At 38.2% G+C, this 71,449-nt stretch overlaps 5 protein-coding genes across 8 annotated transcripts in view; 4 read left to right on the forward strand and 1 right to left on the reverse strand.

The window, feature by feature from the left end:
• Window positions 1-4,000: 4,000 nt before the first annotated feature.
• Window positions 4,001-8,963, reverse strand: LOC144638502 (uncharacterized). Of its 2 annotated transcripts, none has more exons than XM_078497694.1 (3): window positions 8,891-8,963; window positions 6,077-6,445; window positions 4,001-5,413 (listed from the first exon to the last, which is right to left on the reverse strand). In XM_078497694.1, exons 2-3 carry the CDS (start codon window positions 6,437-6,439, stop codon window positions 4,415-4,417), a joined length of 1,362 nt encoding a protein of 453 aa, XP_078353820.1. In that variant the 5' UTR covers window positions 6,440-6,445; window positions 8,891-8,963; the 3' UTR covers window positions 4,001-4,414. The 2 variants fall into 2 exon arrangements, with proteins under 2 accessions (XP_078353820.1, XP_078353819.1); XM_078497693.1 differs by having other exon boundaries at window positions 8,903-8,947.
• Window positions 8,964-11,228: 2,265 nt separating this feature from the next.
• LOC144638783 (neuronal acetylcholine receptor subunit alpha-7-like) lies at window positions 11,229-24,771 on the forward strand. The gene is made up of 6 exons (XM_078498037.1): window positions 11,229-11,367; window positions 18,186-18,334; window positions 19,192-19,236; window positions 21,983-22,092; window positions 22,544-22,782; window positions 22,956-24,771. The coding sequence occupies exons 1-6, from the start codon at window positions 11,310-11,312 to the stop codon at window positions 23,657-23,659; spliced, it is 1,305 nt and encodes a 434-aa protein (XP_078354163.1). The 5' UTR covers window positions 11,229-11,309; the 3' UTR covers window positions 23,660-24,771.
• A 630-nt stretch (window positions 24,772-25,401) lies between these two features.
• LOC144638698 (neuronal acetylcholine receptor subunit alpha-5-like) lies at window positions 25,402-36,114 on the forward strand. Its single transcript, XM_078497917.1, has 6 exons — window positions 25,402-25,593; window positions 31,859-32,004; window positions 32,477-32,521; window positions 32,780-32,889; window positions 33,197-33,435; window positions 34,766-36,114. Exons 1-6 carry the CDS (start codon window positions 25,545-25,547, stop codon window positions 35,467-35,469), a joined length of 1,293 nt encoding a protein of 430 aa, XP_078354043.1. The 5' UTR covers window positions 25,402-25,544; the 3' UTR covers window positions 35,470-36,114.
• Window positions 36,115-41,641: 5,527 nt separating this feature from the next.
• Window positions 41,642-56,456, forward strand: LOC144638010 (neuronal acetylcholine receptor subunit alpha-5-like). Of its 2 annotated transcripts, none has more exons than XM_078497109.1 (6): window positions 41,642-41,768; window positions 45,797-45,942; window positions 46,744-46,788; window positions 47,356-47,465; window positions 50,309-50,547; window positions 53,888-56,456. In XM_078497109.1, exons 1-6 carry the CDS (start codon window positions 41,720-41,722, stop codon window positions 54,586-54,588), a joined length of 1,290 nt encoding a protein of 429 aa, XP_078353235.1. In that variant the 5' UTR covers window positions 41,642-41,719; the 3' UTR covers window positions 54,589-56,456. The 2 variants fall into 2 exon arrangements, with proteins under 2 accessions (XP_078353235.1, XP_078353236.1); XM_078497110.1 differs by lacking the exon at window positions 41,642-41,768 and adding an exon at window positions 42,736-42,835.
• Window positions 56,457-65,810: 9,354 nt separating this feature from the next.
• Window positions 65,811-71,449, forward strand: part of LOC144638461 (neuronal acetylcholine receptor subunit alpha-5-like) — a 9,535-nt gene continuing 3,896 nt past the window's right edge. For both annotated transcript variants that reach the window (XR_013567953.1, XM_078497661.1), the window contains exons 1-4: window positions 65,811-66,105; window positions 66,680-66,724; window positions 68,349-68,458; window positions 71,295-71,449. The exon at window positions 71,295-71,449 is cut by the window's right edge and continues 78 nt beyond it. Coding sequence is in view for 1 of the 2 variants with exons in the window: in XM_078497661.1 (XP_078353787.1) it covers window positions 66,079-66,105; window positions 66,680-66,724; window positions 68,349-68,458; window positions 71,295-71,449 (337 nt within the window). In the remaining variant the exon portion in view is untranslated. The remainder of the gene's footprint in view (window positions 66,106-66,679; window positions 66,725-68,348; window positions 68,459-71,294) is intronic.

Consider the following 71,449-nt stretch of genomic DNA (forward strand, 5'->3'; position numbering starts at 1 on the left):
ACCATTATTTTTGGAAACCAAAACTCCTACGGATAAAACTTTTGCATAACTTTGTTCTATTGAAGAAGAAGTTATGGCGTAATAAACACCCATATTTTCGGTCTTTCTTCAGTTACATTCCATTCGTACCGCCATTTAATTCGTAGGAATATAAAAAAGACTATGCTATCTCTAATTATTTTCTTAATATTCAGAACTCTACCTTTTTACCCCAAGTTTTAGGGATTTTAACATGTAATGGGCGGTTTACAACTGGCACTAGTTACGCGCGCGTAATATCAAGTTTTTCAATGCAAGTGTTCTCCCTCCAGAAATTCACCGTTAAACGTTTTCAAATGCTTTCCACCAAAAACCTTATTTAGCAATTCCTTAGCAACTGCTCTAGATCGGTTGTTAAAAAGGACCCCCCTTTACCTTCGCTATCTCGAGCTGTGATTACTACACAACGTAAATTGCACAACCATTTCTTTTCTACTTACAACTACGCTTGCGCATGCCTGACATAGGAAGTGTAGCCTCGTGTGATCCTGGAATCGAGTAAACATCGGCGAGCAAACATTAGTCATGGTAGTGAAATGTTTCTGATAAAAATTCAGATAGAAGTGCTCCCCAGAAGCAATGATTCCTCCGTATAGAAAACGTATACAAACGACACTTTCGTAGATAAAGACTCTATTCACAGACAAAATTCCAAAATACATTCAAGACAAACAACTTCGTATCAGTTCGCATTCGCTCTTTTAGTTCAGTGTTCGAGGGGGGTCAAATCATGTAAGTCACGTGACAAGCTTGGTCTCAGTTTTCAACACTTCGCTACAAATGTTGCGTGCGCGGGAAAACAGGCAGACATTTTGGGGAAACATTGCAATTCGTAAAGATTGCTTCCGCGAGAGTGTTTTTATCATTTACCATTACTCATTTATATCTGCGGTTTTTTCAGTGAACACAGTTTTGTATACATTTTTAGAACGGCTACAACGCAGGCTAAGGATATAGCCGCTGTATACGCGCGATAGAATTTGAGTGAGCATTATTTTTTATAGAACTTGGAAAACGGTCTTTTATTTGGTAAATAATACTACAGTATAGGTAAAATTCTACCCCGCTATCTTAGCAAAGTCGGTATTCATCACATTTGTGCCATGCAATATATTTCGAATATATAAATAATTTATATTGCTATTTGCAGGTGATCGGAGTTCAAGAAAATAATTACTGTTCGTTTCAGGTTGTATGCATACATAATATAATCTAAATAAAACAAATGTTACCTCATTTCCTCTTTGGTAGTTTTTACTTCTAAAGTAGACGGGCTTTCGACCAGTTATTCCTGTTTACCTTAGTATTCTAGACTTTTGTATTTCTTGATTAAAAAACCAACTAATTGCAAACTTTTCAAAAATGTACGATACGGGTACAAGGATTAATTTGTCAACAAGATTAAAGTAATAAAGGCGAAAGTTATCAGTTTTAAGTTTGCAGCTTTTAAATTGTTCGATTTAATGTTTCAGATACTAACTTGACGGCGGAAATCAAAGATACTAATAACTAAAAGTGGCTATAAGCCACTAAACTCGGAAAAGTTATTATGAAACAAGAATCGAAAACAACAAACTGACAAATAAAGGTTGGCTAATACAAATGATGTTAAACTTTCCAAACTTCTGTTTACTTCACTTTGATTGTCATGAAATACTGATCGAGAGCAGACCGAAAGGCCAAGAGATAGAGTTCCCGATCTGTTGCAAATTGATTTTTTTCTTTTTATTTTTCCTTTTTGTTATTTGAAGGTAACGAAAAATAATAATAATAATAATATCATTGGCTATAAGTCGAGCGATTTTTTTTCACCAAATCGTACTGAAATAAATTCATCTTTAGCTGAGTTTTGGGTTAGTTTTTTTTCTCACTGGTTCTAAAAAACCAAAGGTTTACGGTCTCGGCTTATAGCTAAATAAATATCATAATGTTATTTCATTATTATTGGTTGGTGACTAAGCATGGTAATTTTATGTAATTTAACAAGAAATGTAGGTATCAGAGAAAAGGTCTAATTCTCTAGAGGCCTTAAAACACTTGCACGCATTGCGTGCATATGTCTAACAGGAAACGAGTGAAGGAGTGATGGAGTGAATTCACTTCGCCCACTACAACTCTTTTCCGAGTTAAAAAAGGCGCCCCGGAAAACATCAGTGAAACAACAGAGTTAAACTTTGTGAGAATTTATACAGTGTTCAGTTGATATCTATTCTTTTTTCTTTCAAAACAAACAGCAGTTTGCCAAAATCTATCGTGTTTTACCTGGCTATTTCTATAGACACGCTTTGATTTAGATATCTCGTCTGCAGCATTTTTAATTAGCATTTTAACTTCTCGCAGCTTCTTGTTCATTCATGCCGCAATTGGCTTCTTTCGCAGTTTAATTCTTATCTTTAATGATGCAAATGTACAGAACTGGCAATAAAACCGGTCGGAAATTAAATTAAGATTGTAAACATTTTAGTCTAACCATACATTAACCACCGGTATCACCCTGATATTTACATATATGTACGAAATCTGAAACTTGGTGAAACACGCATAGAGAGCAGCGCTTGCTTATACAATCGCATTTGAAAACAGTCGGAAAATGGTTAAATAGGTTCCTTGTAAACACTTCGCAACCGTGTCGTTTTCGGTGCGGTTTCAAGGTCATGGAACCGTGTTGATTGATAACCGTGTCCGTATAAACGAGTATTTTGTACCAATCACAGGGCATTGAACGGAAAGCCAAAATAATTTCCGATTACTTTCCTCACTCAAAGGGAAACGTTTGACAGTAATATAACAGGATTTAAAAAATAATAATAATTACAAATTGTATTGTATGACATGAACTGACAGAAAAATAAATTATTCCGTTTTCTCAGTGCTTGATAATGTCAGTTCGCATTTTGTACTTGGCTAAGAATCTCTAATTAATTTTCAAATAATGATCATTGATTTTTTTATAATTTATGGCAAACAGTGTTCAAAACTTTATAATGAAAATACTGACAAAAGACACGAAAAGGCGCATTAAGAAATTTTAAAATGTAAAAAATCTGACAAATTTGAGCTAAGTTGTGGGGGTCAATTATTGTCAGTGCCATTGTGTCTTATCCAATACTACACACAACTAGTAAACGGTGAACAATAAAAGGGACTGAAAACGGAATTCAAAATAAGGGTTGCGATCCCTATCTACCGACTTGTCAAAATGTCTTTTCTTTTGCCGATTGAACAAAATTATTCTATAAAAAACGACTTTTTTCAAGTAGTGTACGTTTGACCTCTTTTGAAGGCTACCATGGCAGCGAGTGTTGACATCACATTTATATTGGTTTAACTGTTACTGACTGCCAGACACGATAAAAACGTGAGGTCTTACTTACTTACGCGCTGCCTTTAGATTCATTGATATGAGAAAAAATACCATCACGTGACAGTAGTGATGAAGAATGAAATTCACCCTTACGTGCACCCCATTATATACAGCCGGTACTCTGTATGTTCATCTCCAAATCGAGTCCCTTACCTTAACTCGTTCCCTTTTATACCTAAGCATTATGAGTTAATTAAGTGCAAAGTATTCGCAATATAACCGCCTCTTATTCTTACAACTTGCACCTAGATATTTTAAAATGGAACCGTCCTACACATTAGCAGTATCCGTTTCGTTACAATATGTAAAAACTTGCCAAATGAACCGATAGATTCCTTTTTTGACAAATCTTGATGACCGATGAAACAATGTGTACAAGAATAACTCTACCGTGTGTAAAAGTAAATGCATTTGAGAGTAAGAAATTAATAGTTCAGTCTGCGCTCATAAGCCAGGTAAAACTTCGAAAAGCGCAAGAAAAAATAAGGGTTTCGTAAGCTTTTAATTTTTTCAGTTCTTTTCTTCGGTTTTATGAGTCGTTTTCTTCATCCAATTCTCGGCCCCTGTTGATTCCCGTAAATGTAAAGAAAATTCGACGACAGTGTAAAAGATGTATTTATTCATTATTCACCTTCTTCATGACTAAATTCACAGCGTAAATGATTATTGTAACAACTACAGAACTATAACCAATGAAGAAAAAAGAGCCTCCACGCTAAATGCTTCAAATGGCTACGTTAAATGGCGAAATGCTAAAAAAGCCTTAGCACTAAATGCTGCTCTTCGCACGTTCGAAATAAACTCAAAAGTTAGTAAAACGATTCCAAAACCAAATAATTTACTTGAGGAAAGCAAACGGCAATAATGTAAGACTAAAATATTTAAATATATTGTCTACAGTGTTACTTTGTTATATCGGAGTAGCACTGTCTTAACTTTTTCGATGCAAGACCAATGTCTAAAGTAATCAATAAATCAGTTGATCAAGGCTAACAAAGGTGATTATCAAAGCTAACACACCCCTTGCCACTTGTGGTCTAACTCCCAGGGCCCTGAAACAGACAGTCTTTTGTCCCCTTTGTCCTCAAGCTTGTAATACTTCCATTCTTTGAAGAAATACGTGCAGTCATCCTTCTTATAACGAAACACGGTATCAATAGGCCCAGTCATACCACCCCACTTAGAGATTGGAAAAGGCCCTTTAAAAGTCCCTGATTCCAGACGGTAGTAGAATTTGTCCACAAAGGCATATGTGGCACCATTGCGCCATATGAAAACCCCATCTACAGGCCCATTTAGCCCTCCCCAGTTCTCTATAGGCTGGGGGCTGGACAACTTACTATGGTCTTTTTGGTACTGATAATAACTGCTTCCTTTGAAAAAGTATGTGCCGTATGAATTTTTAACTCTCCCCAGGAAAACTGTATCGATAGGTCCCTGCATTCCTCCCCAGCTTTCCTTAATTGGTTTCGGATACCCGCTATCGCATTTCCCCTGTGCATCGTTGTACCGCCAATAATTGGTCCCCTTAAAGAAGTACGTTCGACCGTCTTGCCATGTTAACGCCCCGTCGATGTAAAACGGCAAAACCCCGTGAGATTCTAAGAATTCTGACTGTTCTTCAAGCCTGTCCTCAAGCAGCTTTAGCGCCTGCTTGGCTTTGGTTTTGTCGTGCTCAAGAACTAAATGCGCAATTGCTTTTGCTGCGTGGCCACTGGTCTGCAAACAAAGTAAGTAAGCTAAGTATCTCTTAAGCGCTTCACACATAGCACCCGATTTGCCACGCAGTTTGTCACGCAACAGAAGCACGGAGGACTTCGCGTCAAACACGTGACTTTCACCTAAGATCATGTGATGAAAGTCAAGAAGTACCTGGCGCATTCCGTCGTCGCCATAAGATAAAACAGCTTTGGCCCATTTTGTGGCTGCCTTCTTGTTTATCAACACTCCACTGCTGTTGTACCTGATGTCTATTTGCTGTTGGTGCAGCAAAAACTTCAAGCGTCTAATCTGTAGAGGAAAGGAATAAAAAATAAATAAAACTTGACATACGATATTGTTCATAAATAAATATGGACGACAGCTAGTACAGAAACAATTTTAGAGTGTTTTGTCGATTTGATAGAGAGTTACGCCACAAAACGTTACAAACAAAACTCTTTCCGGAATGCTCCGTTTTGCTGCAGCCTTTGGTGACGGTCAATTCTATTTCTTTAAATTGGAATTTTAATGCGTGTTCAGCTGTTTCATCAGCTTGGATTGAAAATTGCGATGCTTGAGATGATCGATTACATGAGGAAACTTTTGGAATATCTGATTGCATGCTGAGTATCTAAAGGGACAGTGGGCACAAAGCGAGGAGACTTAATATAAAGGATATTTGCTTAAAAGTAATTCTATCATTATCAAATTTTCTGTTGTAGTACTAAGCACCCTTGATTTGGTCTGTTAAACTGTCACTCGAAACCATTGCATAACTAGTATGTATATCACTGGAAAGTTGAAGAAGTTGTTATTTGGAACCAAAAACATAAACTCGATTTTATTGGTAATGTTTCTTATGCTAGCTTGCTTTCAAACCCAAAATCAAAAGTCCTAGGGTAGTGTGTTTTCGCAAGTGACAGTAAAAAACGTAATTAAACGGAAGGATGTATGCTAGTTTACTATACTTACTGAGCGTCCATAAACTGCAATTAGCTTCACTTCGTTAAGCTCTTGTGATATCTCGTTGTATCGACGGTTAATTAGATCCTCTACTTCATCCAACTTCCTCCTTATTTCCTTTAACTCCTTCATCTGCTTCTGTCCCTGCACCACACTGTACACAAAGTTAGCCACACTAAACACAGCAGCTATAGTGGAAGTCACTGCGATAAAAGCCAGAGGGATGGCTATTAGTCCTGCCCCACGTTTATCTCGGGCTACCACGGCAGAGGAGGTCTTGTCATCAGGTACCTTTGCTTTGAAGACAGCATCACTCGCGACGCTCATAACAACTGCGAGGATTGGAAACGACCATAGCAGTAGGGCCCGCATGGTTCACTGAAACAATGACGATCATGTTTAATAATCAGGTCACTAGTATATGTTTTTTCGTTTGTATACAGCTTATTCGAGAAAGGTTGTCGGAAAAGAGCACAAAAGTGCACGCAACAAGACCGAAAGGTAGTATGAGTAGAAGTAGAGAGCTAATGCACGTGCTGAATACTAATAAGATGGCGACAAACGGGAATCAGAGACAATGCAACATTTCTTTTTTGACTGCCCCTACTCAATTTCCTTTTGGAAGGATTTTGAATCATATTACTTAACTTTGACAAAGCAACAAATACATCTTAATTTGAAAGATGTTGTAGTCGGTGTTCTAACTCCGGAACGTCCCTTACTAAATTTCTATTACTTGTAGGAAAAATTTACTTATGGGGTTGCAGAAGAAATAACGAACTTCCGAATATAAGAGGTTATAAATCAAAAGTAGCATTAAAGTATGAAACAGAGAAATACATTTGTACTAAAAATAATACATAAGATATATTAAAGAAGATATGGGAAATGCAAATGCTAAGTTGTTAACTTAAATATAGATTCTATGAGGCTCAAACAGGTGTAACTTTGCCATGTAATACTTGTATGTAATTGTGTGATTGTGTGATGAGTAAGCGAGCGAGTGGGCAAGTAGGTTTATGTTAAACCGAAGTACTGGAAGAAATGTAAAAACTCGTAATGTTGTTAAGTATTGTTAGTGGTATAAGTAGTAGCTTGTATTGTAAATAGTGTATGTAACTATGTATGTAACTATGCAAATAACAATTATTAAAAAAAAAAAGACATGACAAACGCGAATTTGCACGTTTTCTTACTCTTCAGACATGTGGAAACAAGGTAGTTTTAGCCCCCTTAATGTTAGAGGAATTTTTAAAACTTAACGACAGTAAAAGTAGAGCTACAGAAGAAGGCCTCTTGAGAGGAAAAACAAAACCTTGACGCGCAAAATACAAACTTGTACATTTCCTCCTGGCCAATATAAATAAATAAATAAATAAATCAACTTTGTTTTACGAGGGTTGCACGTAACAGTCTTCGACTGACAAACCTGTGGCCCTCGGATTCCCGATCGAATTGGAATTTAGAAGTGTTGGTTTTTGTGAAGGGGAGGAAAACCGGAGAACCCGGAGAAAAACCCTCGGAGCAAGGACGAGAACCAACAACAAACTCAACCCACATATGGTACCGGGCCGGAATCGAACCCGGGCCACATTGGTGGGAGGCGAGCGCTCTCACCACTGCGCCATTCCTGCTCCCCAAATATGCAAAATTCAAGTGAATACCCAGACCACCTTTCGGTCCTGTCGCGTATACTTAAGTGCTTTTCCCGACAACCTTTGTCGAATTAGTTGTATAAACATCGACAGTCTTCGTCAGGTACAAAAATTGAAAAAAAAAAAAAACTTTGTACAACCAGCCATTCCAAAACTGCCCAAAGGTGGAAACATCATGTATAGGCGAATCTTTGTTTTACAATATTTGGTACGGGTTCATTTGCGCTTTGCCACCTGGCAACTGGGAGGGTTTCAAAACTGCAAAATTAATAAAATTTTGCAGGTTTTGAAAGCCAATCAGTCTCCTTCAGTATTACACGCAAAAATGTTTTCCTAATATTAAGTTTTACAAGCTCTTTAAAAATGTGAGGTCAGTTCAGCAAAAATTTAGCCCTCTCTTCGCAAAGACGTATGCTAGTGTGGCAATATGTACACACAGACGTCAGCAAAAATTTCTCTATATGACAAGACAAAGGCCTATTTAAATAAAATAATTCTTGTTTGCTAAGCTCATTAATTTATTAATTTATTCGGAGAGAGAAATTTTACAAACGGACTTGGAATTCACCCAATTAGACAGAATTGATCTATGTGCACTTCAGTCTGACTGAACATCTAACATTCACTGTAATAGATCGATGCTGCTTTAAAGCGATTGCAAAACTTGTAAGGTAAGGAAAAAAGTTCAACACAGAGCACGAAACAACTGAATGCAGGGTAACAGAAATGTGTGAGTGACTGTAGTAAATATTTACACATTCCTTCTTCTCTAAAGTAAAACACCTCTTGCTCCTTTAAAAACAGAGATCCGAGATTGTGGTTTTAACATGGTTTCCGTACATAATGCGGTTATTGATCGTTATGAGAATTCAAATGTTCGAACAATCTTCAACTCAGCATCTTGCAACCAAATTAAACTTCTCTTGAAAGCTGTACTTGACTTAATCTAGGATTAGATCTTTTTTTGAAGGTCTGCCCCATCAATATGTATCAAGACTTTCAGCTGGTCGAAGGTTTACCCTGATAAACCTCAACATGAAATTTTTAAAATGGAAACTTTAGCAAAATAGTTAGGCTGCTGATATAAGAAATCTGCCTTGGTCACAGGGAAGACGATTAGTAATCCTATAAACCGGGCCCTTACAAAAATAAATACATAAATACATACATGTGTCCTCACAGAATTTTCCTTCTTTTTGCAAAATGTTCCCAGTTTAAAGTTCTCGACAACCTATGAGCAGTGTGAATTTTAACACTTCACTCGTCAAACAAAGTAAACCTTTCCTATGCAATGTAAGCAGATTGCAGAAATGTGTCAATCATAGTTACGCCTGTCCGATCACGTGATTTTTTGGCTTTGCAGGCTTTACATAACCAAAACCTCGCCTCAATGATGAAACAAGGATTTGTCAGCATGATCAAACCTCAAAAATTAAATCTGCTAAAAAACATCAAAAGAAAGTAAAGAATTGTGCTCCACCAAGGCTATAAACAACAAAACTAATAAGATCTGTATTTACTTTGCGATTTTAAACTACTTCGAAACAACTACAATATAAATTCGCATTTCGTACTTGCTTGGGTAAAGACAAATAATTCATCATGTGGTGTGGTGGTCTGGTTGTTTGATAAGGGTGTGGACAATATGCAAGCCAGCGGGCCATGCGAGCCATGCAAGCCAGCAGAAACCCCAAATCCCAATAAAAAGGCTAACCGCAAGCTACCTAAGTTAACTGTTGGCTAACCGGAGTGTTATTTAGGCTAACCAGGAGGGCTCGCATAACTCGCAAGCAACGTGAACCTTGCGAGCCAGAAATCTCTCATCGCAATGAAAAGGCCAACCGCAAGCTACATAGGCTAAGAGATTGAAAAAAAATAAAAATTTGTATAATAGATTTGCTAGATATTTCGGTTTGCAAAACAAACCTTCTACGGGGACTAAAAGATAATGAATACAAACAATGGGAAAAAAAGACCGTTACATGAAAAGCTTTAAAATACTTATTATATCATGTGTACATTACTCGAGCCTGCACTAAATTCAAATAAGTAAGTTTTCAGGTTTCTGACGACGCCGAGGATAACGTCGATCAAAAAACTGCTTACTTTCATTTCTAGAACTTTGCGATAATCCAAATCAGTCATTCAGCTTGTCTATAAATTTCAGAGTTATCCTGAGTTGAATATTTAAACTAAAATACAGCAATCAATTCCAAATATAAAGTTGAACGGTGGAAAAAATCTACCAAGATTTATAACGCGCGTACAGAGCTATTGACAGAGATCACATGACTATTTGACATCAGCGTTTTCGAAAAGCTCCGTTTTTGTCCATCCGCACTACACCACCTTGCAGTTGCGATTGACCATTTTTGACCTCCGTTTTCGGTGATCGAGAACACAGTTTGAATGTGGACGGCTGGCCAAACAGGAGAATTTTCGAATTTTCGAATTTTCCGGATTAGTGTGGACGTGGCCTGAAGCTAATTTGTAATTTAGGCTGATCGGAATGGCTTGCACGACTCACTGTCACACAAAAAATCTCAGTTAGAAAGTTTAACATTTTTTTTTTTTGCTTTTTCCGCTCACTTGCCCACAATTTCTTATTGACTATTTTAAATTTAATAAAGATGTTTTAAGTAGAACTACCAGGCAAAGTAATTATCTTAGACTGCCTATTGTAAAATTAGAATCTACGAAGAAAGCATTTTATTACCATGGTTGTAAAGTTTTTAATGAAAACCTGTAGTTGTAAATTTTTAAATGAACTTGTAATTTTTAATTAAGGTTTTTTTCAATTAGTTTTAATGTCGTTTTAAATATTATCCTTATTGTAATGTAATAATGTAGTTTTTATTCTTATAGGGCCTCTATTGATAGCAGTAATTTTGTAATTTATAATAACTGAAAGAGCAACCCTGTTTAAATAAAGGCACTCTTCTTCTTGCGATCGAGCTTCTCATATATGCGACTATGCCAGACTTGCGAATATTATTCAAAGAAGTGTATTCTACCTAATGTATGACAACGTTTGCAAATATTTACTCATTGGGCTGATTTGCGTGGAGTTAAACACGACATCCTTGTCTATAACTGTTCAGTAATTTCCTTTTCTTTTTTCGAAAACCGTTATCAATATATCTTAGTTTCTAGAAACACTTTGGTCATTCGTATAGTTTTATTTCTAAGACAAGGGCATGACTCCTGGTTTTTATCTTATCCGAAATGTGTCAGCCATTATCTTAAACTACAGGAAAAATTTATATAAAAAAATAAGGTTGGGAAGGTTTTTGTCGCGAACGTTCTTAAGTAAACGTAATTGTCGCGCGAATGGCGTAGGTGTCCGATTTGAAAAAAAAATAATCAAATAAACTGCGTAATCAAACCTTTATTTTAAATATGACACGATACGAAAACAATCCCAACTGCACAAATAAGCATTGATTAACATACATATTTATTTGATGTTTCGTCGCTTAGTAAGATAGAAGGCTCAAGCCAGCTTTGAACTCGTGTCTGTGAGAAGCCAGGAAATTTAGGCTAGCCAAGAGGGAAAAGGTTTGAAAAGTTCCTACACAAGTTTCGCGATGAATTCTATCACAACAGTGCTATTAATATGTCTTAAAATACTCTCTTTGCTGGAAGGTAAGTATGTTAAGAGGCAGTCGCCATAATTCCGTTCTGCTAATTTTCGGATCAGTCACACAATTGCCTTCAAACTTTGCCCACGAGTCTATCTTAATTCAAAAGCAAATTAAATCACCTTAGTTTTTGCAAATATCGAAAAATAATTTTTTTATGAATTTTTTTTCGATTGGACCGCGACTGGCCTATTTTTAGCAATGGCGACAAGTGAAAAATAGGAAAATTGTCGAGTTCACCGCTTCAAAATTATAAGATATTAGGAATTGTTTTACTTTTCCTGGATTAAATTGAACCTTTATTTATGCAAAGCACACAATTTCGGTTCGTTTAAAAGAAACTTACAATACGAAATAATTTTTTGTTTGCAGCCTACTTCGCCATAAACGCCAACAGCTCAAAAATGCACATTTTCAACTGGCCATTGCGCAAAAGTCCAACTACTTCCGCGTAATATTTGTATCCATACCAACTAAAAAGAAGTCAAAGAGCATAGAAATGTAAAAATATGTTGTGGTTTAAGCGAATTTTTAGCGCAGCCAGGCAGCAACTTTGCTGTTGTTGCGAGCATGTTTATTTACATTGACACAAGAAAGTCGCTCACGCGAAACGAATTTAGCATGAATAACACAATATTTCGCAAACGTCCTAGCTTAACAAAACTTTGAAATAACAGCTGACACAACAAAACATCATTTAAGACCCGAAAACCTCACCAGCTAGTCAAAAATATATATACTGTCGCCTACCTGCAAGACAACCGCACAAGGTCAAGTCCGCCATGCAATTAGATTTCGCATTCCTTTCTAGTTTTCGTCGAGCATAGTATTCGCAGAAAGTTTCGAATTAAAACCATTGCCCATAAAACACTTTGCACAAACCATATGATTCCGATAATATGAACAAATGAAGGAAAGTAGCGGGCAGCACAACCGAAGAAATTAACCGAACACAAAACATCGGCTTGAACGCGAACGTTGATTGAAAGTTGTGTCACGCAATCTAATCTAACCACGTTATGTGCCAACTGAAGAAATCAATAATTGACTGTACAAAATTTTAAATATTGTTTCACACTGTCCGGAGCCTGATGTTGTGCTGTCTTTTTGTGTACCATTTTGGTGAGTTTAATTGAAGCCAAGCGTGCATTATTTACCTAGGTTGTTTTGATTTTCTGATTTCGACCACTTCCGGTATATCTTCCTATCTTGATGTTTTCATCTGTAAAATTTTTCGTTCACTTTTTAAATACAAAAAACTCACTTTAGTAAAATGATATATAGTTTCTGTTTAGTTGTAAACAAATATGTAAATGAAAAAGATATGCGGATGATCAGGAATGAAAAAAGCAAAAACAAAAAGAGGCCTATAAAAACCCGCCGCCATCCAGCACATGTCAATCATACTTTGTCTTGTTCTCGTGAAGTTTTCACATTTTCCAACAAAATGGAGGAGTTGTGCTTTCTGGCATACACTTCGAAGTACAAAGGTAGTTGTGGTAATTCAAGAGGAATAACCGAGCTCGTTCGCTTTGGAGATTGTAATGATTCCGTAGTCAGGCCCGTAGCCTGGTTTTTGCCCGGGTAGGTTCGTTTTCTCTTAAAGCGGACCAAACAGTTGGACTGAACATTTGCTTAGTATTTTTTCTCTTTATTCACTTTAGCAGTGCACACAAAATGCCATCAGGGGCGATACAAAGCCAGCTTTAAAGAGCTGTAGACTAAAGGACGCGCGGAAGGGAGAGTTCAGGGACTGGACTATAAATCTGGTTAACTGGACCGCAAGGGCCGCCGTTTTCGAGGATCCAACAGTGGGTACGCTTCCATGGGGATTTTTTTTTTACTTTATGGCGATTTTTCTTGTATTTTGGAAGCACATAAAGTCAAAGATTTCACAACAGAGAATTGCACTTTCACTTATTCCTATATAAACGAGCTTTTCTTTAACGCCACATAACATTGTACGTGTTTGCATTGGTCCGGAGCCAGTTTTCACTTGCGCGATGAGCCTTGATCTCATCGCGAAAGGGTAGAGTTATGTGATCCGTTGCCAGTAAATATTGCCTTTCATTTTAACTTGAAAAAAGCTCCAGCCTGAACTGAAAAAATACGATGCTGAAAAATTTGTATGCCCTAGAGTACTAGCCTATATATATGCTGGCCAAGCCATTACCACCGTTACGTATCAGAGCTTATTGTCTACGGGGTGTAAGTGAGCTCAACAGCCTACTTTCGTTCGCGTCAAGGTGCACAGGGGTATCATAGTAGATGCATAGAAGAGCAAGGTTAGACAAGCGACCTTCCCCATCGATGCTCGCATTCAGTTGCTACAGCATGCAGATGTCGATGGCTTTAAAAATGAGACTTTTGCATAAGAGAAATAAATTTTAAGCGTTTTGCTTAAGCCTACCCTTCCGAATTCTCAGAACTTGTTGAAATTTGTTAAACGGGCTGCAATATATATTCAAATCAGTGGAATCAATATGAGATGCAGTTGTGATACGATCTGCCTTTGGTTCTAGTCTGAAAACTGGAAAAGAGGGGAATACAGGTGAAAGGTTTACCAGTTTATTATGTTATTTTTGTTGAAAATAAATTCACTCCTGAATACAAATAACGTCAGTGAAAATTCTTTTAAGCGGACAATATGCTGTATCATTCCGCAGACCGGACCTTTTCAATGGGGGGGGGGGGGAGGGGGTCGTCCGAACCCCCCCCGCCTACGGGCCTGGTAGTTAACCACTTAACTTCGTGCCATTCTTATAGATTCTATTTTAGTTTTCTTTTTATTTCTTATTTCAGTGGAACATCTGTAAACTAGCTATTCTAAGCTAAGCATGTTTCCCACTTTAAATAAAGTAATGTATTGTCAGTATGGTATTGTGTTTGTCGCGGGAAATTTGACGGAACACGAACTTATTTTGGCCAGAGCCGGTGTTTTTGAATTGCCTCCATCAATGTCCTAAGCATCGTCATTCACTTGGGGAATACTGGAAACAGCGCAGGCCATTCCAGTATCCAACCCACCGCGGTTGTAAGAAAGCCATCAAAAGCAGAGATGTTATAAATGGATCAGCAAAATTTTTAAATATTTTTCTTGTTTACTTATTTATTACTATTATAATTTCACTTTCTTTTTTGTATTTTTATCTTAGTATCTTAGGTGATCTGCTTTAATATGGGGTCCTTGACTCTTTTGTAGTTCATCCTTTGGCCGTGTTTTTCTTAGCCTTAGCCTTAGCCATAAAATTGTAATAAATAAATGCTCGGATGGCAAAGGAGATTATGAAACTCCATGGAGTGGTTGTCCCGATTGGATCAGGTTGGTAAACCTAGTTCACATTACATTCATATAAACGTGACAGAGATTTTGTTTTATTGGCCTCTGTACGCGTAAAAAAGAGACATTATACAGAACACTCAGAGTCAATATTTTCTTGTTAAGGAACAATTTGCGCCACACCGTAAACACAACACATATCAAATAAACATTTTTAACCATTTCTGATGTAAATGGAGCTTAAACAACTACAAGCTACAGTGAAGTTTCCCTTCATGCGCGAGCGACCTAATCCCCCCCCCCCCCTTCCCCCCCAACACACACACGTGCACACACACATACCGGAAGTGGTCGAAAACAGAAAATCAAAACAACCTACATAGAAACTCTACGTAAATCATTCACGCTTAGCTTCAATATAAACTCACCAAAATGATTACAAATTTTTTTACAACTTAACAGAAACTATATATCATTTTACTAAAGTGAGTTTTTTGTATTTGAAAAGCGAACGAAAAATTTTACAGATGGAAACATCAAGAAAGGAAGATATACCGGAAGTGGTCGAAATCAGAAAATCAAAACAACCTAGGTAAATAATGCACGCTTGGCTTCAATTAAACTCACCAAAATGGTACACACGAAGACAGCACAACATCAGGCTCCGGACAGTGTGAAACAATATTTAAAATTTTGTACAGTCAATTATTGATTTCTTCAGTTGGCACATAACGTGGTTAGATTAGATTGCGTGACACAACTTTCAATCAACGTTCGCGTTCAAGCCGATGTTTTATTTTGTGTTCGGTTAATTTCTTCGGTTGTGCTGCCCGCTACTTTCCTTCATTTGTTCATATTATCGGAATCATATGGTTTGTGCAAAGTGTTTTATGGGCAATGGTTTTAATTCGAAACTTTCTGCGAATACTATGCTCGACGAAAACTAGAAAGGAATGCGAAATCTAATTGCATGGCGGACTTGACCTTGTGCGGTTGTCTTGCAGGTAGGCGACAGTATATATATTTTTGACTAGCTGGTGAGGTTTTCGGGTCTTAAATGATGTTTTGTTGTGTCAGCTGTTATTTCAAAGTTTTGTTAAGCTAGGACGTTTGCGAAATATTGTGTTATTCATGCTAAATTCGTTTCGCGTGAGCGACTTTCTTGTGTCAATGTAAATAAACATGCTCGCAACAACAGCAAAGTTGCTGCCTGGCTGCGCTAAAAATTCGCTTAAACCACAACATATTTTTACATTTCTATGCTCTTTGACTTCTTTTTAGTTGGTATGGATACAAATATTACGCGGAAGTAGTTGGACTTTTGCGCAATGGCCAGTTGAAAATGTGCATTTTTGAGCTGTTGGCGTTTATGGCGAAGTAGGCTGCAAACAAAAAATTATTTCGTATTGTAAGTTTCTTTTAAACGAACCGAAATTGTGTGCTTTGCATAAATAAAGGTTCAATTTAATCCAGGAAAAGTAAAACAATTCCTAATATCTTATAATTTTGAAGCGGTGAACTCGACAATTTTCCTATTTTTCACTTGTCGCCATTGCTAAAAATAGGCCAGTCGCGGTCCAATCGAAAAAAATTCATAAAAAAATTATTTTACGATATTTGCAAAAACTAAGGTGATTTAATTTGCTTTTGAATTAAGATAGACTCGTAGGCAAAGTTTGAAGGCAATTGTGTTACTGATCCGAAAATTAGCAGAACGGAATTATGGCGACTGCCTCTTAAACTTTTTTACATCGCGTCCCTATCGCAAAACATTTGTGCTTAAAATTATGCTTAATTTAAGGATATTGGTTATAGGAGAGGCCGACCCGTGCTATTTTTTAGCCAGCTCCATCAACCGCCATTATTTTCGTTCAAATCCGAATCCACATTACATAAAAACTCTGTGGGTACAGTTTCACTGTAACGGATATTAGATGTTGTTTTTTTATGCCAATTTTTTACGAAGTTACGTTTCATTGTTTGCTTTTGTGACAATTTTGCCAAAACACCGTCAAAGATGGACAAAAGTGATCCGATCTTCGTTTAGTATCCACGATCCAAACTTCCAGACATTAAGAGTTCAGAATCCGGACCAAAATTCTTAGCTATTCTGTGATCTGCTGTATTTTCAAACTCCGTAAATCCGCTCAATGTATCCACAATCCGTGCGATTTTAAAGGCGAAATACCTTTATCCGCGAACCTATTTGCCCCGCTTCTATAGATTATTTTGCCTACACGTAGCTTTTTTAAGTTCCATTTGTAAAAGAATATGAACATAGTTCCTAGTACAGTTAGAATCGTTTTTGATCGATTTTGTTTATTCAGTTGGAAACTGAAAAACGTTATCGCTTTGTTACTGCTAAAACTGCGTGTGACCATTTAACACTTTCCAGAAAATGTCTTATAAAACCACATTTGATCTAAATCGCCCTTCATTTTCATTTATTTTTAATCAGTTTTTAATTGCCTGATCGAGTCTAGAGGGTTGAAATATTTATATTAACGAAGCAGAACCGAAATTAATAGTTACTGTGACCATGAATATTCAGTTCAGATCAAAAAGCGAAGCGCGCGAGGTCTAAAAATAGAATGCAAATGAATATAACCGCCACGAGGCTCAAAAACATCAGCGTGTTCTGAGAGAAATAGAAGGATTTTAGGCGAAGTTCTCGTTTTATGAAAGTGCTTTTAGGAATACCGCGGGCTGCTTTACAAAGTGTTTTAGGAAAATCGTCCACAATTTCGGTTTGTTTGTCTGAGTCTTGTCTGAGTCGTGACGTCACTCGCGCGCTTCGCTATTTGCAAATAATAAACATCATGTCGCTGTATCATAAGTCATAATAAATTATAGCATGCCTTTATTGCGCGTTACTCTCCAAAAGGAGATAAAAAAATAACTAATTAATTGATTGATTACATTTGTATTTATGATTCTTTTTTCTTTTTGAAGCATAAAACGAACACACTTGGCTACGATTTTGCAAGTATTTTAAAATCTTATTATTGCAAAAGTGAAACGTTAAAAAATTTAATATAAGGAATGATCCGCATGAATTAAAATTAAAAAAAGTCAAGTAGGATCTTGGTAAGCGTGATAATGTAAATGATTGAATAAAGAATGCTATAGCGTTTCTAAAGAGGGCATGAATTATTGTCAGCCTACAGTTTAGGTATGAACTCAGTGCATTGTCCAGCACTGCACTATAGATAACTTTATTCCACACTGCAATAGACCGTGTACTTTACTGCACTACACTCTATCCTATACAGGACGTCAGAGGGCTCCCTCCTTACGTCGGGATCCTATACTGGCAGTGCACTGCACTGCGCTGCACTTTACTGCACCATAATGCCTTGTACTGCATTATACACCACTTTATTTTACACTGCACTGCACAGCACTATATTTTACACTGTACTGTACTGCACTACACTACGCTCCACACAGTCTACACTACACCGCACTGCACCGCGCCGCACCGCACTGCACGGCACGGCACTGCACTGCCTCTCTAACTGTCTGCCCACCTGTTCTTTTAGGTTCTTCAAGTTCAACAGAATCTTCATGGGAGCATCATATCCGAGCAGACCTCCTTGATAATTACGACAGAAAAGTCCGGCCAGTTTTTAGAGGCAAAAAAGAAGTGCAGGTGTCGTTCGCGTTGAGAGTCAGTAGGCTCGTCAAAGTGGTACGAGAATCCCAAAGATTTGTTCTTTTTTTCTTCCGTTCTCAATACAGGCTTTAATTTGCAGTCAATCATAAAAGGTGATGTGCCAGAATTGCAAAGTGCATGATGAAAGAAGTAAAGTTAGTTGCTAATTGTGAAGATTTGCGTGCTTAATGACATTCCAAAAAACCTCTTCCCATAGAAAATTGGCAACCTTACAAATATTATCACGCTTCTACTATTTTGGACACCGAAAAGACAGGAACGTGTCCGTATTATGGAGTGGTCCGGATTGAACAGGTAGAGTTTATGTGAATTTTGGTCTCTTTCGCACCAAGTGAATTGTCCGTAAGAGGTCTCCGGCGCGTCCGGAGAGGTTCGACTGCCCTTACAACTATCTATTTTATGATTGACAATGTAAAGTGCCAAGGTTTAGCAAAGAACCCACGGTATTGCGATTACTTCTCTTTGCCGTTATTTGTTAATAATATTACCAAGGTACAGTCAATAAAGTACGTCATAAATCATGATACGGGATACCCCGTGAATTACGAGTTAGTACGTGTGATTTCATCGATTCCTTTTAAATATTCCACATAACTATCTCTTTGCAGAACAGTGTTAAAGAAATTAAAACGACGAGCTTAAAATAAATCAAGAGGAATTATTTGCTCTTATTAATATATATTTTTTAAAATTCTCATCTCATGATGCGTTATTGTCTAATTAATCTTTTGGAACTGTAAATACAAATCATATTATGCAGGTTTTAACTGAAGTTTGCTTAACTGGATTGTTCTTTCGAACAATTTAGTTACGGTAGATTTTATCTTTGTATCAGGCTTTAGTATTTCATATGTGCTTTTGATGTCTAACAGGATAACAAAGAACAACTAATAGTATTGGACACTTGGGTTATACAGGTCAGCATACATCTGATTTTATGAAACCCCTTTTAAATCCTTTTTAACTCTTTTCATAGGAATTTTTTCTTTTTGCATAGGCGGCGGAGCAGGGAGAAAGAGGCTTGAGCTCCCCCCAAACAACAAATTTGAGGGCTCAGCTCCCCCCCCCCCCCCACATTTCAGTGCCAAAAGTATCGCTAGTGCAGCATAAAATTGGTTTGTCAAGATTCAAATTGTTTTAACAGGATCGTGCTTGGCGGGATAATAGGGAGCATTAGCAAACCACGACGGCAACGTGAACGAGAACGTCACCAAACAGAAGGTTTAATTAGCAAAATAATAACTCTGCACGTGCGTTTTCAATCCTGGTACATTTTTTTGGCCGTTCTCTGCGAAACAACAACGTGAAATGACCAAGTATTGCGTATAATGGAGAACGTGAACAATGACAGCTAAATTTCCGTATTTCTATTTGGGGATGGACGCTTTCTTTACACATTCAGCTTGGGCTTGTTCCTAAACCAATAGATACACTGAATACCTCTGGATAATCGCGAGATTCTCGAGTAAAATATAAATTCATTTTGCACCAGGCGTTGTCTTCGGCGTCGCCGTCATCATTGCTAAAGCTCCTCAATATGGTGTAGAACTCCTTTCCCCAAAACCGCTACTAGGAGAGGGCCACAGTCTGTTAAGATTGTATTTGACAGGCATCGGTGACTCAAGAGCGTACATTTTCTAACCTCCGACGTCTAAAGAGCAACCCAAAAAGCACCATGAAGCAGGATCGTCTGAACTGCCCAGTTATGCACTATCACAAATCGATTACGGACACACCGGACACTGTTAATTTGGACAATTTAATGGGCATTCGCTCTCCCCTCCGGGCGGGGGGTATGTGCTTGGCTAGGAGTACGATGGCGCCCCCTCCCCACGTTTTTTGGTTAGGATTCGAGTCTTAGTTGTCTCTGCAACTAATAGTCAATTATTTTTAGATTACTTTTTATAGTTGGTAAAAAGTGGACTATTGAATAATGTATTTCCAGAGTTGTAAGGTTAACGTAGTGGCCATTGTTTTCCAGCCATTTATAGATAAATAATTAACGCCATTAGTTGCGGTCGTCATCTGTTTTGAGAGAAGAACAGTTATCAGCTCGGGAAAAGCTGTGATATCCAAAAACAAATATCAATGTGTATTTTCCTTTCGGCGTTCAAAATTTAGTTGTAGTTAACGACTTACTAAAGTTTTATCCCGTAAAAACTTCTTCTTGCAAACGAAACTCCTGACGTTCAAAAACCGGGGAATAACGCTTCGGGATGTCATCTGATATTCCCAGTTGTAGCTACATCGAATGAAGTGTTTAGAACTATCACGCGCCCGAAAAATATTTGATGGATTATTCCACAAATTGCCATGATGCCCATATTTGGTCAGAAAGTCTATGTTATCCGTCATCCACACACAAGAGTTATGCTCCCGGGGTATCCAATCGAACAAAATCGAACCAAAAATCAATCGAACCCAATCGAACACGAATCGTTCGATTGGGTTCGGTAATCGAACAAAATCGAACATCTATTTTGCTGTGAGTTCGATTTTCGAACCAATCGAGCCAATCGAACATTATCGAACTCAATCGGGTTCGATTTTGTTCGGAATCTTTCTCTTGATAAGTAAATCACGCAGGACTAATCAAAATCAACTTTTATTGAATTGAATAAATATAAAAACTTCCAAATATCGAACTGAATGTCAATGTTTAGTAAAATATATTTGGTAGAAGAGAACAGAACGACGGTAAAATAACTGAAATGCACTACATTTCTACATTTCTCTATTAGAAGGAAGGATATGGTTTCTGCCCTGCTTTTCACCGTTACACTCAAACAGAAGTTGCCCCATTTCATTCGCTGCAACACAGCCAGTTGTGTTCAATATATAAATAATCATTATAAGTAGCCAAAACGCTGCCGCCATCAGTCTGTCCAAGCCCTCGAGGGAGGCCAAAAGCGACGTTGACAGGAGAAGAGCAATTTCCAGCATGACAACAATTACATTGGAGGAAGTGCTTACTATTAACATGGATGACAAAAATAACAAGTGAACAAGTAAAACAATTTTTTTCTTAAGATCGAAATCATTGTAATAAGCAAAAAACTTGCATGCAAAATTGACTTTAGTTTCGGACGAGTACGTTGTTCGACTGCCCGAGCAGTGGCTCTTGAAATCAATCGATATGTACGCAGTATAAATCAATATATACGCAGTATAGACAGTAATCCAACGTTCGATTGAGTTCGATTGTTGGTTGTTCGGTAATCGAACGTTCGATTGAGTTCGATTGTTCACTTATCGGTAATCGAACGTTCGATTGAGTTCGATTGACCAAATTTTATTGTGAGTTCGATTATGTTCGATTACCGAACCCAATCGAACGATTGGTGTTCGATTGATTTCGATTACCGAACGTTCGATTGGATACCCCGGGTATGCTGCAACATACGTGGGTTACCTAGATTCGTCTGAAGCCTTGCAAAGCGCTGCACAACCACAGTTTTTTTAGTTCTTGTAGAATCCACGAGTCCAGACTTGCGTAATACCGTCTGAGTTTAGCCATCTCGGCCTACAGCCTCGACGGCTAAATTATCAGGCGATGTTCTGCGTGATTTGACAAGATAAACGTTAAATAATACGACTGTCGCATTGTTATTGGTAAGAGCTTCTCAATGACAAATGTCGTGCTATTTTTTACCTTCTTTTCAGGACTGGAAGAACGCATTTCTAACGTGGAACGCCAGTGAATATGGTGGTGTGGAACGTGTCCATTTTTCTCCTCGTGAAATTTGGGTCCCGGATATAGCTCTCTTTAACAAGTAAGAAATGACGATTTTACGTGAAATTACTAATAAGTTTATTCGCATGTTCATATTCATCGCCCCCCAGTTAACGATTTACACCAGGCCTAATTTTTAAACTGATGCAAACTTAAAATGTACACTGTTTTTCATTGTTAAAGCAGTAAAATACGTATTGGTTCAATCTACAGCAGTTTTACTCAGAAAAATAGCTACAGTTTGACAAGCGGCTGACTTCAACATGTTCAAACTTTGCTCACGTTGGTTCATATGTAAAAGGTGGGATAGGAGACTTCGGGAATAACACATGGCAGTCTTAAATTTCGGATACGGAATAGTCGGTAATCATGCACCGATATTTACGAGTTGTTTCAAGTTGTCTGTAAATAGTAATGCAATGTTTTTTCGTGCCGGGCTCTCATCAACATCTCGTTTGGACTCAACGCGTTCATTTTTCTTTCATCTTTAGTGGTGACGATGGAATCAACTTAGCAGGAGGACCAAGCAAGTTTGTGACTGACATCGCTGTTAATAGTAAAGGGAAGTGTGTTTGGAGCGGACCTGCAACGTTTAAAGTCAATTGCAGAATGCAGATTCACGACTGGCCGTTTGACGAACAGAAATGTGAACTCGCATTTGGCTCGTTCACCTATGGAAAAAACTTATTGAGAATCAAGTTGTTCAGAGACAAAAAGGGCAACTTTGCAAGTAAGGATTGTTTGGTTGTACATTTACTAGTATCTCCAAAACCTACCTATCATTATCGTTTTTTATTACTTATTAATATCACGTGACAAAAGTATTCTTATCTATAACCTTGCACTGTTGGTGTGGCTTGATACAGACAAACTAAAACCGTGCTTTGCATCTTTTCCTCTCAGCTCGTTTTGTGAAAAGTGGAGACTGGGACATTGAAAGCATCGAAGCTAAAATATCAGAAACTGACCATGGCGACTGCTGCCCTTTTAACTTTAGCGAAGTTGTATACACTCTGCAGATGAAACGCAAGTCTCTGTACTATATGTTCTATCTCGCCATCCCCTCCGTTACACTTACGATCGTCGCACTCAGTAGCTTTCTGATCCACGTTGAAAGTGGAGAACGCATTGGCTTTGTGACAACTATCCTTCTGGCCATGATAGTGTTTCTGCTTGTCATCCCATCCTATCTTCCAGTCACATCGGACGGCCTACCAATCCTTGGTGTAAACTTACAAATTACCATGGTCATCATAGCGCTGGTCCTCTTCGCCAACATTTTCGTCCTGAGGGTTTACTTCATGGAAGAAACGCCCCCAAAGTGGATTGAAAATCTCTGCAACCTCTGCAGCGTAAGGAAAAGTAAAAGAGTCAAACGGATTCACGTATCACAGCCTGATGGTGGTTATCCAGTGATTGTAAACTCCACTGCAACAATGGCTGCCATTGAGATGACTGAGCGCAATAAAGTGAGCCCAGCACCGATTGAAAGAGAAGAGGAGCGAGAATTCAATTGGCGAATGGTGTCAACAAAAATGGATCAAGCGTTCCTTGTAATCTTCGTTATTGCTTCGTCTGTCGCGTATGCAGTGACATTCGTAACATGAGTAAACAATATGTTGTTTTTTTGTAAACAGTTACTTGCTGTAAACACTATCCACTTGCCTTAGCTTTGTATTGTCGTACCATGAAAGCTCGTTTAGGACTACAGTGGATTCTGATTCATTTTACAATAATTCAAGACCAGAGATATCACATGGTCAATCCAAAAAATAGCTTCTAGAACTACGATTCAGTTAAGCGCCCAGAATTCGGTAGCTCTCTGTGTCAAAAGCGCCCAATTTTGTTGATTTTGACAGTTGATTCCGTTAAGTTAGACTTGTTTGTCCAGTTTGGACTTGTTTGGCCGTGATGCAATTTTTTTCGTCTTATTCCGTCATAACCTCATAGCCTATTCGTGGTTACTTAGCCTGTACAATGCAAGCACATACTAGACTTGTAAACCCGAGCAGCCGAAAAGGATTTATTTAACTACCTTCGAACGTATCCAAAGATGATATGGAGATGTTTGCCTGCTCAGCTGGTTGCTGAATAATACCATACAATTTCAACGCTTTAATATTTTTTTGTTCTAAACTTCTCCGGCGACCTCGTGTTCGACGATTTTTCATGTTGTCACATGACTATGACTATGACGATGGACTCACTATAACTGTGTGGAGTGGGGTAAGAATTTACCCTTACATTAACAAGAATCGGTGGTTTGAGGCAGATGATCAACGGTCGTGAAACGTTAAACGTTTATTAAATTTTTCTTTACGCGATTTGAAAGAGCTATGTTAACTTATTTCGAGTAAAACATCATGCAGAAAAATTTCTTCAATTTCGATTTTAAAAATGTTTTCAGAGGCGGAGGTAAATAGATCTGAATAGGAGCTGTAAAATATTGAACTATACCTTGCTTTCACGAATTTCTCCATAAAGAAAACAATCGGGAATAAAAACTTTGATTACACATTACACTTCATATTAAATTCATCAAACAACACGTCTCACTTCAGCTCTTGTATATATGTAAGTCTTTGCACAGGTAACCAAAGCGTACTATATAAGAGTTTGTATGGATTTAAAATTGAGCGGACCATGAGCGTTTGTATGGATTTGAAAATTAATTGAAAATATTTCCTTTTTCCTCTGAAAAGCTTCAATAAAGTTTGAAACCCAACCTGGTGTCCTTATTCGTCTTTCTAGTACTTCGGAAAGTCATACGCGCGATTTTCGTTTCAACGGTCCCGTTATTATAATGTTCACGTCACGTTTATTTTGTTACGTCAAAGATGATAAATAGCGGTGTTTCCATTAAGTTGTGTAGGAACACGCAAAGCGTGGTGTTGCTTTTAAAATTAAATTAAATATATTTCATCATTATTTTAATGTCGTAACGCAAGTTTGCATTTTGTGTGTGTGTTTGTTGTGGTTACACGCCAAATAACCTCGTTCTATTGTGCTCGATGATGTAAGTTTGGCTCTTATCCTGAGTGATTCTTGATTTCCACGTCAATGCACTCATTCTGATGCATCGAAATACGCCTTAACGGATATTAAAAACCCCTATCTGTCAAACTAAATAAGCATATCGTCTATGTTGTTTTGATATTTTGAATAAAAAACTACTCTTTTTTATTTTCACAACAGGAGCTCGTTTTCCGACCCTCACTTTGAGGTTTTACTAAAGGAACGTGTTAAGCACGTAATATTCCCTCTGCGTGTGACAACACAACCGAATCAAAACACTATTCATTGCCTTTGACGTAACAGCGTGAAGGTCGTAAACATCACAATAGAAGTCAATTTGCACAACAATCTAAACATTAGTAAAATCATTGCGTCGATGAGAAAGCGTAGTTATTAATTCAAGCGTGACTTTATGTAACGTGAATACATTGCACAAGGCTCTCAAAACCTGAAACTTTCGAAACATTCCGTGTCAAAATGGTCTTCCTTCTAGTTTTACTGTGTTTGCAGGGATTATATATGAACGGTAAGTGTATTAATGTTTATTGATTTATTTCTTAAAGCCGTACATGTATTTACTGAATGTTAAATTCGTGTCCTGATAACGCACTGTCATTGACTAGATCACGTACTCTCACTGACTGGACTCAAAGGCTTTACTTTTCGAAGGAGTTTGGGCCTATTGTAAGGGTTACATTCCATTTGTTTAAAACGCTAGTCTTAACATTGAGATAATGTCCGCTAAAAAGGTAAAGTGATATATTATAAAGCGAAAATACAACTATAAACTAAAGTATTACTGATAAATAACCAAACTTTTCAGTTCGACTTATTGATGATGACAGTGAGTCGCCGGACAACGTTAGGATGTTTATATATATTTTTTATTAACTTCTTTTAGCCTCGTGCATACATCACTCCTTTTAAATTGTTTTGACTTAACTCACCGGTACATAATGCGAAGACGCACGTTTATGAACCGGACATATCGCGAATGAATAATTGATAAGTTGATATTATTCTTCTGTTTAACTTGTTTTGTAACTTTCTTCGGTAACTTGCAGCCATATTTTCTCACTCGATACCGATTTAGAAATGACCCTTGGTATCATTAAGTAGCCCTGATGTGAAAGAACGTCTGCGACTTTCGGAGTATCTCTCCTCTTTTACTAATTACAACATCTAGCCTTTTTTAAGACAAAATTATTTAGTTTCTAAAGAATCTGTAGTTAATTATCAACTGGAAATTGATCAAGGTAAATAAACCGTCGAAGTGAATTTGGAAAAGCTGACGTACGTATCGGGGCGTTAGCACTGTGTAAGCCCTTCGACGGAGCATAGTGAGATTGGGATTTTTTGGTCTGTGCTTCAAAAATTATATAAAGTGTCGCATTTTAAAGTTACGCTGGAATCAAGGTTTGATTTAGGGAGCTGAGCTGCAGTCTAGCACCAATATAAACCTCCATCTTTAAAAATCTATATTCATAAAATAATTGTTATGTTTTTTATAGACAGTTTTTTTTTAAAAAAGGTATTGGTTTTCTGCCATTCTGACTGCGATGATCGTCGGAAAATTATTACAGTTTTTTAAAAGAATTTTAATATTGATCAGAACTTAAACCTTACTAAAACTTTCTCTACCTCGAGAAAAGCACAAAAGGACAGTTCGTCTTTTAATTTTTTTATTTCGACCAATATTTATCCCAACCGTTTACTTCACAACCCGTATCCGTGTTTTTGTTAGAACTAAACCGAGCAGTAAAAATTTAGCTCACAATATTGACTTCATCATTTCCAAACAAAACAAACCGAATTATTCAATAGCTTTTTGAGGTTAAAACCATACATTTGACACGTTTTCAATAGATTGAAGTCAATTTGCACAACAATATAAACTATTTTGTAAGCCGATATCCGAGTTGAGTCGTAGGCGTGAAGTCAAATAAAACTGATTCAGCTCAGAACCGTTCGTTGTCATGGCCTTCGCTCTCGTTATTCTTTGCTTGCAAGGACTATTAATGAACAGTAAGTATAAATCAGAGTTTATTTATTTGATTTAATTGTTGCTGCTAAGATATTGCTTGGTAGTTTATTTCAAAGTTGGGGCGATTTGCTCGCAACCTTAAAGCAAGCCGGATACGAACCATTTTGTCGTTGGTCAAGGGCAAGGCACAATATAGGAGAAACTAAACGACGCTTAGAAGACTGACATATGTAATGAACACAATGCCGCACCATATATAATTCCAGCACCAAATCTAAACGTACCACAGTCGCCAAACATTTTCTCTTAACGACATGGCACTAACCCACATCGAAAAAATATTTCCAGACGAGACTCGATACGTAAGGTGATGATCAGCGAAACCTTTTCAATCTCTGAGGGCAGAACATTGGATCTCTTTGGCCTTAATATTGGAGAAAGAAACCTTCTAGTTTTAGTTCCGTTTATTTAAGTTTGCCTCATTTTATATTTTTTGTAACATTTTCAATTCAAACCTTGTCTTTCTACTCTTAATCATCATGTTTACTTTAGTCTACATCTACATTTAATTAGGTCGGTAAAAATCTAGAGATATCACACCAACCGTATTTATGTTGCGCGATAATTCTAACTTAACATGTGCATGAGCCATTGTGAGCCATTGTAAGTTTTTTTTTAAGTGAAGAAGGCTGGTTTGGCCAGCCGAAATATAGCACTCTTCAAAAATCACAAATCTGCTTTATGTCGGTCTCTGCCTTTAAAACAGTTCTGCAACCTAAAATAAAATAACGGTTTGAAGATGATCGCAAACCTAACTGTGAAGACTGAAAGATAGCTATTATATTTTTCCAACATAGCAAAATAGCACGAAGATGCGCTATAAAAGGGGTGCTTTGAACTTTTGAAAGTGAAACTGTAAAATATCATTGATCACATTGATTATTCACCTGCTTGAAATAAATGACATGGGTCAAACGTTTTGCAGGTTTTGACACTCTACATTTGCTTTGTAAAGTAAATACGAAATATTTTGTGATAATGACAACACATGTGACAATTGGATCTTCTTGTGCTTGTCATAAACGGAGAAATAATTAGTAGATATTTTCGTCCCGTTATATTTGGCTTGCATTTTAAGAGCAACAGCTGCCGTTTTTGTATGATCGCTAAATAATACCTAATGGAAGGCGTTAATGGCGAGTCTCCTGCTATAATTCCTCGTTAGCGTTTTTGTTGTTTTTAATAAGTCTTATTCATTTCCGGAGTCAAAATATCTAACAAATGAAACCAACATAGTAACATCGCTCTTCTACATAAGACCCCAAACGTCAATGAAAATTCCTCTTGGTTGAATTCAGTGCGTTCTAGACAAGAAACCTGTTTTAGGTACAGTCAATAAAAACTCTTTTATTTAACAAATAAAGAAGCCTAAGCCATGTTTTATACTGTTATACACGACGGGCATTTGAGAACACGAGGGAAATGTAGAAAACATGAGCCGCAGGTGAATGTTTTCAACATTTCACGAGTGTTCTCAAATGCCCGGAGTGTTTTATGACAGTATAAAACATGGCTTAGGCTTCTTTCTTTGCTTTATGATATAGATTTTAGACACCGCGAGTGAAAAGTTTAATTAAAAATAAGGTCTTGTAAATGTACAACGAGAGTGACCGAGCAAAGATTAAAATCAGCAATTAGTTTACGGGAAAACCAGAAAACTGACCCAATTTCATTCAGCGTTCGACGTAAAATAAGGCTAAGCATTTCAGGTAAGTTTTTACCTTTCAATCTTGATCTTGTCTTTTTTAACTTTAATAAACTTCACCGAGTCTGAGTGCAATTTCGTCTCAGCATGATATAGTAGTCTCGATGACAGCTGTCCCTTGCTTCGTTCGACTTGAACAAGACGTATAATTTCCAAAAAAGCGATTGCTTCGGATCTTCCCGTAAATCTTAATTCATTTTAACAATTTTCCAGCATGAATAGACGATTTAAGAGGAGATCTTCGAGGAAAATCTTCGAAAGAAAACTGTCTCGCTCGCTTTCCTTGCGAGTTTCATTCAACTCAAGAAGTGAACACCGCGTCGCAATTTTTCCCGCCTCCTCATAATTTCACTTCGTTTACATCAAAATGAAATGTCCAGTGGATTTAAACTTAAAAAGGAATTTAATAAAACAATTATTCCATTCGGCCTTGTTGGATACGAGTGGTTATAGCCAACGAACAGTTAACGACGCGCCAAGCACCCGAGGAAAGCTGACGAAAAACAATAAAACATGATTTTTCTATGTTTTATGCTCTGGTCAAACATAGGTTTTTATCCAATCAGAGCGCGCGTAGACTCCTATCTATATTATAATGAATATTAGAAAATAGCACAAAGTAAATACGTGCGCTGATTGGTTAAATATTGTGTTTCTATAACTCGATGGAGACACAGACAGTTGTCGTAGACACGGCAATCAATATTCACAGCGCTAAAAAAAGCAATGCAAAAATAACAACTAAGAATTGTGCCAAATTTTAATGTCACAGCTGACAAAAACCAGGTTAAGACTAAACAAATATTTGCACACCTGAAAACAAGCGAGTAAGATGTTTACAGAGCCCGCCACACATTTAAATATTGTCTGTGAAAGAAATTATCGAAGCGGCTGACCTTTCAAAGAAGTTTATGAATTGGCGTAACTTCACTCCATTCTAGGCTTTGTAGCACTTCAGAACTATTCGCAGCTCTTCAACAGGACAAGTTATTCGTCCAGAATGCCGAGTCAAACTTCTTTTAACAGAAAAATAATGCACTTTCACCTCCAAGGTTCGAGTCGCTCGATCGGCAGTGTCGGTCGTCAAACCATTCGGTTAGTTCGATGAAGCGAAATAAAACCACAATTCTTGACTCCTTCCAGTGCTGGACTTCAGTTAAACCATCGGCTTAGTTATTTCTCATAATTACGTTAACTTTGGGGCCTGTTTTCTTTGTTTGTTTGGCAAAAAACGGTGAATTTTAGCCTTGAAGCAAATGTTGAACAGTTGATTTATTTCTGTTCATCGACTCCCTTACTATGATTGGTCGATTATGTTCATGACGTAAAACCGCGAGGTGAAGAGAATCTACGTTTTGATGTTAAATAAAGCGCTAAATATTACTTTAATGTGCGTTATTTTCTTTGTGCTGTTTTCTAAAAGAAATAGAAAACATGTTTTCCGTGTTTCTATCGAGTTATAGAAACACTCGTGAAAGTTTGGGAGAACTCGAAAAAGCTGTGGAAACACTCGTCTATCGACTCGTGTTCCCACAGCATTTCTCGTTCTCCCAAACTTCCACTCGTGTTTCTATAACTTGATAGAAACACGGAACATGTTTTCTATTTCTTAAATAATAATCTTACTTCTATACGTTGATGGTTGACTCAACCATTATCTGATATAATTTTTCGTTAGCATTTTTGTTGTTTTTAATTAGTCTTATTCATTTTCGGAGTCAAAATATCTACCAACTGAATGAAACCAACATAGTAACATTTCTCTTAGACATAAAACCCCAAACGTCAATGAAAATTCCTCTGGGATGAATTCGGTGCGTCTCAAACAAGAAACCTGTTTTGGGTTCAGTTAAAAACAACTCTTTATTGGTGAATTACAATAAACTTACTTATATACCGTTGATGGTTGTGGTCACTGATTTTGTTGACATCAGTCACCATTGTAACAGCATATCCTGTCAGAAACTACCATAATTTTAGCTCTAAGTGACCCAATTTTTATCACTGAGTAGTGATAAAAAAGTGTTAAAGCTCATACACAACGTTTTGTAACGTTTTAAAAAAATTCTGCAGAGCAGTTTTAAATTTTCGAACATTTTAGCATGGAAACGTAGTTTATTTTGACAACATTGATTAGTGGTTGACCCAGTGGTCAGCATTACACACCCTTTGAACAACCCAGCCCTGGTTTATAAATTTTCTTTCTGTCACTTGTTTGTATAGGTAATCACAATGATTAGCTTGTTTATTAATCATTCTGGCACTAAATAAAAAAGTTCGTAATTAAGTGTACTAAATAATGCACAAGCGAGGTTGCCTGATTAGTCCTCCTGTGGCAATTATTACAATTGAATTCGAAGATAAAGATCAAAGGAAAAAGGCTGAACACATATGCATGGTATTAATAAATTTGGCGTCATGATGTCGATTTTCAGCCATACTAAGAAACTGTAACACAATGATGGTTTTAAACGCCAAAAAGTTCAATACAATTTCAAAGCATTGCCAAGCAGACATGTTATGAGAAAATCATCGAATCGCACGGAATATCTCTCGTAAGCGAATGACAGATAACAAGGGATTCATGACTTTATATGGACACCGTGCCGATTTGTTGTATAATTAATATAGGATAGCGCCATCATTTGATGCACGAGAGATTTTATATTTCGAGCTTAGGACTAGGGGCCAAATTGTCCCCGTGGGGACTTCCATATGGAAAGCTCGCCGATGGCCGTTAGCCTGTTCCAGGCGTTCGGTTAGTTGGGAAGCGCGAAAAACGGCGAGCGAAAAAATATAATTAGGGGAGGGGCGGGGAGGAGAACGAGCGAGTTGGTTCTCTCGCCCCCTCGCCTTAGTCTCCTCGCCATTTTTTCACTCGCCGTTCCTCGCGCCGCTTCCCAACTAACCGAACGCCTGGAACAGGCTAATGGCCTTGGCCTATTGAGGTGTTTTAGTATAGGATATCCCAAAATGTGGGGATCAGCCTGAAACCTCCTGTGTTTTTATCAGTTATCAACTAACACCAGTTATTTTCTAAAGGCGTTTTAGGGGGATCTAACCGTTCATTTGAACATCAAATCCGGCAACAACTACTGACCGACTACGACAAGAACGTCCGACCAGTGTTAGGAAATAAAACAGTGGAGGTGGCGTTTGGTATGAAGATCAGCAGACTTGTTAAAGTGGTAAGTAATATTTAACGAATCCGCTGAGCTTGAAACTAAATAATGGTAATCTTAGCCTGTGGTACTTGGCATATTTGTTAAAAGTAATTCCCATTTACTTTGGTCTCCTACTATTGTACGCTACATTCTCGACCAACCAGAAGTAAAACCAAAGCCAATCGTGACTCTCTTACACACGTTTTCCTAACCTCGTCCCCACGGTCTTTCCAAGATGGCGGACATGGCGATGTTGAAACGTTTTCTTTGGACCAGCCGCCATCTTGAAAACTGAGCACTACCGGGAAAATCCTGGGAACGAGGTTGACGTTTTCCCGCACTTGGCACCGTTTAAATATATATCTGACTTCAAGTTTTGATAAGTTCACTGAATTGTTTGTGACACTGTAATAGACTTTGACGCCTTATTTTCCTCCCTGTTCCTCTGGGATTTCATCATGATTTCACTCTGTTTTGTTTTGTCCTTATATCACAGGACACTAAAGAACAAACAGTTATTTTGGACACCTGGGTAATACAGGTATGTTATTTATTAACTTTGCTACTTCACTATTACTTTTAAAACCTACAAATATAACAAATAGAGAATTTGAGCACATCAGTCAGGTTAGATGTAATTAAGTCATTAATTATTGGTCACGCCAATAAACCAACAAGTACAAATTAGTGAAAGAAAACATACTTGCGATCCTGAAAGTGGCCATATTTTAGAAATTTTGTTTAATTTTTTTTGAACAAAAATAAGACTTTTTTAATCAAAATTTGTTTGTTCCCACAGCATTGGAAAAATGAATTCCTTGTTTGGGAACCGAACGACTTTGGAGGCGTGAGTCGTGTACAGTTTGTCCCGGATGAGATCTGGGTGCCAGATATTTCTCTTTTTAACAAGTGAGTGCTTTGCAGATGAAACAATGTATCGGGGTATTGTCATTGTGTGTGAAACATTTTGCCAGAGATTGCAACGTTTTTTGGAAACGAATCTGATTAAATATTTACCTAAACATCAGAAAGCCAAGATTGCCAGTAACATAATTATTTTACCTACTGCAATAATGCCATTATCGGTATGTTCGCAATGAGCGATCGCGTCCAGCGTTGATGGCGATGTTTTGTTATAAGCTCCCATGTTTCAATAACCTGATAAGCGCGGTTTTTAATTGAGTGTCGAAAAACTAAGGTAACTTCTTGATTTCAGTGGTGATGACAGCGTTACTTTAGCTGGAGGACGAACAAAGTTTGTCACCGAGGTGTCTGTGGACAATAACGGGAATAGTGTGTGGAGTGGACCAGCTACTTTTAAAGCCAACTGCCAATTAGAGATCGGTAACTGGCCGTTTGACAACCAGACCTGTGAATTAGGCTTTGGTTCTTATACATATGGAGTTGACAGGATGGATATCAAATTGTTTGAAGACAAAAGTGGTGAATTTACCAGTGAGTATATCTCAAACGTTATGATCTTTTTCCGTCAATCAGTCTGTTAGCCAGCAAGCCAGAGGACAGTCAGTCCGTACGTCCGTCCGTCCTTCCATCCGTCAGTCAGTCAGTCAGCCTGTCCGACCAGCAGTCAGTTATCCAGCCAGACGGCAAGACAGCCAGTCAGTCAGTCTGTCAGTCAGTAAGTCAATCAGTCAGCCTGTCCGTCCAGCAGTCAGTTATCCAGCCAGACAGCAAGACAGCCAGTCGTTCAGTCAGTCAGTCTGTCAGTCAGTCAGTCAGTCAGTCTTTCCGTCCAGCAGTCAGTTATCCAGCCAGACAGCCAGCCAGCAGTCAGTCAGTCAGTCAGTCGGTCGGTCGGTCGGTCGGTCGGTCGGTCCGTCCGGCAGTCCGTCCGTCCTTACGTACGTCCGTCAGTCAGTCAGTCAGTCAGTCAGTCAGTCAGTCAGTCAGTCGGTCAGTCAGTCAGTCAGTCTGTCCGTCCGGCAGTCCGTCCGGCAGTCCGTCCGTCCGTCCGTCCGTCAGTCAGCCAGTCCAGCAGTCAGTTATCAAGCCAGACAGCCAGACAGTCAGTCAATCAGTCAGTCAGTCATTCAGTCAGTCTGCCCGTCTAGCAGTCAGTTTCTAAGCCAGACAGTCAGTCAGTCAGTCATTCAGTCAGTCTGCCCGTCTAGCAGTCAGTTTCTAAGCCAGACAGCCAGACAGTCAGCCAGTCAGCCAGTCAGTTAGTCAGTCATTCAGTCATACAGTCGTTCAGTCATTCTGTCCGTCCAGCAGTCAGTTATCAAGTGAAACAGCAAGACAGCCAGTCAGTCAGTCAGTCAGCCTGTCCGTCCAGCAGTCAGTTATCCAGCCACACAGCCAGCCAGCCAGTCGTTCAGTCAGTCAGTCAGTCAGTCTTTCCGTCCAGCAGTCAGTTATCCAGCCAGACAGCCAGCCAGCAGTCAGTCAGTCAGTTAGTCAGTCGGTGGGTCGGTCGGTCGGTCCGTCCGATCACTGTGATCACTGGCGCAGATTATCAAATTCGGACAAATGAGTTATTTAACAAACTTCGCTGGTCTAACCTTAAAGAAAAGAGAAACAAACAAGTTTCAGTCGGTCGGTCAGTCGGTTCGTCTTTCGGTCGGTCAGTCAGTCTGTCCGTCCGGCAGTCAGTCAGTCAGTCAGTCAGCCCTGTCGGTCGATCAATCGGTCGAGCCAGTCAGTTAAATAAGCAGTAGTTCATACATTCTATATGTGGTGTTTCTGTTTTTTTTTTGTTCCTTTACCCTACTCTAAGCCCTTACGTCTATTCAGTTCGTTTGGTAACGTAATGTTTTGTTCGCAGATCGGTTTGTTACAAGTGGTGACTGGAACATAGACGAAATCTTGCCGACAATCGAATTAACAGATCACGGTGACTGTTGTCCATTTGACTTCCGCGAAGTGGTTTACACGCTGAAAATGTCACGGAAACCTTTATACCACTTGTTTTATCTGACCATTCCGAGCATTATGCTTATGTTCCTCGCCCTGACAAGCTTTTTAATTCCCGTGGAGAGTGGAGAGAGAATTGGATTTGTCACCACCATGCTTCTTGCCATGACCGTCTTCTTGCTTCTCATTCCTTCTTTTCTCCCTGAAACTTCTGATGGCGTTCCAATCCTTGGAGTAAGTTTACAAGCCACCATGGTCATTATATCCTTGGTCCTGTTTGCCAACATTTTTGTCCTAAAGGTCTTTTTCATGGAAGGCACTCCCCCGGAGTGGGTGCAAAACGTTTTCAACTTGTGCAACAGAAAGAAAAGAAAAAGTGTTCAACGAATTCACGTGTCTAGCTCAGAGGTACAGCCACCAGTCAAATCTCGTACATCCGTGAATGCGATTGAACTGTCCACATCGCCCACAGCAAACTCGCCCAGGGGCTGGGACGAGAAAGAGGAGGAAGTAACATGGCAAAAAGTGTCCATCAGGCTGGATCATGTGTTTTTTCTGTTGTTCTTTCTTTCTGCCTTGATTTCCTATTGCGTTATCTACTTTGCACATCTGTAATGAACTTTTTTCAAACATAATAGAGACAGCAATCTCCTGGGGTGGGTACTGGGGTGATCCTGTTTGGGGCATGTCCCGACGTCGTTTTCACGCAAGAAGAATTGCAAGGCCCGCCATAAAAGCGGTTTATTTTAGCCATTTTAATGGATGTTATTTTGCCAGGAGTTGTTCAAAAAGTGGCGTTAAAATTATATGTAGTGCTACTTAAAGTACACTACTTTAACATCGTCAACGATCTAAGATATAGTGCAAATTGTCATATTCAATAATGTGGACCAAAGTGTGTTTTTTTCAAGTTGTGTTAATGTATCGCATATAAAAACGCTTTGTGATAGCACCTTGTGACCTGGATCATAAATTCATTTCGCTCTGCATCTTGTTCACTCACTGCTATGTAGCGTTACGTAATGCAGTGGGGCCTAGAGTCATCATCGTCATCATCTCGAACAACCCGGCGTCATGGCAACAATAGTGAGCCAAGAGTGCATGTTCATATAATATTTTTATATCTCTTTATTTATTAGCAAGATTTAAACTGAATTTAACTAAGTTACCACGACATAATCATGTTTACATTTACAAAAATGTAACACGCTGCATTTTAAATAGTAAAACATGACGCAAAATAAAGAAAGAAATGTTGGTGGTGTTGTGTTCTAGCCTTGTATATTGATATTATTATTTTTAAAGTGAGAAGCGACTGGAGTTTGCCTAATGTTGCCAAAACGCTAGTGCGACGGACTTCAGAGCGATCAGTCTGGGTTCAAGCCCTAGCCGCGGCACTGCGTTCTGTTCTTGGGCATGATCATGACATTTACACTCATAGTGCCTTCTCCGGTGAATTTACTGCTGGGGATAACCCTGAGATGGACAATCATCCCACCCAGGGGAAAGTAGAAATACTACTAGCCGATTTATGCTTAAGAACCAGGATAAGCTTCGGCCTGACGAACCACTTGGCTTGACAACAAGCCTTACCATTAATATTAAAGTGACAGGCATCAACGAGGGTTTTTCTTTACCAACATTTATTAGTAGAAACTCAGCTGTGTTCTATTGGAAATCCGCGAATCTGATTGGTTCTCCCACTGTTTTGTATTCGCAGATAGAAAACAGTCGCGCGCGCGAGTAGCTCTTTAAGCTGTAAATTTTCTTGATTTTTGTCTTCGAAGTGCACAATATTGTAGGTTTTGGACTGCAATCCTTTAGCGTTTCTACTAAAACAATTAGACTACTCGCCCTCGTTTTCTATGAGCTGCGCCTCGTTGACTATTTGCTCATAGAAAACTCGGGCTCGTAGTCTAATTGTAAATTAGAATAAAATGATGTTATCTCTTTAAAAGATTGGTTAGAATAGAAATCTAAGGAGCAAGAGTGTGGTGAAGAGTTCAAAATCGGATAAGACGTCTTGCTGAGGGATGCAATGGAAGATTTCAAAGTGTTGCATCGGGGTGTTGTCCTTGCTCGTTCCCCTCATGATCACGTAAACAGATGCGTACACGCGTACGGAGGTTTGAATTAAGCCATCGAAATTACACAGCTTGCTTGGTGCAACATGGTGGCAGTGTGTGAGTGTGACCTGTGTTACTCAAGCAAATCGAATAGGCGCTCCAACGAGCCATCAACAAGCAGATATTGACGAACAAAGTGAGTTCCGAACATCATTGATCAACATCAAATGCAGCCGTCTGAGAGGTTATAACCATTCGCGAAGACTCGGTGTACGCGGCTGGATGGATTATGTCTTGGCTGCCCGCACGATGTTGAAACAGTTGAGTCGGGAACTCAATTCTAACGAACATTTTCGCAGGAACGACACGTTATGTTTTAATACCTCGCACATCCGCGATCCTGGCGAACGAAGTACAAGAGTTAAACAAGGCACGCGGTACGTCGATAAAGTGAAAGTTGACAAGAATTCGGTGTTGAAAATCAAAAAAGGTGACAAACTGTGTTATGCCAAGTCAGCTAGTCACCGTCAAAGCATTTTTGGTTCAGAGGAAAGGACCTACATAAAACTGTATATTGATTTGACACCAATGTCCACCATATGCACAGATCCATCACATCCGCGTGGTCACCGGTGACATGATCAAAGTCGTGTACGACGACGTGGATGACTGGAAACCCGTGTAGGTTAGCATCCATTTCTTCGTGGTATGTTTCACCACCAGTAGGCGCGCGTCAATTTGTACCGCAAAGGGCTCTCGCAAGTTCAACCCGAGCAATCCCTCTCCTTCGACACGAATTCCGTCATCTACGGGTATCACACGGCTCGCGGTTTCTCGCTGAAAACTCGCGGAAGTCAACAATTAAACTTTGACATTGTCAAACAAAATTTTATCGACGAGTACACTCCACTTGAAGAGGGATGCCAAATTCCACGACGCATGGTTTTACAGAGTCCAAAATCAAATAGTACCAAGTCGTGTTTGTCAATCGAGTCAGCGATCCTGCCACGTTCCTTTCATATCCCTACTGATACCACGTCTAGTCCCAGTAAGACAAAGACACACTTTGCTCTCTCGTGATCCCTCGCGCTCTCGTTTTGCAAGAAAAAAAGGTGTTCTAAAAGTGTTTCTAAGATGGAAGTAAATAGATCTAATCAACAGCTAAAAAATATTGATGGATTCGAGCGTAAAACCTGAATCCTACTAACACTAGTAACATTTCTTTTGTATAACGTTACAAGAGCCGAAAAAAATCGTGTCGATGCGTGCTCGAAAAGATATTTTATATAGCCATGTTCCGTGCCGTTTATTCTTCGTTTTTCAGTTCGTCTCGGACCAGCTCGTGTTTCACTTCTTGCTTTTCACGAAAGTCCCCATCCGGAAAGCAGACGGGGAAAAATGATCTCACTTCATATTAAACTCATCAAACACCACCGTCTCACAACTGCTCTTGTATGTAAGACTTACAAAGCAAAAATAAAAACACCGTGAACTAAATAATACAAATCAAAGAGTCTCCCGTTTTCCTTTTTTTTTTCTTTATTAATTTTCTTTCAAAAAAAACACAAAAAAAAACAATTGCCGATAATAAGCAGTTTTATAGAAGACACGATGTCTAAAACATTGATATAGAATGTATTCGTCGCGCGTGACCGGGTCTGTCGGATTAGCTCATTAAAGTGGTTTTCAGGATGTGGCGGGAGAGGTTGAGAGTTTAAATCCTCGATCGCGAGGGGTCAGGTTTTATATTCTCTTTTTTAACCCCGTGGCACTAAAATGGTCTGTTTATTATATCGCTCTGTAGGTATGCTTCAGAGAATAAAAGCATTTACAAGTAAACCGTAAAATAATTACGCTGTAAATAAATGTATATCAAGACATATAGGAGCTCTCGTAATTTACTTTGTCTTTTTTTTTTCTCTTTTTTTTTTTTTGGGGGCCCCTTCTGGGCCGCGGAGCCCAATTGATTCAGGTAAAAATGTACTTTTTCTTTACTTTTGCTGTTACATCTGAATAGCTTTTTTATTTTCTTGCGAAAGGGCAGCTTATTACACTCGATTTTAGCCAACGCTCTGGTTTCTGGATAGATCATTCGTCAATGAAGCTTATGTGAAACCCGATTTAATATTCTAATGCTCGTTTGCTAGCTCTACAGATAGATACAAAAGGCGTTGATCGATTTATGGCTCTTAATGTCCACTTTGTTGGCGGTCGATTACTTTCTAGACGTTATTGCCAGCCACATTTTGTTTCTTTGCTTTTTGTGTTTCTATATTAAACTCCTTTGAGTTTAAAAAGGCAGCCTTTATATGGCCGCCATGCTGCACTCTTTTTACTATTATATCAGCTGGTCAGTGGAGTTGCAAAAATGTTGTACAGCTGATCGACCAACCAACCAACCATTCAACCGTGTGAGCGCAACTGGACTAGCTACTTAACTTCCTGAAATAAAAATTCAGTCTTATAAAAGGCCGTGCAAATTGACTTCTATTATTAATGTTCACGACGTTCATGTTGTTACGTCAAAGAAAATAAATAAAGGTGTTCTGATTGAGTTGTGAAGGAACCCGCAAAATGTGGTGTTTCTTTAAAAATTAAATTAAATTTCTTTTATCGTCATTTATACGTCCATCGTTATGCAAGTTTACATTTTGTTTTGTTTGTTGTGGTTACACAAATTATCTCGTTCTTTTGTGTTCGATGATGTAAGCTTGGCTGTTATGAAGCTGAGTACAACTTAATTTCCACGACAATGCACTCCTCCTTCGGAAACATCGAAATACACCTAAGCAGATATAAAACACCTAACTGTGAAACGAAAACAAGTGTATCATCAGTATTGCTTTGATGTTTCAATGATTTATACAACATGAACTCGTTTCCTGAGGGATATTAAAAAACCTAACAGTCAAACAAAACAGGTGTACCGTCAGAAATGATTTGATATTTCAAATGAAAAAAAAAGGAATCTTTTCTGATTTGCGCAACAACAAGTTTTATCTTGAACCTCATTTAAAATTTGAGGTTTAACCAACGGAATGTTTTCAGCTCAGTTAGATTCCCTTTGCCTGTCTCTACACAACCAAATGAAAACACTATTTGGTGTTTTTATTTCAATTTACAATACCACAGTAATTTACCCTTCTTACAATGCTACAGCTACTTACAATATAATATGGACACTATATTTACAATATACATCTACTTATAACACAGTTGCTGGGGTCTCATCTACGACGTAACTAAAGTTAAACTTCAGTTAGTCTCAAGTTACGTGACGTCAAACCTATCTGTAGTTAGTGCTTCCGGTCGACTTTGCGTTCACACCAATACAATCTACAGTTAGCTCTGATTAGCCTTTGGATAATTTCGAATTAAAATAAGTAGCCTAGATGTGACCCGCAGCCAATATCTGCACAACTTACAAAAATACGGTTACAAACAGAAAAACTTAACATTACTTATATAACGTAAAAAAACGTTGTATAACTTAAAAACAGTATCACGCAGTGCCGTAGCAAGGGGAGGGGCCGGGGGGGGGGGGGGGGGGGGGGGGGGGGCATGCCCCTCCAGTTTTTTCCCAAAAAGTAAAAACATACCTGTATGAAATGTTGAAAATAAAAATTTATCTCCCGAGACGTTTGAAACAATAATATGTATTGGTACTCAAATGGTGACGAGTGAAATTAGGAAATAATTTCACGCGCGTTTTGTCAAAATGCAAGTGGAATTATTTCCTTATTTCACGAGTATACCATTTGATACATTTTAATATACATATATATTACATATATATGTGATATATATGTATATCACATATAATTACGCTTGCAATCGTAGGTTTTTGACTGGTATATTGCATCGCGAACTCCGAGCTTTGAAAAGTTGAAAGCATAAATTCTGCTCAAGTTCGCAAGTTTTTCAGTCTTTGAAGAAAACCTTTTAGAGATTGTTTTTGCTGTTGACAAAAAGGTTTCAGAGATGAATGAACTGTCAATTATTTCTCACATTATAACCGTACTTGGCCTTAAATGAACTGAAAACGGTGCTCGTGTAAAACGCTCAAAAATCCGCTCGATGCCATTTATGTAATTGGCTTAAGTCTAGAAGTCGTTTTGACGTTTTGAAATATAAAATATCATCAAAAGTTTTATTACATGGCCTAGGCTAGCTGGCTAAGATGAAATTCAAGCGAAAATGTACAAAGTTTAAGCTTTAAAACATCTTTTATTACGGACGCCATCTTGCCGCTAACTACGTTGCCATGGCAATTTTATAATTTCAAATGTGAAATAATAAATTAGCGTTTAAATTTCGCGCCAAAATTAAAGAGTAATTTGTCACCTATGATATTATTGTACTTAACGTACGTAGGGTGATGCACAACAATATTAAACGGTGAAGTCTACATGTGCCTCTAAGGCAACTCAGACAGTTTAATAACAATGATTAATCTGAAAAGTGAAACATTTGCTGGTTTCAAGATTCAAGACAATGATTATGTTAAAAAAATAGTCTCAAAGACAAAGAAAAACTTAATTACAATGGAGATGTTGTTTACTTTCTTCCCTGTTTCTTTCTTATTCACTTGTGTTGCATTATAACATTGCAAAATACAATTCAGTATCTTTGACGAATCAGCGAGAAACAAAAGTCAATTTGTACAACAACCTATTTATAAGTGAAATTATTTAGTCCCAGAGAAAACTTTGTTAATAATTCAAGCACAATTTTCAGTAACGTTAACACACTGAGCCAGGTTCTTTAAACATAAAACTTTCGAAACATTTGTTGTCAAAATGGTCCAGCTTCTCGCTATACTGAGTTTACAGGGATTGTTGATGAACGGTAAGTGTTTCAAATTAAATTAATTTCTTATTACCGTGCTCGTATTTATTGAATGTTGGTCACCTACTCTCACTGACAAGACTCAAAAACTTTACTTTTCTAATATTGTAACGGTTACATTTCGTTTGTTTAAAACACTCCTTACATGGACCTTATCCGCTTAAAAAAGTAAAAGTTATATACAGTATGTACCAGGCTAAAAGAAAACGATAAATATAATACTGATAAAAGACCTTATTGATGAAGACAATAAACCGAAAACGTTAGGTTCTTTATAATATTTATATAGATTTATTTTAACCTCGTACAAATATCACTTCTTTTAAATTGTTTCTTCTTTACCGTAAGGATACTTATGCGAAGACACACGCTTTAGAGTCGGGCATATCTCGAATGAATAATTTATAAGTTTGTATTATTCTTCTATTTCACGTTTTTTGACTTTCTGCGGTAGCATGCAGCCATATTTTCGTCCTCGTCATCGATTTAGAAATGCTTTTTCATGACAAAGTAGTCCAATTGAAAAACGGGGTGCGAGTTTCGGGTGTTTTTCGTACATTCACTATCTCTCTTCTTTTACTAATCCAAACATCAAGCCTTTTAAAGACAAAGCTTTTTTGTTCTAAAGAAATTGTAGTCGATTAAATAATTTATAATAAACGCCTTTAGTTAGAGAATTTAGAAAAGCTGACGTTTCAAGCGTTAGCCCTTCGATGGAGCACACCGCTGATAAGGCATTTTTGGTCTGCCCAAAAACTATAAAAAGGGTCGCAATAGACATAAAAGTTACACTGGAATCAAGGTTTGATTTCGGGAGTAAATAACCGTGGGAAGTTTAACATCAATATAACACCTGCATCTTTTAAAATCTATTCAGAAAACAATTATTATGAACTGTAGTTTTTATTTTAATTTTAAAAGCATACATCTGGCAGGTTTTCAATTAGATTGAAGTCAATTTGCACAACACAACGCGTGAAGCCGTGCAAAACTGATTCGGTTCATAACATTCGTTGCCATGGCCTTCGTTCTCGTATTCCTATGCTTTCAGGGACTATTTATGATTAGTAAGTATACATCGAAGGTTTTTTACTTGATTTCATTGTTTCTGGAAAGTTGGAGGCTTTGCTAGGAACGTTATAGAAAGCAAGATACGCCGAATCGTTTTGTCGTTGGCCAAGGGCGAGGCAGAGAAACTAAAAACAACGCTTATTTTAAAACCTGTCTAAAAGAATACCGCCGCACGATTAGATATTCTTAACCCTACCACATTCACCGAACATTTTTCACCTATCCTAACCTCACTACCAATGACATACAACTTAATAATCACTATCGAAATTTTTCTTCTAGACAAAACGCGATACGTTCAGTCAGGGAAGACATTTTAGTCCCTGAAAGCAGAACATTGGAGCCCTTTGGTCCAAATTTTCAAGACAAGCCATTTTAGTGTAGTTCCGTTTATTTTAGTTTAACCTATTTTAGATTTTTAAAGTATTTTAAATTCAAATCGTGGGTTTATACTGTCAGTCATCATGTTTATTTTAGTCTTGCTTGTTTATTTTGCGCACAAATTCTGACTTAACATGTAATCCAAAGTTTCTTTTTTTAACACGAAGAAGACTGGTTTGGCCAGCCGAAAAATAGTAACCTTAAAAAATCACAAACATACGTTGTATCGGCTTATCCTTTTACAAAAGTTCTACGTTATAAAATGAAATAACGGTTTAAAGATGATTGCAAATCTAATTGCCATTTCGGTAAATCTGTATAATGAGCTTCTGACTTAAATTGGGTCTTTGATTAAAAAAATGCTTAAAGTTAAACAACACCTGAGAGAACTCGGTGTGTTTTGAACTTTCGAAGTCGAATCTAAGAATTATCACAAATGATATTGATTTTTCACCTGTTTGAAATAGGTGTCCTCGGTTAATCATTTAAGAGCCGAAGATTCGCTTTGTAAAGTAAGTATTGTGATAATAACAACTCAACTTTCTTATAATTTCAAAAGTTTTGCAAAGCAAAACTTTGAATTTTATGAATTATTAATGAATATTTTCCTCTCTTTATATTTGGCTTGAATTTTAACTTTTGGCTTGATAGCTCTAAACTACAACTTTCAAAAACGAGGTTCTCATAATTACCAATCGCGCCAAGTGATGCGCATATATTACATCTCTCTTCTCACAAAATGAACCGAATAATACTGAAAGGAACCTAGCAACTAATTAATCCGTAAGCAATGTGGCACACGTTATAAAAAAAAAAATAACTGAGTCACAGTTAACGCAAAAGTTGCCAAAAAAATGTTATTCGCAATTTGTTCATAAGTCAAGTATCACGCATGGCTTCATGTCTCGACCGGATCGGGTGAGACACGGCTCATTGCCAATAACCAGTGCGGGAGGGTTAGCTGTTGGCCTCTGGCTGTGTGCTGGTTCTGAGTCTGCCCCATCGACAATCGTGGCACTCAGAAAAGGATATTGAGGCCTCGGGATCATCATCTGCACTGGTTTCTTTATTTGTGTACTGGGGTGCTCTTGATTTCAATAAGTGGCGCCTGTTCTGCGACACTCACTTCCATCTTTGCTGCACACGGTGTAGGACCTCGGGATGCTGTGATGGCCCAGAACTGTGACGGACTTCCAGTTCCTCGACTTTCTTTGAATGTGAACTTCTTAACCACTCGCAAGAGGTTTCAGCTCTCTAGCTCCCTGATTATAATAGTGCCTCTGGGTGGCCTAATTTTGCTCCATTCTCGCTCTGGCTAATTTTGGACTTACCACGTTTGGTTTGAAATGATTACTTGTAATAATGATTACTTGAGTCTGCTCATCAAAAGCTGGGTTGGCGCAGCCAAGTTATCCAATGGGGTGTTTCTGATTTCCAGAAGGCCGAGGTATGGATCTCGTTTATCCAACTGTGATTTCTTTAGGAGCTGGTTATCAATGTGAACAGACTTTTCAACGAAACCTTTTGATTGAGGGTAAGTGGGACTGCTTGTGATGTGACTGAAGTCCCTTCATTGGCAAAATAAGCAAATTCCTTTGTGGTGAATTGCGAGCCGTTGTCAGATACTAAAAAAATGGCTTTCAGCTTGTTTGTTACTGCTGACATGTGCTGAGATAGTTGAACAAGGTATTCTTTCCAGCTCAAAATATCTGTTGTAGTAGACAACTACAATCAAATACTCTTCATTGTCAACTATGAACAAATCGGTTTTAACGTTCTGGTAGCTCGTGTGCTATCATTGGCACCTTGGGGTTGGAGCTCTGGTATGTGAAGGCTGGGCAATTTGAGACGATGTATTCTATCTGACTGTTCATGCTGGGCCAAAACATGACTTTCGTTGCTGGATACTTGAACCATGTCAATATATCCTATGTGGAATCGCTTTAACATGTCCTTCCTAAGCGCAGCATGAATGACAATTTCATTTCCTTTGAACTCTTAGCTTAACAATCCAACAGAAAGAGTTCATCCCTGTAGTCAAAGAAGGGCTTTACTGTTAGCGGACAACTTTTTCGGTGGTCTGGCCACCTCTCTTTGATGACGATGATAAGCTGCTTCATATTAGGGTCAATTCGCAGGCCAGTCAATCACAAAGCAAAGGGTTTTTATTTTTCGCAGCTTTATGTTTTATCATAATGTCCTAGAATGTTTTGAAATTCCTTTGTTAAATTTCAGATTTTTTGTTATAAATAGTTTTCTTACTTTCCAAAGTACAGCCTTGCAAAATTTCTAAAAATTCTAATTACGGGTTCGTTACAAATGGTGCCTTTCTGGAAAGAAAATTAAACGCGCGGTCGCTGTTTTCTGATCGACTGCGCACGCGCAGTATTTAAATTATGCTTGTCTCTTTGTCTCAAAGCCTTGAGCGTGCGCTCACGGACTCGAATCCAAGGAGCGCGCGGAAACTGTGTTCAGACACCTTACGTGTATCGTTTCCAAAAAAGTGTGAATTGGGTTCAGCCTGGAATCTCCTGAGTTTTTATCAGTTCTCAGTTAACACCAGATTCTTTCTTAAGGTGTTTTAGGGGGATCTAACCTCTCATCTGAACATAAAATCCGGGATTATCTTCTGGCTAACTACGACAAGAACGTCCGACCAGTAATAGGAAATAAAACAGTGGAAGTGGAGTTTGGTATGAAAATCAGCAGACTTGTAAAAGTGGTAAGCACAGTCAAGTGAGTCAATAACATAAGAAACGCACTTATGTCCAACGGACAAACGGATACCACCCTCACTAATCGTACCATTTGTAAAAGATTACGAGTTGTCAAAGAAGCCTTACGATTCGTACTATTGTAACGAATGGTAAGTTCCTTAGTCCAGTCCTTAAACTCTCTCTTCCGCGCGCTCTTTATAGGGTTTGACCCCAGGCGCGCAAAGAAAGAGTCCAGGATAACTTGCATGCGCATGCTCAGAAAGAACCAATCAGAAGCGAGGAGTGTGGAGTCACATGCTTGGAACGCGCGCGCTTGGTTAGAAATGCTCGCTCAAATGACGAATTCAACTACGCGACCAAGCGCGCAAATAAATGTAAGAAATAAACTGTGCTCAATTGAATCCAAAACCAATTCAATAAACAGGTACAAAACTAGGAATAGTTGACGGATAGCGATTTGTGTTTGGGCCGTTAGCTTTTAGTAGACACTGACTGGAAAACTAGGCTTTTTAAAGTTTTTCCGGTGATCCAGCTTAAGTACACGGCCGCGTAGTTGAACTTGACCAGCCGCCATCTTGAAAACTAAGCACTATCGGGAAAACCCTGTGAACGAGCTGAACGAGGTTGACGTTTTCCCACTTTTTCCCGCGCTTTTGCACCGACTACATGTATAAACTTCAATTTTTGATTGGCTCACTAGATTGTTTGTGACGTAGTTATTGACATTGACGTAATATTTTCCTCTCTATTCATACGAAGTTTTCTCATGATTTCACTCTGTTTTTTTTTTCATCCTTATATCAAAGGACACTAAAGAGCAAACAGTTACTTTGGACACCTGGGTAATACAGGTATGTTATTTATTATCTTGGCTGCTTGACTGTTACTTTTCGAATCTACAAATACCACAAATTGAGACTTTTTTGCAGGTTAGATGAAACGTTATTATGTAATGTTTAAAAAATGAGCAGCAGTGTTTTATCAAGTTTAAAACACGAGGCGCAGCCGAGTGTTTTACACTTGATAAAACACGAACTGCGAATTTATTGAACGGCTTAAAAATCTTCTGATGAAGATCAATTAGTTCTTGCACTAATATTTAGATTTGGGGTTATTTTGGGCTAGAAAATTGGACGTAAAAGTTTAGCCGTGTCTTTATCAGATATAAAGACTCTCGTTAAACATTAATTTCTTTTGTATTTTCTTTATGAATTAATATTATTAATGAGTTTTTTAATTATTGGTCACGCCAATAAACCAAGAAGTACAAAGTAGTGAAGAAAAATGCAAAACCTTTCAACTACCTGTGCTACCCTGAAAAAAGTCACATTATCAAATTATTGTTCAATTTTTATACCCATCATTTTCATGGTGGCATATAACAATCAATAAAATCAAAATTTGCTTGTTTTTCACAGAGATGGATAAATGAATTCCTTGTTTGGGAACCGAACGATTTTGGAGGTGTGGATCTTGTACAGTTTGTCCCGGATGAGATCTGGGTACCAGATATTTCTCTTTTTAACAAGTGAGTGATTGCAGATGAAACAATATTTTTTTTGTGTTAGGAAGACATTTTCTAAGAAATTGTACAGTTTTTATGGCAAACTAATCTGATTAAATATTTACTCAAACATCAGAATTTGCGGTGATTTTTTTACCTACTGTTATGATCCCCCCAACGCTGTCTTCCCAATTAGCGACTGCGTCTTACTCTGAGGGCATTTTTTTTGTAACAAGAGCTCTTGAGCACAACTGCGCGCTCGTGAGCACTTAGGGGAGCCATGTGGGGTGAACAAAAGCACCCCCCCCTCCCCTTATCCCCACTGCGTCAACACTGTGCGACACAAACAAGATGGAAAACACTGCTGACACAGACAGTTCCACCGAAAAAACCAGCATGTGGAAACCGACCACGAAACAAAACGCATCAGTCTGAAACCGAGAGAAACCAGCCCGAGAAGACGGCGGCACGCCCGTCAGGGGTGGAGCAGAGACACCACGGCCCCAGGAGACAGAGGACGGGACGAGGGACGCCGAGAGAGCGCGCAGGACACCGGGGCCGCGGCGCCCCAGACGGAGAGCCCCCCGCAGCCCGCCGCCGCCCCCAGAAAAAAAAACGACAGCCCCGGACCGACCAGGGAGGGGACAGGCACCGAAAACGAAAAAAATAAACCCCGTGCAGAGCAAGAACTGCGCAGCGCAGTTAATAAGCCTCTTTTTTGATCTTACTTGCGCGATTTTAAATTGAATGTCGTAAAACCAAAGTAACCACTCTGGCCAATCACAAAGGACTCAGACAATCCATTTAATAAATCAAAGATCGAGGCAAATACAGTAAAAACCCGCGTGCAACAACCTTAATTTTTCCAGGTTAGCCTAAACGGGTTCTTACATAAGTGGTAGTTAACACAGAATAGACTACTTAGGCTCTCAAAGGGTTTAAATTTTCTGCAAAAAAATGCATTGTTGCTAATAGAACTTTCAGTCATATTAGGCCTAATTCTTATAAAATTTGCTTACCATATGAGTATTTGTATAGGTAATCACATGATTTCGAGTGCAATTTGGGATAAATCAGCGCGAGTAAATTTTTCAAAGGCTAACCAAATTGCACTCGCCCTACGGGCTTGTGCAATTTGTAGTCTTCGAAAAATTTACGAGTGCTGATTTATCCCAAATTGTACGAGAAAAATTATGTGATTACTTGTTAATAATACACATACAAAAATTTCACTTGAAGTGGATGACAAACAAACCGTATTAAGTAGCTTACCTTTCCGATTCGTTGTTAAACATAACGGAGTTGCCAGGCTTTGTAAAATCCAGATACCGCTAGGGAATTTAAAGCCCTCTGTCATGCATTATCTGGTGCTTTTATCCTTATTCAGTTGTATTGGTATGGGCTGAAATTTCCAACTTCAATTCACGCTTGTAATCTTTCTTCTTTACGAGCCGTCAAAAATCCTCGATTGGTAGCTTTCAGTAGTTTCTTAAAGCCTCTCTTGTGCTGTACAAACGTCCAATTCCTAGTACTTTGGTTTATATACTTATAACTTTCGTTAAATCGGTCAAACTTTTCATAAATCGTTATGTTTTTGCTCGATTTTTGCACTCTCAAAAACTCCGACATCGGCCGCCATTTTGTTTTGGCGCGCTATCCGACTTTCCTGTCAATCAATTTAACTTCAACTTTCTGCACTTAATTTCAACTTTTTGCACTCAATTTCAGTTTCAACTTTCAATAGGTTCTTATTAAAGGGGACTGATTGGAAATTTTAGCCTAATAGGTTCTTAAATGCTTGCAGTTTTTTTACTGTACATGTAGCCGACACGAAGCACGGGAAAACGTGTGCGAGCGAACGATGATTGGATTTTTTTTACTTCTGATTAGATGAGAAAGTGGCACAAGATTTTTACACCATATGAACCAATCACTATGCACAGTACTAACAGAATAATCTTCCTTATATATTAGCTATATTACTGAACATTGTGATATCCACTTTTCTTCAATATAGTATTAGTATTCTGGGGTATTCTCTGTGAATACTGGTAATACTGATTTCAGTAACAAAATAAAATAAAATAAATGACTCTTGCAACATGATCTTGAATTTGTCAAACAAAAATGTTGAGTCCGAAAATCGGAGATTCAAACTTGTAAGGATGGTCTGACGGTATTTAATATTATTAGCCATCTGAGTTAAAATTTCCTGTCCAAAAAACGGACTCAACAATTTCACGATGATCGGACTCAAACAAAATAGTAAATAAGGCAGATCATTATTAAATGTACTTGTCAAACCTCAACCATGAAAAAATCTGCTTTCAGCATAACAATCACTTAATTTTACTTTAAAATTCAAGCCTTATATCTTTTGACGTAAGCAAAAGGACTCTGCGGACTTCAGTTTATGAATTCACTTTTAACGTAAATTTTTCCGACAGAAGTAGACAACAACTCGTGAATTGAAAACAAACAACTTTACACAACGTTAATAATGTAAATTTGGACGGAATTTCTCAATTGTGGAAAAGGTGAAATTAGTTTGGAATGCCTCTTAATAAATTATAAAAAATACATCTTTTTATGCTAGAAAACATATATTTTTTGAAAGGTGACCATTATTTATTAAAGGATTAACACAAATTATATAAATGTTGTTGGGGGTCTGGTACCGAGATTAAGAAATAAGGTTGAAAAAACTGTATGAAATTACCCCTTGAAGTCCCTAGGGAGGCAGAACAATAGAAGTAGAGCGAGCGGAATTACATGGTTCTGCCCATTGGCAAGAACTGAAAGTAAATAAACAAATCACGGGACTGGCTTTGTTGACGTTTTGTTGTTAACCCTTTTCTTGTTTTTAGTGGTGATGACAGCGTTACTTTAGCTGGAGGACGAACAAAGTTTGTCACCGAGGTGTCTGTGGGCAATAACGGGATGAGTGTGTGGAGTGGACCAGCTACATTTAAAGCCAACTGCCAATTAGAGATTGGTAACTGGCCTTTTGACAACCAGACCTGTGAATTGGGCTTTGGGTCTTATACAAATGGAGTTAACAGGATGGATATCAAATTGTTTAAAGACAAAAGTAGTGTTTTTACCAGTAAGTATATCGCAAACCTTACGCCTTTTTCGCGCGCAGTCAGTCAGTCAGTCAGCCAGGAGGCCAGCAAGACAGCTAGATAGGCAGACAATCAGTCAGTCAGTCAGTCGTCGTGTGTGTCAGTCAGTCAGTCAGTCAGTCAGTCAGTCAGTCAGTCACTCAGTCAGTCCGTCCGTCCGGCAGTCAGTAAGCTAACCAGCAGGCAGACAGTCAGGTAGCCAGTACAGTCAGTACTGCCGGTTCAGTCGATAGGTTGGCCAGTCAGCCAGAAAGCCAACCAGTCAGTCAGTCGGTCAGTCGGTTGGTCGGTCGGTCGGTCGGTCGGTCGGTCGGTCGGTCGGTCGGTCGGTCGGTCGGTCGGTCGGTCGGTCGGTCGATCGGTCGGTCGGTCGGTCGGTCAGCCCTGTCTGTCGGTCGGTAGAGACCGGCATGAATTCTGCTTCCCGTATCTCACCGAGCCAGTCGTTTATAGCGGAGCTCCGACTGCGAGCGGAGCATCCATAGGTCAAAATAATGGTAATTCATCGAACCGAGAAATTTTGGGGGGTCGCCCCGTCCGTGCGTAGGACGTCCCGTCCATACGTAGGTAAACTTCCTTGACTGAAAATCTGCACTCAAGTGTCGACTGATCGGCCGCGTGTGTGTCGTTTAAAAGGGGGAAATCCTTCTCCCGGATGTAGGTTGTCACATGATTCAGTGGTTTGATTCATGTCAAAATCGAAATGCTTCACGATCGGTATTTCAACAAGTAAGTTAACACCTCTGAAGGGAGTGAAGTCGCGCCAATTCATTTACTACTTCGAAAGGTCAGTCGCTTCGATTATTTTTTCGCAGACGATTTTTTGAATGGGTTGCGGTCTTTAATAACCTCTACCTCGCTTGTTTGTAAGTGTGCAATGTTTGTTTGGTCTTAACCCGGCAGCTGTGACATTAATATTTGACATAATTTAAGTTGTAATTTTTGAATTGCCTTTTCCAGCGACGTGACTTAAGATTGCTGTGACTACAACAACTGTCAGTGTCTCCATCAATTAATAGAAACACGATTTTTAACCAATCAGCGCACGTATTTACTTTGTGCTACTTTGCTATGGACTCTTGCCGGGATGTTCTATCAGATGCATGAGAGTTTTTTTCTTCAGCAGAAGAATTTAATACAGTGAAGAGACGTTTTTCAAAGTGACGAACGACTACAAAGGGAAAGGTCGAGAAAAAATAATCTATTTAAACTAAACTTGTTCTGAAAATCATGTTTACTGCATTTAGCTCGAGCGCGAGCTGTGAATACATACTGACTTTTTAAAGTAGTTAAAACAATGTTTTGCCTTAGTGAAGCTCACTTTAACACTAAATAACTACACTGAAAAGAGATTATTTGGAGATGATTTCGTTTAAACTCTGCACACGGCAAGGGATAAAAGATTACCACCTTTATCCCACCCATTTGAGTGGACCGATGTTAGAAACAACTACAGGCAAGAAAGGATAGAGACGAGAATAAAAAAGATATATTGCGTCTCTTTTGTAGAAACGAAACGATAAGAGGATCGCGAAACTATTTTATATTCTGAGAAAGCAGAGAATTAAATTTGAACTAATTTTTAGCACCATAAGTTGTTCTGTCTCAAGATTATTATTTTTGTTGCACGTAAGACATTCATTCTAACCATGAGCGATTTTAAATTTTTATTATATAAACTGCAGTGGTAAAGCGAGTGGTAGCAAATCGATAAAATAGGTCACCAAGGGTGACATGAGTCTAATGCCGTATGGCATAGTGATACAGATTGCGCGGTTTTCGTAAGCCGGTTAAAATTGGTTAGAGGTTTGTGTTCGGGAGTTTAATTTAAAATGCTTATAGCAAGCTAGGGGCATCGTGGATGATTATGGATGAAAACGAAACAGTCATAAATGTTATATGCTTCACAAAATTTAAAGTATGAACAGGAGTTGATGTTACTTCTTCCGTATTGTCCGTAAAAGCAGAAACGATTAAACATTTGGACAAGATTGCGTGACGATTTACAAAAAGCATGTTCATTACAACAAGGGTTGAAGAACTTCACATCGTTTTCTTTCAGATTTTTCACCATTTTGATGATGACTCTTGAAACAGATTTTGCAATAAAAGCACTTGAAATAGTGACTGTTACTCCATTGTACTGTAAGCACTTAGTGACAGATTTTCCTAAAAACGGGTGTAAATGCTCACGTCAATATAATGATGACCTTTTGAACGCTGGAAACTAGGCAATTATTATCGAGCTACCATACACAGGAGCGAAGACTGTTTATCATGATGTACAAATTTCGCGAATCATCACTTCCATATCAATGTAACCATTTTATGATTTTTCTAGCTGTAAGAAGAACTTAAGATCTCTGAGAGTCGTAAAAGCATGAAATTCGATTTCAGTGTATGGCAAAGGCCGGGACAGTGTAATACTGCAAAGCGGCCAAACAAACGCATTTTGATTTAGTCGCGTAACTTGATTTACATTTATCCATGTACATCTTTTATTTTTGAAGGTTTTTGTTTGCACTGTAAAGAAAAAATTGGTCAAAATTCGAATGACTTAAATACAAAATACGAGGTAAAGTTTTCTATTTTTTAAAACAAAATAAATATTTGGTCGCATTGTGTAAATAAACGCGAGTCGCCGTCGAAATATTTTTTTCTCAAAGACGTCTTGCTTTTTAAGCAAGACGAAAACACAAGTGCTTAACTGAACTGAAAACGAAGATTTATTTTCACAAAAAGCTTACAAATGTCTTAACTGGAAAATTATTACGTCCTGTTCAAGTGTTGAATAATCGTGACTTGAGAAAGAACTTTTAATTATGCGTGGGAACACGTGTCGCTGATTGGCTGTTTTTAATTGAAACTAATCGTGCGTGTCCGTACGGAGTCCGTTCTTGCAGCTGATCATTGTTTTCTACATTACAGCGAACGATTATCGATCCCGAACCATTCCCTTGGGATTGCTAACAGCTTTTTTCATATAACAAAGAGTCTAATGCGCATGCGCAAAGCGCACGCAAGCATTAGACTCAAAAAATGGTATCACACATATGTGGATGAAAATGATGTCTTGAAACTATGGGCAAGCGTCTGCATTAACGCTTTGGCCGCATATTTATAAGAATGGAAACATGGTAACTCCAGTAAAAATTAAATAAATGGGGAGCTCCGCTTTTAGGCTTGCCTTTATCTATATATTACATTCTATATGTGATATTTCTGTGTTTTTTATTCGTTCTTTTCATTACCCTAAGCTCTTCTGCCAATTCAGTTCATTTGGTAATGTTTATCTAAACGGTACATTTTGTTTATTTGCAGAACGATTTGTTACAAGCGGTGACTGGAACATAACCGGAGTTTCCCGAGCGATCAAATTAACAAATCACGGCGACTGTTGTCCATTTGACTTCAGTGAAGTGGTTTACACGCTGAAAATGTCACGGAAACCTTTATATTACTTGTTTTATCTGGCCATTCCGAGCATAATGCTTATGTTCATCACTCTGACAAGCTTTTTAATTCCGGTGGAGAGTGGAGAGCGAATTGGCTTTGTCACAACCATGCTTCTTGCCATGTCTGTGTTCCTGCTGCTCATTCCGTCTTTTCTCCCTGAAACTTCCAATGACGTTCCAATCCTTGGACTAAGTTTACAAGCCACTTTGGTCATCATAGCCTTGGTCCTGTTTGCCAACATTTTTGTCCTGAAGGTCTTTTTCATGGAGGGCACTCCCCCGGAGTGGGTGCAAAACGTTTTCAACTTGTGCAACAGAAAGAAAAGAAAAAGTGTTCAACGAATTCACATGTCTAGCTCAGAGGAACAGCCATCAGTCAAATCTCCCGCCACATCCGTGAATGCAATAGAACTGTCCACATCGCCCACAGCAAACATGCCCAGGGACTTGGACGAGAAAGAGGAGGAAATAACATGGCAAAAAGTGTCCATCAGGCTGGATCATGTGTTTTTTCTGTTCTTTGTTCTATGTGCAGTCGTTTTTTATTGTGCAATCTACTTGCAATAAGTTTTAATTTCATCAAAACTGATAGACCCAGCAATCTCTTGGGTGATCTTTTTCTGCGTTTGTCACGACCTCGTTTAGATGTCAGAAAAATTGGGTACGAACCCGTCAAAAAGAGCTTACGGACAGGATTATTTTTTAGCATTTACATGAGGTCGTGCTAAAAGTGGCATAAGAGCCAAGTACGCTATACTTGTTTGGGGGGAGGGGGGCAGGCCGAAATTTAATTTGTGACTTCGGTAACCAGGACAGTGTGTTCTATTTTGAAATTAAGACAACCATTCTGCAAACTTTGATAAGGGGACGCGGATTCTGGCAAAGAGACTGTCAATACGCCATGTTGAAATAAACTGGTGCATACTGCCTGTATCACCAGGAAATTATCATGCAAGCTGATATGTTAAAGAATATGAAGAAAAGGAAACGCACCCAAGTTGTCTCTCAGGTGTCTCAAGAAATTAACTGATAAGAGCCAGATTATCAGAAAAGGAAATAAACGCTGGACAGTCCGTTGGCCACGCGAAGGTATAAGACAGTGACAAAACTTAGAGGAGGACGGTGGAAACCAAACTGAAGACCCTAAGCTACACCCAGGAGACATTGGAAGAAAGCAATTGATGGATATGAGTGGAGGAAATTTGTTGCTCTCTTAAAGAGCCAATGAGTGTATAGGGCAGTAAGTAAGTCTAAACATTTTCGCAAGCAGCCGAAAGTGGGCTGTGACAGTTGAATGTTTTGGATCACAGGGATACAATAGTGCATAGGATTATAATATAATTGGCACATCTAGTGGATGCGCCCGGGCTCCCACATTATTTTAAGGCCAAACAAAGACCCGAAGCGCCGGAAAAAATATTTTGAAGAGCGGGCCCCCGTTATTCCAAGGTCTGGGTGATCAGGCCCACCACTTACCAGAAGGTCTGGATCCGCCCCAGTGCACGTGCTTGATAGAGGAATTTATTTCTTTCACTTTTTGAGAGTACTGTGAATTCTATGAACTATTATAAAACCTTGTTATGGTATGGATGCCCTGTACAACCAGCTCCGTGAAAAAATTCTTTGCCACGTCTTTTAACTTATAACTCAAGTAACACGAAATTAAGAAGAAAATTATGATCTGAAAAAGTTATGCACCCTTGCTTCATGACAGTAGGCAAAGGACACGGACAGAATACTACTTGTTGAGAGACGCTTGCATTGCCTAATATGATTCACTAAATATTCATTCTTATTGCTGGCGAGCCTCAGTGGGGAGAACCGTCTATTCCTTACAATCGCGGGAAAAATCCAAATTTTGTCGAAAGTGAGATCAGAAACACGCGTTGTCGATTGGTTTTTAGCCTCGTGTGACAAGGATGTTGTGGAGATTTAAGCGCATTCTTTCCAACCTTCTTTGCATGCTTGCTTGACTCACCGCTTGACTTGGTCAGAGATAAAGAGACGTAGGCAGTTTCAAAGCTATAGCGAATTGTAGGGTATCGGTTTTCTTTTGGAATAATCTGCAGACTGTTGCATTTGTAGCAAGAGACAGAGACAGAGAAAGAATACTGTCACACGAGGCAGTCCAAAGGGCCTTTTGATTTATTATCCGGGGTATCCACGCTTGCGATGACATTACAATATGTATATTACCTTAGTTGGCCATAATGTAAGCGATCTTATGTAAGTTATCTTAATTTCAGTACAGCAAATACTCTTTTGTAAATATTTGTAATGTAGTGTACGTAGTGTTATTGTAGGTATTGTATGTAATTTTATGTGGTATTGTTTGTAGGGTACTTAGTATCTTTAAAAGTACTGTAAGTAAAGTATAGTATTGTATGTAGTGTAATTAATGTGTAGTTATTGAAAGATTAAATAGAATTGCCCTGACGTACTCGTTTTCTTCATTTACAAACAATATATCACGCTGTATATTAGTATATAAGAATAGTAAAACACGACTCGAAATAAAGCAACGAAATGTTGGCGATGTCTTTACACTTCTGCCCAACTGGTCATACAATCAACGGTTTCACACTGAAGAAGGGCTATGCCCGAAACGTTTGTGTTTGTGATATACACAAAATGACACTTCTATCATCATCAATTTTTTTTAAAAATGTTCGGGTTGTAGCCAGGCATGTTAAAAATTCGAATTAATAAGTTGACACTGGCTAAAATATTGTTTTTGGACGTTTCGGCCTTCTTTAGCAAGATAAAAATGCAAATGTCCAACGGCGTCCAGTTGAAATATGTAACGAATGTGTGATAAAAACTAAATGAACTTTCCGAGTGCAACAAAAGTCTCTAGAGCATTCTTAACGAGTCTATGATTTCTTAATGCTATTGTAAACGTTTGGTAGTGCTATGTGTTCGTTTATAGCGTTCCTATCTCGCACATAATGCTTAGCTTCAAGAATTAGTCGTTGTTTCCACACCGTTGACCTGTCAACAATTTCGACGCTCTCCAAATCTATTTGATCTTATATACAATTCCTCTGGTATCCTCTTTCCCTTTCACAGGATCGAGAAAGAGGATACCAGAGGAATTGTATATAAGATCAAGTGTAACGATTGCGACTGCGTTTATGTTGGTCAGACATCACGCGCGCTTAAAACACGTATGGAAGAACACGCAACGGCCATCGCAACATTTGATAAAAACTCTTTGTTGGCAAAGCACCATATGCTTAACGACCATCAAATAGATTTGGAGAGCGTCGAAATTGTTGACAGGACAACGGTGTGGAACAACGTTTAATTCTTGAAGCTTGGTATTCTGTGCGAGATAGTAGACTGTTGCATAAGTCTAACCTACTGGTTATAAATGCATGAATCTGTTTCTCAGTACATTCACTAGTAAGGTATTTCCGTATGTGTCGGATATTATACAGATAAAAGAATGCACTACCACAGGTCTTTGTTATATGCGCTGCCATATCCATGTGCGAGTCGAACCAGGAGCCCAGATTTTTCGCCGAATATACGGGAATTGCATCAACATCGCCAACTTTAGATAGCTGCTTGATCGTGCCGATCACCAGAAACTCAGTATTTTTATCGTTCAACATCAACTTATCATTAATCATCCATAAACGAACATCAGCGATGCATTTCTCCATAGCATCTAGCGCCTCAGCTTTACACGTACTCTCTGATGGGCGAAACGACAAGTATAATTGAGTATCATCTGCGTACGAGTATGCAGACGGCAGGTGAGATTTAATAATACTGAAAAGTTTGCTAGCATAGATGGTAAAAAGCAGGGGACCAAGGCATGAACCCTGAGGTACCCCACATTCTAGGCCAAACTTTTTGGATAGAGCACCATGAATTGTAACCTGCTGCGATCGACCTCTCAAATAGGATCGAAACCATTGAAGAGCTGACCCACGTAAGCCGAGCAGTGACTGAAGTCTATGAATAAGAATGTCATGGTCCACAGTATCAAAGGCGGCGCTGAAGTCCAAAAGAACTACCCATGTTCATATTCATAAGAATATCATTCTTAACTTTCAGTAACGCTAACTATAATTAAGACGCCTTAACTATAGTTAGCTATTTCGGTAATGTGACCGCTTCTCTGTTCGCCTAGTTCGCTTAGTAGAAAATTTACGCCTCGCTGATCAAAAACAATACACACTAACTATAGTTATACCCAAGCAGGGTTCATGGGTTAGTCTTAGAATGCGACAAATATTTTCGCATGTGCGAGATGAACATAAAATAATATGCAAAAAAAAAGCGCGAAGGAAAGGAAAAAGAAAAACATCATGCCAAGAAATTACATATCATCAATGTTAGCAAGAATAAAGCTTGAATTATTCGGCTTCTAGCATCCTTACTTCATTTTATTCCTTCGACGCCGAGATACCGTGCAAAAATAGAAAAAAATAGAGGAACAACTAGACACAGATCAAAAAACAAGGGCTGCCATTAACTAATTTAAATTCGAAATTATTCAAAAGCTAATCAGAACTAACTATAGTTAACTGAATTGGTGTGACCGCAAAGGCGACCGAAAGCACCAGTAACTTGAAACTAACTATAGTTAAACTTTAGTTACGTCGTAGATGTGACCGCAGCCATTGTCAGCCACATTTTGTTTCTTTGTTTTCTTGTCTAACCCCTTTGAATCTAAAAAGGCCGCTTCGTTACGCCCTTTTTACTATAATATCCGCTGGTCAGCGGAGTTGCAAAAATGTTTACAGCTGATGGACCAACCAACTAACCAACCGTGTGAGTGCAACTGGGCAAGCTACTAAACTTCCTGAAATAAAAATTCAGTCGTAAAAATGCCGTGCTAATTGACTTCTATTATTAATGTTCACGACGCTCATGTTGTTACGTCAAAGAAAATAAATAAAGGTGTTCTGATTGAGTTGTGAAGGAACCCGCAAAATGTGGTGTTTCTTATAAAAATTAAATTAAATTTCTTTTATCGTCATTTATACGTCCATCGTTATGCAAGTTTACATTTTGTTTTGTTTGTTTTGGTTATACAAATTATCTCGTTCTATTGTGTTCGATGATGTAAGCTTGGCTGTTATGATGCTGAGTGAAACTTGATTTCCTCGACAATCCACTCCTCCTTTGGAAACATCGAAATACACCTAACCAGTGTAAAAAACTGTTTTTGTACAACATGAATTCGTTTTCTGGCCGATATTAAAAAAAACTTAACAGTCAAACGATTGTTTTGATATTTCAACGTATTGTTTTGATATTTCAATGAAAAAGAAACCTTTTCTGATTCGCGCTACAAGAACTCGTTTTGAACCTCATTTAAAATTTGAGGTTTAACCAACGGAATGTTTTCAGCTCGTTTGGTTCATTTTGCCTGTCTCTACACAACCAAATGAAAAAAAAAATGTAATTTATTTACCCACGTGACACGGAAGAGCTCAGGAGCTCGCTAAGACGTGTACGTGCATCCAAGATCGAATTGGAATTTGAAGTGTTGGTTTTTGTGGAGGGAGGAAAACCGGAGAACCCGGAGAAAAACCCTCGGAGCAAGGACAAGAACCAACAACACACTCAACCCACGTATGGCACCTAACCAGTGTAAAAAACTGTTTTTGTACAACATGAATTCGTTTTCTGGCCGATATTAAAAAAAACTTAACAGTCAAACGAAACAGGTGTACCGTCAGTAACGTATTGTTTTAATATTTCAATGAAAAAGAAACCTTTTCTGATTCGCGCTACAAGAACTCGTTTTGAAACCCATTTAAAATTTGAGGTTTAACCAACGGAATGTTTTCAGCTCGTTAGGTTCATTTTGCCTGTCTCTACACAACCAAATGAAAAAAAATGTAATTTATTTACCCACGTGACACGGAAGAGCTCAGGAGCTCGCTAAGACGTGTACGTGCATCCAAGTTCGAATTGGAATTTGAAGTGTTGGTTTTTTGTGGAGGGAGGAAAACCGGAGAACCCGGAGAAAAACACTCGGAGCAAGGACAAGAACCAACAACAAACTCAACCAAACTCGAATCCGGGCCACATTGGTGGGAGGCGAGCGCTCTCGCCACAGCGCCATCCCTGCTCCCTAAAAACACTCTTTGGTGTTTTGTTTTTCAATTTACAATACTACAGTAACTTACACTTCTTACAATGCTACAGCTACTTACTTAACAATTATTCGCCGAAGGCGAAGTGATTATTGTTGAATAATCCCCGAGACGAAGTCGAGGGGATTATTCAACAATAATCACTTCGCCTTCGGCGAATAATTGTTTTAGTATAATGTTTAGACGTGATCATCAAGAACTTAAAAAATAACGATAGCAAACAAGAAAACAGCAAACACAAGTGTTTGCTTGCATACGGTGTAAACCAGTTTAATTCATCGATTGCAATCAGAATTTATTTAGTTAAAGCAATACAATGGAACAAAACAAACACTATGAGAAAGATAGATGTCCGGTACCTTTGTATGACTGTTGATGACTTCTAAGCGAATGTGTGAATCCTCTTGAAAATGAGTAGTCCGGTGAGTGAGGTGAGAAGAGAACCAAATTATGTTTGCTCAATCTACCTGACTAAGTTTCTCATCGATCGCCGTGTTTACGGTCATTTCTAATGCCTTGAGAACCATCTCTTGAAAATATTTTCGGTCCAAAAGCCTTGGTAGTAAATTGGAAAAATTCCCAATGTTTAAAATATCCAGGACTTGGGCTGGTTTCTTTCAAATCAAAGAAATTTTCATTCAGCAAAAGCGGCCATGTTTACTTGCCTGGATGTCAAAGGTGGCGTGGCTAAGTAGCCAAGCCGTCAAAGCTATAATCACCTCGCGCGGGGTGAATATAGCCTCATAAGCCGAGCTTCTCGACCAATCAGAATGCTTAAATTCTTATAATCACCTCTGAAATTATACTAAAATATAATACTGACACTACTCATTATATACATCTACTTATAACACAATTGTTGCGGTCACATCTAGGACGTAACAAAAGTTAAACTTCAGTTAGTCTCAAGTTACGTGAAGTCAAACTTATCTGTAGTTAGTGCGTCCGATCGGCTTTGCGTTCACACCAATACAATCTACAGTTAGTTTTGATTAGCCTTTGGATAATTTCGAATTATAATTAGTAGCCTAGATGTGACCGCAGCCAATATCTGCACAACTTACAAAAATACGGTTACTTACAGAAAAACTTAACATTACAAAACAATATCACGCAACACACAATAATTTGCAAGATAACTTACAATACTATGTTAAAAATAGCCTCAAGGACAAAGAAAAACTTAATTACAATGCAGATGTTGTTTACTTTTTCACTGTTTCTTACTTATTCACTTGTGTTGCATGATAATATTGCAAAATACTATTCAGTATCTTTGACGAATCAGCGAGAAATAAAAGTCAATTTGTACAACAACCTTATTATAAGTGAAATCATTTCGCCCCAGGGAAAACTATGTTAATAATTCAAGCACAACTTTAAGTAACGTTAATACACTGCACGAACTTCTTTAAACCTTAAACTTTCGAAAACATTTCTTGCCAAAATGGTCCAGCTTCTCGCTATACTGAGTTTACAGGGATTGTTGATGAACGGTAAGTGTATCAAATTAAATTAATTTCTTATTGCCGTGCAAAAACTTTACTTTTCTTATATCGTTAGGGTTACATTTCGTTTTAATTGTTTAAAACACTCCTTACATGGACCTAAAATCCGCTAAAAAAGTAAAAGTGAATACAGTATGTACAAGGCTAAAAGAAAACGATAAATAAAATACTGATAAACAACCTTATTGATGAAAACAATAAACCGACAACGTATGTATAATATTTTTTTATTATTTTTTTTTATATGTATAATATTTTAATAGATTTATTTTCACCTCGTACAAATATCACTTCTTTTAAATTGTTTTCACTTAACCTTAAGGATACTTATGGGAGGATACACGCTTAAGAGCCGGACATATCTCGAATGAATAATTTATAAGTTTGTATTATTCTTCTATTTAACTGTTTTTTAACTTTCTTCGGTAGCTTGCAGCCATATTTTCGTTCTCGTCGTCGATTTAAAAATGTTTCTTGCATGACAAAGAAGTCCCATTGTAAAAGGGAGTCTGCGAGTTTTGGTGTTTTGTTTTTGTACATTTTACTAATCCAAACATCAAGCCTTTTAAAGACAAAACCTTTAGTTCTAAAGAAACTGAAGTTGATTAAATAAATGCCTAAGGGAATTTGGAAAAGCTGACGTTTCAAGCGTTAGCTCTTCGATGGAGCACACTGCTGATTAGGCATTTTTGGTCTGCCCAAGAATTATAAAAAGGGTCGTGATAGTTATAAAAGCTACACAGGAATCAAGGTTTGATTTCGAGAGTAAATAACCGTGGGAAGTTTAGCATCAATATAACACCTGCATCTTTTAAAATCTATTCAGAAAACAATTATTATGAACTTTAATTACTTTCATTTTAAAAGCATACATCTGGCACGCTTGCAATAGATTGGAGTCAATTTGCACAACACAACGCGTGAAGTCGTGCAAAACTGATTCGGTTCAGGATATTCGTTGCCATGGCCTTCGTTCTCGTATCCCTTTGCTTGCAGGGACTATTTATGAACAGTAAGTATATATCAGAGGTCATTTACTCGATCTTGTTGTTGCTGGTAATTTATTTCAAAGTTGGAGGCTTTGCTCGCGACGTTATAGCAAGCAAAATGCGAATCTTTTTGTCGTTGGCCAAGGGCGAGGCAAATCATATGAGAGAAACTAAACACCGCCGCACCAAAGATAATTCTTAACCTATCACAGTCACGGAACATTTTCTCACCTCTTCCAATCTCACTGCCAATGACATATCCCGATCGAATTTTTTTCCAGGCGAGATTCGATATGTAAGGTCAGGGAAGCCATTTTAATCTCTGAAAGCAGAAAATTGGAGCATTTTGGTCTAAATATTTAAGAAGAAACCTAGTAGTTTTAGTTCCGTTTATTTAATTTATTATTATTTTATGATATTTTTTAATTCAAATCTTGTTTATTTTGCGCACAATTAATGCTAACTTAACATGTGAACAATTGTAAATTTTCTTTTTTTCACGTAAGGAAGGCTTGTACCATTCAAAAATCTCAAATATACGTAGTATCGGTGTCTACTTTTCCAGATTAAAGTGAAATAACGGTTTGAAAAAGATTGCAAACCTTTTTGTCATTTCGGTAAATTTATATAATGAACTATGGCCTTATGCCTACTGGTGTGAGGAGAATTGATGATGATGATATAATGAACTTCTGACTAAAAATGTTTTTTTGATTAAAAAAGGTTGCTTGAAATTAAATCACATGCAGGGAAACTCAGTGAGCAACAAATACAGCAGATATAAAAATGGCTAAACAAATATAGAAATAGCAAACTAGCGCGAAGATGCATTGCAAAAGGGATGCTTTGATCTTTTAAAAGTGAATCTAGAAATACTACAGATCACATTGATTATTCACCTATTTGAAATAAGTGGTGTAGTTTAATTATTTAAGAACTCAATATTTGCTTTGCAATGTAAATATGAAACTTTTTATGATAAAAACAACTCAGCCTCATTTTGCCTGTAAATTTTTAAACCAAAACTTTAAATGAAGGAGTTATTAGTGTTTTATACACGGGTAACTTGTACTTAAAAAACAAAATTAATGTAAATTCTCTCCCAAGCCTTGACACGCCATTTCCTTGGGAGTCAGGTTGCCTTTGGTGAAGACTAGCCGATTGACGCACAGACTTGTCTACCACTGAGCCTTTGAGCAATATGTCTGCATCCTTGCGGGGTCATATCGTACACACAAGCTAGAAATGGATCTTTTCTTGTGGCAGAAGCCAAGACTTTAGCAGTTATAAAAAGTTCATTCACGTAACTATTAATTGGAAACACCTTACCAGTGTCGACATATTTATAGCATCAGCACTGGGAAAGACCCGTCTTGGGTCCTTATATGGTGCCAAGGCCAGGGTCAGTGATCTGTGATCAATGTAAGCTACTGCCCATACATAATTGAAAATTTTCACCCCAAATTCAATTAAGATCACTTCTTTTTCAACCTGTGAGAGTTACGTTCACTAGCAGAAAGAGTCCAAGAGGCGCAATGGGGCTCTCTTCACCATTCTTCATCACATGGGAGATTACGTCACTAACGCCACAAGCTGATGCATCAGAAGCCAGGCTAAGGGGTTTCTTGAGATTATAATGGACAAGTAGAGGTGAAGCTTGAAGCCGCTCCTTACTTCTTGTAAAAGCTCTCTCACATTCGTCTGTCCAGTTCCAAGGTGCATCCTTCTCTTAACGTTTATGAAGAGGATGGAGGATCGTGGCTAGATCCGGAACAAACTTGCCACAGTAGTTGAGCAACCCCAGATATGACTTCAATTCGGTAATATTGGTTGGGCTTTAAGCATCCACTATAGCATCCAGCTTCTGCAACAGAGGAAAAATGCCATGCACATATCTTCGGTGTCCCAGGAAGTTAAGCCCTTGCTAAAAAAAAAGTGTATACGCACTTGTCCCGATTCAGTAGGATACCATGCTCTTGCAACCGCTTGAACACTTCCTCCAAAATCTCCAAGTGTTCCTCTGTGGAGCGGCCTGGAACCAGGATGTCATCCAACCGACAGACAGTAAACTTCACTCCTGATCCGTCACACGCTTGAATGTGGCTGGTGCACAAGAGACCCCAACTGGAAATCGTTTGTAACGGTGTTATTATTTGTGAGTATTAATGGAAAGATTCTTCTGGGATTCTTCGTCTTAATTCAACTTGCTGAGGCATGAGATAAATCAATCTTGTTAAAGATCCGGCACCCTGCCAATGTTGCAAGCAAATCCTCGGCACTAGGGAATGGTCAACATCGCACTCTGATTTACAGTTGTCTTGTAATCTCCACATACACGCAGGGACACATCTTTCTTTGGGACCAAGACCAACAGAGCCGCCCACGCACTTTGATTCACCTTGTTAATGGCCCCCTCCTCTTTCAGTCGCTGCAACTCTGAATCAGAAAAGACAAAAAAGGCTACAAAATTTGGCATGATTGTTTTCAAAGTAAGAAAAGACTACCTATTACACAATTTGCAGCACAATGTCCACACAAGTCGAGTAAAGCGATAAACATTTGCTTACTGTCAAGTCGATTTTCGCCCAGCATCGGCAGAAATGAAAACCGCAGATTTATCGACAGCAACATCAATAGTTATTAAACCAAGATTCTCCAAAAATATGCAAGAAAACGTCGTTGTGCAAGAAAACATCCAGTTTTCACCACAGTTCTGCATGCATTCAGTATACAAACTTTCAGGTGGATCCTTCACCAACCGTTCTTTCAATTTCAATTCAAGTGAACTTCAAAACCTTTGATTCAACGGTCAAAATGATTCACAAGCAGGTTTTATTAAGGTTGCTGTTTTGAATTGTCTTCAAGGACCATTTTGCTAGATTGTGACGAGGATTTAATCGAAGATTAACTAAATTTTCCATGTTTGAAGATTCTGTAAAATGTTTCGCGCATGCCGGTTAGTGCCGCTTGTATGTACGTTTCCACGCATGAATTGAGAGGTCAATTAAATCGACTTTAAATGGTTCTTTCTGAAAACTTTTAGATCGCTTGTTGTAGAGATCACTTCGTTTGTGTATACTAAAACAATTATTCTTTGAAATCTCAGTGAATAGCGGCAGAATATTCACTGATTTCAAAGAATAATTTTTAAATTTGTAAGGAGATTTCTTATTTTGAGCTTGGGACTAAGTGCAAAATTGACCCCGGGGGACTTCCATAGAAAAGCACGTATTATGTCCCTAAAAGTGTAAATGGAGATCAGCCTCGCATCTCCTGAGTTTCTTTATATCAGTTATGAACTAACGCCAGTTATTTTCTTAAGGCGTTTTGGGAGCGTCTTACAATTCATTTGAACATCAAATCCGTCAACAACTTCTGGCTAACCATGACAAGAACGTCCGACCAGTGTTAGAAAGTAAAAGAGTGGAAGTGAGGTTTGGTATGAAGATCAGCAGACTTGTAAAAGTGGTAAGTACAGTCAAATTTATTAATAACATATCTAACGAATCCGCTGAGCTTCAAGCTAAATAATGAAAATCTTAGTTTGTGGTAATTGGCATATTTGTTGAAAGTAATTCACATTTACTTTGGTTTTCCACATTTTTAAGCTTAGTAATTGATTTAAAAAACTTGCGCTACCTTCTGGACCAATCAAACCTCATTCCCAGGGTCTTTTCAAGATGCTGAACATGGCGCGGAAAGATCGTTTTCTCTAAAAATAGCACAAAATGCAAATTTCAACGTTGAAAGACTTATTTTAAAAATCTTTTCAGTTTTGAGATCCTTGTGAAAAGCACGGTTCTTTCAAAAAGTACCGTTAGACATCTCATATTACTAAAGTCAAATTTTGACGCTGATTTTGTGACGTCATTTTCCCACCAGAAATGCCACAATCTTAAAAACTAAAAAAAGGATTTTATAAAAAGACGAGAACTGTATTAGTTCCAAGGTTTAGGATAATTGTTTTAGAACTTAGGAAGTTCTTCACACAGTGCACCTTTTTGTCATCATTTCACTGTTTTGTTTGATCCTTATATCACAGGACACTAAAGAACAAACAGTTACCTTGGACACCTGGGTAGTACAGGTATGTTTATTTTTGACTCATCACTTTTACTTTTCGAATCTACAAATGCCACAAATTGAGAATTTTAGTAGTTTAGATAAAAAGCCATTAATTATTTCTCACGCCAATGAACCAAGAAGTACAAACGACGGTAGTAAAAGAAAAAAATAGGTCACCAAGGGTGACATGAGTCTAATGCCGTATGGCATAGTGATACAGATTGCGCGGTTTTCGTAAGCCGGTTAAAATTGGTTAGAGGTTTGTGTTCGGGAGTTTAATTTAAAATGCTTATAGCAAGCTAGGGGCATCGTGGATGATTATGGATGAAAACGAAACAGTCATAAATGTTATATGCTTCACAAAATTTAAAGTATGAACAGGAGTTGATGTTACTTCTTCCGTATTGTCCGTAAAAGCAGAAACGATTAAACATTTGGACAAGATTGCGTGACGATTTACAAAAAGCATGTTCATTACAACAAGGGTTGAAGAACTTCACATCGTTTTCTTTCAGATTTTTCACCATTTTGATGATGACTCTTGAAACAGATTTTGCAATAAAAGCACTTGAAATAGTGACTGTTACTCCATTGTACTGTAAGCACTTAGTGACAGATTTTCCTAAAAACGGGTGTAAATGCTCACGTCAATATAATGATGACCTTTTGAACGCTGGAAACTAGGCAATTATTATCGAGCTACCATACACAGGAGCGAAGACTGTTTATCATGATGTACAAATTTCGCGAATCATCACTTCCATATCAATGTAACCATTTTATGATTTTTCTAGCTGTAAGAAGAACTTAAGATCTCTGAGAGTCGTAAAAGCATGAAATTCGATTTCAGTGTATGGCAAAGGCCGGGACAGTGTAATACTGCAAAGCGGCCAAACAAACGCATTTTGATTTAGTCGCGTAACTTGATTTACATTTATCCATGTACATCTTTTATTTTTGAAGGTTTTTGTTTGCACTGTAAAGAAAAAATTGGTCAAAATTCGAATGACTTAAATACAAAATACGAGGTAAAGTTTTCTATTTTTTAAAACAAAATAAATATTTGGTCGCATTGTGTAAATAAACGCGAGTCGCCGTCGAAATATTTTTTTCTCAAAGACGTCTTGCTTTTTAAGCAAGACGAAAACACAAGTGCTTAACTGAACTGAAAACGAAGATTTATTTTCACAAAAAGCTTACAAATGTCTTAACTGGAAAATTATTACGTCCTGTTCAAGTGTTGAATAATCGTGACTTGAGAAAGAACTTTTAATTATGCGTGGGAACACGTGTCGCTGATTGGCTGTTTTTAATTGAAACTAATCGTGCGTGTCCGTACGGAGTCCGTTCTTGCAGCTGATCATTGTTTTCTACATTACAGCGAACGATTATCGATCCCGAACCATTCCCTTGGGATTGCTAACAGCTTTTTTCATATAACAAAGAGTCTAATGCGCATGCGCAAAGCGCACGCAAGCATTAGACTCAAAAATGCAAAGCTATCAACTACCGGTGCGACCCTCAAAATAGTCATATTATCGAGTTTTTAGTCAATCTTTTTACCGATCGTTTTCATGGTTGCATATATAAGTCAATAAAATCGAAATTAAGACTTTTCTTATAAGAAATCTGCTTGTTTTTTACAGGCATGGAGAAATGAATTTCTTGTTTGGGAACCGAAGGACTTTGGAGGTGTGAGTCGTGTACAGTTTGCCCAGAATGAGATCTGGGTACCAGATATTTCTCTTTACAACAAGTAAGTGCTTGCAGATGAAACTGTTTTTTTTTGTGTGTAGGAAGAAATTTTCTCAGAAATTGGAAGGTTTTTATGGCAAACTTATCTAATTAAATATTTACTTCAATATCAGAAATTGCTAGTAAAATATTTTACCTACTGTTATGAGGCTTTTGATCAAGTCGACACTGTCTTCCCAATTAGCGGTCGCGTCCCACTTTAAGGGCATTTCTTTGTAAAAAGCATTCATTTTTTTAAACCATACTAGCGCTGTTTTCAATTGAATGTCATAAAACCAAAGTAACCGCTCTGTCCAATCACAAAGGACACAGACAATTCATTTCATAAATCAAAGATTGGTTTTCCGACACGAAGCGCCAGAAAAGGTAAAGGCACGTCAAAAGCACGAGGAGTGGTTGCCTAGTCTCCCGAGCCAGAGGCTCATAATAAAAGTGTTTGACATACATGTTAAAAAAGATTTAAAAACTATATATTAAAAAAATACAATATAATTATACTATTAAAATCTTAAAAATATGCGTTAAAAATACAATATTAAAAACGATAAAGATACAACATGTCTATAACAGAATCATTTAAAACAAGAACTGCATTGGCAGCCACCAAAGTTTGTTGTATTAAGATGATTGATAAAAGCCGGAACGTTTGCAGCATCTTTTGCTGCCGACGGTAACTGATTCCAAATTCTGGAGATGATATACGAGTACGAGCCGTGGAAGAATCTACTATTGTAGGGACATTGTTCTACGTTTAGCCCGCTGCTTCTCAGATTGTATGGCGTGACCCGGGGCTTGAACAAGTTGTTGATATAGCGTGGGCCATTTTCTTTAAAACACTTAAAAAATATTATTAAAGATTGTTCGATACGTCTATGTTCTAGCGTTCTCATGCCCAGCAGTTTGAGTAATGACTCATAATTAGAAGTTTTCCCCGTGTTCATTACTGTTCGCAGATCGTAGTAGTTAGCGTCTTCCATTTTTTTGTTGAGCGTTTTACCTATACCAATCAGTAAAGAATTACAATACTGAAAATGCGGTATTATAAAGCTCCTGTATAAAAGTAATAAAGTATCTGTGGGCACTAAGCGCTTGAGGCGACGAAGTGCGGCAATCTTAGCGTATACTCTTTTCAGCATTACATTTGTGTGTTCTTTGAAAGATAACCTATTGTCCAGACATACTCCAAGGATCTTTAAATGTTCTTTGATATCGATTAAAGTGCCATCAAACTCCAAATCGTAATTGTATGTTGAATTCCCAAGAATCATCGCTTGTGTCTTGTCCCTGTTGGCTTGAAGATAGTTGTAGTTAAGCCAGGTAGATAGTTTTTCCATGTTTTGATTTAAGATGTGTTGAAGCACAAGAGGACTTTCGTCGGCGACATATTCGGTTGTATCATCCGCGTAGAGGCGGAGGGAAGAGACGGAAACAGATTCGTTCATGTCGTTCATAAAGATGTTAAACAGTAAGGGGTTAAGGAGACTTCCCTGCGGGACGCCGCACTGTAAAAGTGACCAGCTAGAGCACGTATTATTGCATGTTACCCTTTGTTTACGGTCATGCAAAAATGATCTTAAAAGTTGTAGGGCTGGTTCTTGTAAGCCATACGCTTTTAACTTTGCTAGCAGTAAAGTGTGCGAGCTAACGATGATTGCATTTTCTTTTACTTTTTATTTAAGATGAGAAAGTGGCACAAAATTGTTAAACAAAGTAAACCAATCACTTAGCGTAATACTGTAAATCGAAAAGCAAATGCGAATTAAGATATTCAAACGAAACTCGCTCTCAAATAGGTGCCATTTGCAACATGGGCCCCACTTCAATTTTCGCCAAATTTGGACGAATAGAACGATTTTTTAAGCCGGGAATGGAATGAAATGATGAGTATTGACCAGTACAGAGATTATAAGGCTAAAAAGATAAAAACCATGTGTTCCATGAGCTCCGGAATTACACCAGCACAAAATCGAGTCATTACAGTAACAGGGACCGAAGATGTAGAGTAAACAGCTGCAGTGAATGCCAAAGCTTGTAAGATGATGCATTTTTGAAAAAAATTGTAGAGGAGGACTTCACTAGTGGAAGGAATTCAACGTAAAATAGTCGAATGAAATTTCTGTTGAAAAAATTATCAGTAAGGCCGTTACAGGTCCAATTGAAATCAACCACGTGGGCAAACAGAGTAAATATACACAGTAACAGAAATTTACGTCGAGAAATGTTCCTAAGCATTCTGAGAGGAAATATTGGCAGCCTTTTTGTTAAGTCGGAAAGCGAGCGCGAGTGCATGAGTTATCTTATCTTAACCTTGCGGTCCAATCGCTGCTCCTCCAATTGTGAGTGGACAGTAAAGAAAACGCGCGCCGAAAGCAAAGCAGGAAATTCCATATACACCGATGGCAGAAGTCTGCAATTTCTGGGGCTCTACATCTCTGGTAATGGAACTTGTGCTATCGAATTTGCGAGTAGGCTATTTATAGACGATTTCTTATTGTAACCGATGGCGTTCAAATGTTTTTTAAAGCGCGCATTTGATTGATTGTTTTAAGCCATTTAAACTCAATTTAAACAAAACACAAACAACAGTTATAAACATTATTAAAAACAAATATTTTTTAAAGGTGACCGTTCTTTATAAAAGGATTTACACAAAACACATAAAAAAATGTAAAAAGGGATATGTTACCAAGATTAAGAAATAAGTTTGCAATAAACTGTATGAAATTACCTCGTGAAGTCCCTAGGGAAGGCAGAACGATAGAAGCGGAGCGATCGGAATTACACACTTCTGCCCACTAGAAAAAAATGAAAACCAATAAAACTCTTCTTCATTTCAGTGGTGATGACAGCGTTACTGGAGGAAAAACAAAGTTTGTCACCAAGGTGACTGTGGATAATAACGGGAACAGCACGTGGAGTGGGCCAGCTACTTTTGAAGCCAACTGCCAATTAGAGATCGGTAACTGGCCGTTTGACAACCAGACCTGTGAAC

The sequence above is a fragment of the Oculina patagonica genome, chromosome 14 (genome assembly GCF_052425735.1).
Source record: "Oculina patagonica isolate OP01 chromosome 14, crgOcupat, whole genome shotgun sequence".
NCBI lineage: Eukaryota > Metazoa > Cnidaria > Anthozoa > Scleractinia > Oculinidae > Oculina > Oculina patagonica.

Bases quoted from the DNA above. Each gene is read 5' to 3' on its own strand.
- LOC144638698 (XM_078497917.1), top strand. From the start codon at position 25,545: ATGGTCTTCCTTCTAGTTTTACTGTGTTTGCAGGGATTATATATGAAC. The intron at 32,005-32,476 runs GTAAGTAATATT...CTTATATCACAG, and splicing joins TCAGCAGACTTGTTAAAGTG to GACACTAAAGAACAAACAGT. The intron at 33,436-34,765 runs GTGAGTATATCT...TTTTGTTCGCAG, and splicing joins CAAAAGTGGTGAATTTACCA to ATCGGTTTGTTACAAGTGGT.
- LOC144638502 (XM_078497694.1), bottom strand. From the start codon at position 6,439: ATGCGGGCCCTACTGCTATGGTCGTTTCCAATCCTCGCAGTTGTTATG. The intron at 5,414-6,076 runs GTAAGTATAGTA...TTTCCTCTACAG, and splicing joins TTGCAGTTTATGGACGCTCA to ATTAGACGCTTGAAGTTTTT.
- LOC144638783 (XM_078498037.1), top strand. From the start codon at position 11,310: ATGAATTCTATCACAACAGTGCTATTAATATGTCTTAAAATACTCTCT. The intron at 11,368-18,185 runs GTAAGTATGTTA...CTGTTCTTTTAG, and splicing joins AATACTCTCTTTGCTGGAAG to GTTCTTCAAGTTCAACAGAA. The intron at 18,335-19,191 runs GTACGAGAATCC...GATGTCTAACAG, and splicing joins TCAGTAGGCTCGTCAAAGTG to GATAACAAAGAACAACTAAT.
- LOC144638010 (XM_078497109.1), top strand. From the start codon at position 41,720: ATGGTCCAGCTTCTCGCTATACTGAGTTTACAGGGATTGTTGATGAAC. The intron at 45,943-46,743 runs GTAAGCACAGTC...CTTATATCAAAG, and splicing joins TCAGCAGACTTGTAAAAGTG to GACACTAAAGAGCAAACAGT. The intron at 47,466-50,308 runs GTGAGTGATTGC...TCTTGTTTTTAG, and splicing joins GATATTTCTCTTTTTAACAA to TGGTGATGACAGCGTTACTT.